This window comes from Ptychodera flava, chromosome 19 (assembly GCF_041260155.1).
Source record: "Ptychodera flava strain L36383 chromosome 19, AS_Pfla_20210202, whole genome shotgun sequence".
Taxonomy (NCBI): Eukaryota; Metazoa; Hemichordata; class Enteropneusta; family Ptychoderidae; genus Ptychodera; species Ptychodera flava.
This window is the reverse complement of record NC_091946.1, coordinates 4,086,194-4,158,282: the sequence shown is the minus strand read 5'-3', so window position 1 is coordinate 4,158,282 and position 72,089 is coordinate 4,086,194. Positions and strand designations below refer to the sequence as shown.

General features: G+C 38.1%; 4 protein-coding genes and 2 long non-coding RNA genes across 6 annotated transcripts in view; all 6 read left to right on the top strand.

The window, feature by feature from the left end:
• Positions 1 to 6,348, top strand: part of LOC139118429 (uncharacterized) — a 15,334-nt gene extending 8,986 nt beyond the window's left edge. Inside the window, exons 3-4 of the long non-coding RNA XR_011548704.1 lie at positions 5,346 to 5,532; positions 6,016 to 6,348. This is a non-coding gene — a long non-coding RNA (uncharacterized lncRNA). The remainder of the gene's footprint in view (positions 1 to 5,345; positions 5,533 to 6,015) is intronic.
• An 8,674-nt stretch (positions 6,349 to 15,022) lies between these two features.
• LOC139118428 (uncharacterized) lies at positions 15,023 to 21,130 on the top strand. The gene is made up of 8 exons (XM_070681727.1): positions 15,023 to 15,174; positions 17,000 to 17,142; positions 17,655 to 17,811; positions 18,484 to 18,656; positions 19,098 to 19,195; positions 19,300 to 19,480; positions 19,801 to 19,937; positions 20,373 to 21,130. The coding sequence occupies exons 1-4, from the start codon at positions 15,154 to 15,156 to the stop codon at positions 18,634 to 18,636; spliced, it is 474 nt and encodes a 157-aa protein (XP_070537828.1). The 5' UTR covers positions 15,023 to 15,153; the 3' UTR covers positions 18,637 to 18,656; positions 19,098 to 19,195; positions 19,300 to 19,480; positions 19,801 to 19,937; positions 20,373 to 21,130.
• An 11,813-nt stretch (positions 21,131 to 32,943) lies between these two features.
• Positions 32,944 to 44,017, top strand: LOC139118426 (uncharacterized). The gene is made up of 5 exons (XM_070681726.1): positions 32,944 to 33,382; positions 41,719 to 41,861; positions 42,172 to 42,328; positions 42,810 to 42,983; positions 43,861 to 44,017. The coding sequence occupies exons 1-5, from the start codon at positions 33,278 to 33,280 to the stop codon at positions 43,951 to 43,953; spliced, it is 672 nt and encodes a 223-aa protein (XP_070537827.1). The 5' UTR covers positions 32,944 to 33,277; the 3' UTR covers positions 43,954 to 44,017.
• A 1,006-nt stretch (positions 44,018 to 45,023) lies between these two features.
• Positions 45,024 to 46,224, top strand: LOC139118427 (uncharacterized). The gene is made up of 2 exons (XR_011548703.1): positions 45,024 to 45,167; positions 45,730 to 46,224. It is a non-coding gene; the product is annotated as an uncharacterized lncRNA (long non-coding RNA).
• A 1,825-nt stretch (positions 46,225 to 48,049) lies between these two features.
• Positions 48,050 to 58,014, top strand: LOC139118425 (1-deoxyxylulose-5-phosphate synthase YajO-like). Its single transcript, XM_070681725.1, has 8 exons — positions 48,050 to 48,224; positions 53,241 to 53,386; positions 53,628 to 53,784; positions 54,748 to 54,921; positions 55,466 to 55,563; positions 56,025 to 56,206; positions 56,941 to 57,077; positions 57,645 to 58,014. Exons 1-8 carry the CDS (start codon positions 48,120 to 48,122, stop codon positions 57,744 to 57,746), a joined length of 1,101 nt encoding a protein of 366 aa, XP_070537826.1. The 5' UTR covers positions 48,050 to 48,119; the 3' UTR covers positions 57,747 to 58,014.
• Positions 58,015 to 63,474: 5,460 nt separating this feature from the next.
• Positions 63,475 to 71,723, top strand: LOC139118423 (1-deoxyxylulose-5-phosphate synthase YajO-like). The gene is made up of 8 exons (XM_070681722.1): positions 63,475 to 63,682; positions 66,918 to 67,060; positions 67,372 to 67,528; positions 67,879 to 68,052; positions 68,652 to 68,749; positions 69,203 to 69,384; positions 70,503 to 70,639; positions 71,354 to 71,723. The coding sequence occupies exons 1-8, from the start codon at positions 63,578 to 63,580 to the stop codon at positions 71,453 to 71,455; spliced, it is 1,098 nt and encodes a 365-aa protein (XP_070537823.1). The 5' UTR covers positions 63,475 to 63,577; the 3' UTR covers positions 71,456 to 71,723.
• The last annotated feature ends 366 nt before the right edge of the window (positions 71,724 to 72,089 follow it).

Genomic DNA, 72,089 nt, shown 5'->3' with positions numbered 1-72,089 from the left:
GTTCTGGAAATTACGAAGACGACCGGCCGTGCGGTGGAACTTTGCAACAAAGTTTCAATATCTGAACTGACGTACTTGAATGACAGTCACAGGAAACGATGGCCAATAAAAACGCATTCTCGTTGCATTTTGATAATAATGTATCAATCACAATGACACAGAAATTATGCCTCCTCTCGGCAGAAGGGCCATGGCCAATTTTTAGCCCTGCTACAGTATGTCTCAGTGCTGAAAAGGCCATGTTGTTGTCAGGTTGTCATGGCGACTTTAAAATTTGCATACAACTCTGAGAGTGAAACGGGTTGTTAATAGGTCACAGAACTTTTGAGTCCCACTGTCGTCCATTATACCTGTTTCCTTGGGTGCAAGTATACACATCAAAAGACTAGAAAATTCACTTCATGGGCAGAATCTCGTAAAGTAGCCTTTTCTTGTCTGGTTAACGAAAACAGATACCCCTGATCTAAAATACGCATGGTTTTAAATAAAAAAAACCCTGTGGTTACTTAATGGTTACCATGGCAACATGAAACAAAAATGAACATGGAGTTCATGCTGTGATAAATACACTTAGGAGAGCATTTGCATAGTAACTGGGATTACTTTTAATGGAATTGGAAAAACTTTGAAATTTTAAAATGCAAATAGGTTACTATGTAAACACAGGGCAGTAAAAATGGATATCATGTTTTGTCTTTCTAACCCAAAATAACCCTTTGGTATAATATTTCTGTTGATTACTGGATTTTTACACTGAATATTTGGTCTTTCTAACCCAAAATGTCCCTTTGATATAACATATTCTGTTGGTTACTGGATTTTAGGTGGAATCTTTGAAAAACTGGTAATTTTTACTCCTGAATGGTTACCATGGAAACATCTCACATTAAAATGAGTGTGATTTTTTTTGTGTGCTAACAAGAAAAACCCTTGTTATCAATTTTTTACATCAATCAATAGTTCTTTAATAGGAATTAGGGAAAAAGTAACATTTTCAATCCCAAAATAGTTACCATGGCAACTCGAAACATTAAGATAAGTCTGTTTTTGTGTTCTCTGACCCGAACTCCCCCACTAGGTAATTTTCATATCAATCAAAGTAACTTTTCATGGGATATTAGAAAAACTGAAATTTTCAACCCCTAAAATGGTTACCATGGAAACATGGGGCACTGAAATCGATATCATATTTGGTCTTTTCGACCCAAAATACCTTTATGGTGAAATTTTCACGGAAATTGAACCTATTATTATTCGCGTTATTATTTCTATATAATACTTATATTAATTATTATTATTATTATTATTATTATTATTATTGAGTTTGTCAATGCCTTTAATTTGCACATGTATAAATATCTGAGGCCACTATACTTGATAGTCGGATACATTATCAGTAATAATCTGGGGGTGACATCACATATTTCACTGTGTTACGACCACGGGACGTCGGTAAGGCAAAATGGAAATGTCTGTCTTAAATTGTCGTTAGCAAAGTGATACAATTTCAAGCGGACCCGCTTGTCGCAACAAAAAGATGGTCAAATAAAGAAACTACACACAAGTTGTTGATAATATTTCCTTATTCTTATTGAAGAACGTCACGTAGTGACAGCATGAAAATAACTTTACAATATTAAAATTATCTCTACTCTAAGCGTGACCAAGTAACAAAATATGTGTATTTGTTTTAAACAAAAAATATAACAGAAAGTGTCCACAGGCCCGACGGCGAGAGCTCTCTTGACTTGAAACACGCTGGTCCACCTTGCCAACTTCGTCCGGACGCATCAGACAATGGAGAACAGCCACGTAGCAGCTCGACGCACAAGTACAATAATCCTCGTAGAAAGTCACAGCATGAAAATCCTACCACTAGGACAGTTCCAAATAACTGTAATGTACTCACAGGAACTCTGATACCACAACTTCCTCAGTCGTCAACAGGCACACAAAGTTTCTAGACTGCAGTCACAATTTGACACCAGCGGGAAAAGTCAGTAAAAAGTACGGGCTCTGTCTTCAAAACTGGGAAACTCAGTGGACGTGGACTTCCGACGATCCCAGTACTTGCGGAAAGTCAAAGTGACATGGCAATGAACACGTTTATATACGACAAAATACATTATTCATAAACAACTGATCATGCAAATAAGCAAATGAAAACAAAGGGAATTCAAACTATGTTACCTGGTCACTAGAAAAATGATAGAGGGCGTTTCCCTCGTAACAAGTGGTACTGGCAGAGCTGCTATAATATGATATCAATTGCTGTTGTTCTATATTTACACTAGGTTAGTGAAAGCAAAACAACGTTCAAACGTTAAACACTTAAGTTAGAACGCTCCTCGAAGACAGATATTTGGACTATCAAAGTTTTATTATTTTGGCCTACCACTTGTGAGGGCTTATTTGAAGCTTATATGGAGTATATAAAGTTTTCTCAGTCTTCGTTTTGTAAAATTTGGGAATTATATTCAACCTCCTTCACCCCTTGAGATAACACGGGGATGGAAGCCAGCTTGAATTTCAAATATAGGTAATTTTGTGTGCACGGTAACTCCATATTTTTATTTTTATTTTGAAATATAGTGGTCGAAAGTTTGCTTGAACTTCGAATATTGACAGAAGCTTTAGTCTTTTATTTTTGGAGAAAGGCAGAAAATCCAGCTCTGCCTGGCAGTGGAGGTCTCGTTTAAAATAAGTTTTGAAAGGACCAGCGGCTTACCAACATGCCCTCTATAGTGTGTTTTGTTTCTGTGTATAGAGCTCGGCAAATTATGCACATCGCTATGAAGTTCATATGTGAAGGAAAGGGAATAAAATAAACTATTAAGTTCAGCATTAATATATTGCCCTACAACAAGTTACTTTCAATATCCCAAAGATCACTACCACCTCCACCCTCATCATCATCATCATCATCATCATCATCATCATCATCATCATCATCATCATCATCATCGTTGTTGTTCAGAAAGATGAATTGTGACAAGTTGAAAACACTTTGTTTATGAACCTGTAAGCGGGAACTCACCTCTCCCCTGCTATGTGCAGGGCTTAATGGAAAGTCTTTATTTCAAGTGCATGTACATATCAAACCGTGTCAAAGCGTAAAAGGCAAGTTCGATCCGAGCCTCTAAAAATCAAATCGATTCCAGTTGCTAGTATAAAGACACGGAATATGTATCAATTTGAATGAGGAAACTCCAAACGAGTTTGTGATGGGCATGAGAGAAACGTTGACAAAGACATCGTTATATGTTTCCGTTAAATCCCCCCAAATTTTAAAATCCCCTCTGGGGACCATGATGAGACCCTTTCTTTGTACTTCTGTTAGGTTATTCTTCTCCAATTCTTGATTGTCATCTTTCGATGCAGGTTTAGTTAGGATTTACCAAGTCCATTTGAAAGTGTCAAACCCTATGGTCTCGAGAAATGGAGCGATGAGGCTCCCCATGAAGTTCTCGGATGACACCTGTCAGAAACACTAGAGACGCTTTGCTGAGAGAGGAAGGATTTGAATGGAAGAGTCTTTACAAACGTCGTTTTCCTAAAATTTGTGTATTTCTTTTCAATGTCAGGATGGCATTCCGGGACAGTGCGATGAGTCTCTATCTCATCAGATGATGGACAGGTATGTTGAGTTAGGCGGCAACTTCATCGACACTGCTGACGTTTACCAGGGTGGACTGTCGGAAAAATATATCGGATCGTGGATGGCCAAGTAAGTTATCCCCCGTATCTGGTGGTGATAAGGGGCATGCATGCCTTTTGTGGAAGGTCGCCATTTTTGCGCAAATATTGAAAGGCTTCGTCCTAAAATATCATTACCCTAGATTTCCTGAATCAATATCTGGAGGAATATCTGACAGGAATACGTAAGTAAAAGTATTGGCGTCCCAAATGTGGATACCTGTCTGATCCTTTCAAGTTGATAGAGTGTCAGCAACATATCATACAAACTATGAATTATTTCCAATATTTAATTAGTGAATTTTTTATCATTTTTTCAATTTTTAAAATTAAATTTCAGACGGCAAAATCGTAACGATATTGTCGTTTCCACTAAAGTTCGCTACTCCACGGATTCAAACAACGAGAACCGTGTCGGACTGAGCAGACGACACATTTTGCAAGCCGTGGAAGAAAGTTTACAACGTTTACAAACAGATTACATCGACATTTATCACGTGAGCAAATCCACTTCTGAAGGATTTCATCCTGTCGACTTTTGCAAACGTATTACGGTGAAGCTTGACTCCCCTGAACGTCAGAATGTTCGCAACAATTTGCATTGACAGTCTACCTCACTACTCGTGCTTCTTTCTCTGTGTCTGTTGTATGATGTATGTATGTATATTTGTTACACAGACACAGACAAACACACACACACACACACGTTTAAAATGTAAAGGTTTGGCTAGCATGATTGTTGTCTCGTACTTGTAAACATTCGTATACATGTATCCCATCTTACATCTACCAGATTCATTGTTGGGACAATGCGACACGGCTACAAGAAACCCTGCGAACGCTTGACGATTTGGTTCGTTGCGGCAAAGTGAGATATGTCGGCGTCAGTAATCTGGCTGGATGGCTGGTTCAGAAGATAGTAGATGAATGCCAATATATGGGTCTCAATCCATTGATCTGCTTACAGGTAAGTTCGAAGTCTGTTGTTAATCAAGAAAAGTGGAGATAGCGTAATCTGGAACTTATTTTTGCTGTTGACAGCGTGTCTTCAACTAGTTTGTGACATCTATGTGCGGGGAGAGATGTCAATCCTATAAACGTGTTTCTGTGCCAAATTTTACGTTTACACGTATCTGAATACTATAGTTGCCCTGTTTTTGTTCCTGTTTCCGGACAAAAGCAAAGACCATTTTCAAAACGATGAGTACAACATCTTTGCAGTTCTCATCCAAGGCAAGAAGCTTCTACGATGAACACATGCAAAAACCTAATCTGACTCTGTGAATTAACTTCCATCATGCCCCCTACGTTTCGGCCTTGCATCGTACAGATTTTGCACCGTCATACTTCGAGTTAGTTCAACCAAATTGCTTCAATGTTCAGGTTTGGCCTGTATGCAGTAAAATAAGTCGGGAGGATGAATCTATCACCCGTTTTGTTATTCCCAGGCTCAATACAGTCTAATGTGCAGATCGATAGAATTTGAACTCACAAATGTCTGTAGAAATGAAGGACTTGGTATTCTACCATGGAGTCCTTTAAAGGGGTAAATATACTGCTGAACGTTTTCTTGATTAGATAACTTGTTTAGTGTTTAGTGTTTAGTAATGTCTTTAATTAACTTGTTTAATCCAAACATTTTCTCTCAGAGGGTGGTTGACCGGTAAATTCAGACGCGACGTGAAACCTCCAGAAGGTTCAAGAATAGCGTACATTGAACGTAACCCAGCCAAACGTATAGCTGGAAGTCGGCCGAGTTACTCAGAATACGCCGACAATGAAAAGGTTTTAAAACTGTTGGATGTCATGGAAACAATCGGAACGGAAGTTGGTGAGGTAGCTCCTTCTGTTTTCTGTTAATATTCAGAAGCATATTAAACACAACAAGAACTTAAATGGCATGCGCATCTCCTTCCCGTCTTCTTGAACTGGTTTTCAATTGGATCCATGGATACCTACAACCTCATGGGTATTTAGGGACAAAACGTAAAATTTAATGTACATACTGTACATCTGGTGTGAATGAACCATCGAGAAATTTATCAGGGTACAGCGCCACCAGGGAGAGACTGTGATAGGAATACTAATGATAAGATGTCACAATTGTTCCCATTTTAGACTATTACAGCCAGTAAGGAATATATGAAAAAATTACAAAGTTAGAGAAAACTCTTCAAAGAAAAACCGGTGTATAGGGACTTTTTCTGAACAGATTCCTCCTTGAATTTTGTGGGAAGATACACCATACATGTTGTATTTACACCTATATCGATGCTATTATACAAACACTGTAAATGTTGGTTTCTATGGAACTTACAGGAAAGACAATGTCTCAGATTGCTATCCGTTGGCTGCTTCAGAAAGACACCGTCTCTTCCGTCATAATTGGAGCAAAGACTCTACAACAACTAGACGAGAACATGGGAGCCAGGAGCTGGGAACTCACACAGCAACAGGTTGGCTTTCCAGTTTCATGAGTACACACGTGCATTTCCTTTGTACGCCTATATGTGTAATATAGAAAATCGCTTTCTGAGGAATGTATTAGACAGTGTTTCAAGCCTATCAAAGCCTTTCAAGGTTTACGGCCAGTTCTCCAATTCGATAAAAAAGCAAGAGACATGGAATAATGACACTTCTTAAATGCGATATCTCGGGGACCGTGAATCATCTCCTTGTAGAAATTGTTGGGAGGTCGTCATGTGCCACGCAAACACGCACACACGTTTTACACACACACACACACACACACACACACACTCTCTCTCTCTCTCTCTCTCTCTCTCTCTCTCTCTCTCTCTCTCTCTCACACACACACACACTCCCTCTCTCTCTCACACACACACGTACAGACACATAGACACAGACACACGACACTGGCAACTTTAGATGTTTGCTAAATGCGCGAAAAGGTAGAGAACTTTGATGAGGGAAAATGAGAAAGTTTTACATCGTCATTATATGTCTTTGTACACAATTGCGCTGTTCTTTCCTTTTTTATTCAGATGAATGACTTGGATAGAGCAAGTGGAGTAGTTCTCCCCTATCCATATGACGTCATGGATAAAGTCGGAAAGATGAGAAAAAGGGAGAATTCGTGGTGATGAAATGTGCTGGCTACATGTTATAAATATGAATAGCAGTTCCTTTCAATTTTTTTTTTCAAAAGTCATCGTGAAATTTTCAACCGATTGCGCTGCCTCCCGGACAGACTCTGAACATATGCCCCATGTTTAGGTCTCGCACTTTTTTCAATAATTGAGCTCGATTGGAACTAATTTGGGATAACTGGATAGTGAATTAATGTCGGTTCAATCTGCAAATGTAAGCTCCTCTGCTTTTGTTTTTAATCATACACTTGTTTTTATGAGAAATTTGTAATATTGCAAGAGCCAGGTTTAGGGCATCTAACACTTTTGAGAAATTTTAACAGTGTGAAGATTCAATTCCCAAAAATTAGTTCATATCGTGTTAAATGGTAAAAAATCGTAGATGCGATATTTTTTATCTGGTTACAATCTACATAGATTAGGATCAACTAGAAAGCATTTGCAAGCAAAAGCGAAGTTCCAGAGACCAGAGCAGCGGAAGAAACAAGACTCATGTGTGACAAAGATAGGTGCAGAATGAAAGAGTGCTTTGGATTTTAATATTCAGCGCTGATAGCAGTAAACACCATAATACAACTAAAACGCCTACATGTACGGTAAAAACGCAACAGATACATACGGGGGCGACAACGCACGGAAATGTTTATCAGACGACATTCTCGCGAGCCAGAGCAATAATTTTCGCTCCGCTGACCTACGCAAAAATCAATCGCTTGACGGGTAGCGCTGAGTTGTTGCCGTAAAGAGGCGTGTGATTACGACGATGATCAGCGAGAGGAAACATCGGACCTAGGCCGTTGAAATTCAATCTGATTAAAATCAGCTGTAGTGATGTGCTCGGTATTTTCGCCCTTACCGTTGTGGTTGTTTACTTTCGCGTAGCCTCGCCTCACTACGAGGCGAGGCTACGCGAAAGTAAACAACCACAACGGTAAGGGCGAAAATACCGAGCACATCACTACAGCTGATTTTAATCAGATTGGTTGAAATTGAGCCACATGCATTTTCATTTGATTAAAAGCACAGACTAAAACAATTTTCATTGCTATGTCGCTGTTTACACAAGATACTGACCGTTTGATCTTAGAAAGTTGAGTTGCTTTTACGTGCAGCCAACGCATGCTGGAGCGTGACAGACAGTACGTTCACTATGAATGCCTAGCTCTGCATGGCAGGGCTGTATTACCCTATTTGTAACAATCAACCCTATTTGTAACAAAATTTAATTTTCAAAAAAAACTTTGCCGTATATGTTGAAATATTAATAAAAATATGCATATTGTATGTTTGAGGGCAATTTCTTTTTTTTTCCTTGTCAAAACTCATTTTTCCGAAACTGCTTTTGTTACAAATTGGGTTGTTGTTACAAATAGGGGTGACATATGTCAACCCTATTTGTAACAATCAACCCTATTTGTAACAAAACCTAAATTTCAAAGAAACTTGGCCGTATTTGATGAAATCTTGATGAAATATACATATTAGTATGTTCGGGGGCAATTTTCTTTGTTTTCCTTGTTGAAACTCATTTTTCCGAAAATGCTCGTGAGATTAAATTTCGTTGTGCAGGTTCCTAGGGATAAGAGCCCTACTCGTAAGATATAATCAAGTCGTGCAGATACATGCCAAAGGTTTGTTTTGGGGCAATTTTCACCATTTTCGGTCAAAAATGTTCAAAATCTTGTTTTCTGACCGAAATCATACTAAACCTATATGGGGTTAACTTTTGTTACAAATTGGGTTGATTGTTACAAATAGGGTTGACGTGTCAACCCTATTTGTAACAATCAACCCTATTTGTAACAAAATTTAACCAACTTGAAACAAAACCTAATTTTCTACAAAACTTGGCCGTATTTGATGAAATCTTGATGAAATGTACATATTAGTATGTTTTGAGGCAATTTTTATTTTTTCCTTGTCGAAACTCATTTTTTCCGAAAATGCTCGTTAGATTAACTTTCGTTGTGCAGGTTGCCTAGTATAAGAGGCCTACTCGTAAGATATAATCGAGTTGTGCAGATAGCTTTGTTTCGGGGCAATTTTCCAAAATTTCGGTCAAAAATGTTAAAAATCTTGTTTTCTGACCGAAATCATACTAAACCTACATAGGGTTAACTTTTGTTACAGATAGGGTTGACGTGTCAACCTATTTGTAACAATCAACCCTATTTGTAACAAAATTTAACCAACTTGAAACAAAACCTAATTTTCTACAAAACTTGGCCGTATTTGATGAAATCTTGATGACATATACATATTAGTATGTTTGGGGGTAAATTTTATTTTTTCCTTGTCGAAACTCATTTTTTCGAAATGCTCGTTAGATTAACTTTCGTTGTGCAGGTTGCCTAGTATAAGAGGCCTACTCGTAAGATATAATCGAGTTGTGCAGATACATGCCAAAGGTTTGTTTCGGGGCAATTTTCACCATTTTCGGTCAAAAATGTTAAAAATCTTGTTTTCTGACCGAAATCATACTAAACCTATATGGGGTTAACTTTTGTTACAAATTGGGTTGATTGTTACAAATAGGGTTGACGTGTCATAACATTTTTGACCGAAATTTTGGAAAATTGCCCCGAAACAAACCTATCTGCACAACTCGATTATATCTTACGAGTAGGCCTCTTATACTAGGCAACCTGCACAACAAAAGTTAATCTAACGAGCATTTTCGGAAAAAATGAGTTTCGACAAGGAAAAAATAAAAATTGCCCCAAAACATACTAATATGTACATTTCATCAAGATTTCATCAAATACGGCCAAGCTTTGTAGAAAATTAGGTTTTGTTTCAAGTTGGTTAAATTTTGTTACAAATAGGGTTGATTGTTACAAATAGGGTTGACACGTCAAACCTATTTGTAACAATCAACCCAATTTGTAACAAAAGTTAACCCCATATAGGTTTAGTATGATTTCGGTCAGAAAACAAGATTTTGAACATTTTTGACCGAAATTTGGAAAATTGCCCCGAAACAAACCTTTGGCATGTATCTGCACAACTCGATTATATCTTACGAGTAGGCCTCTTATACTAGGCAACCTGCACAACGAAAGTTAATCTAACGAGCATTTTCGAAAAAAAGAGTTTCGACAAGGAAAAAATAAAATTTGCCCCCAAACATACTAATATGTATATGTCATCAAGATTTCATCGAATACGGTCAAGTTTTTTTGAAAATTAGGTTTTGTTTCAAGTTGGTTAAATTTGTTACAAATAGTTGAGTTACAAATAGGGTGATTGTTACAAATAGGGTTGACACGTCAACCCTATTTGTAACAATCAACCCACTTTGTAACAAAAGTTAACCCCGTATAGGTTTAGTATGATTTCGGTCAGAAAACAAGATTTTTAACATTTTTGACCGAAATTTTGGAAAATTGCCCCGAAACAAACCTTTGGCATGTATCTGCACAACTCGATTATATCTTACGAGTAGGCCTCTTATACTAGGCAACCTGCACAACGAAAGTTAATCTAACGAGCATTTTCGAAAAAAATGAGTTTCGACAAGGAAAAAATAAAAATTGCCTCAAAACATACTAATATGTACATTTCATCAAGATTTCATCAAATACGGTCAAGTTTTTTGAAAATTAGGTTTTGTTTCAAGTTGGTTAAATTTTGTTACAAATAGGGTTGATTGTTACAAATAGGGTTGACACGTCAAACCTATTTGTAACAATCAACCCAATTTGTAACAAAAGTTAACCCGTATAGGTTTAGTATGATTTCGGTCAGAAAACAAGATTTTAACATTTTTGACCGAAATTTTGGAAAATTGCCCCGAAACAAACCTTTGGCATGTATCTGCACAACTCGATTATATCTTACGAGTAGGCCTCTTATACTAGGCAACCTGCACAACGAAAGTTAATCTAACGAGCATTTTCGGAAAAAATGAGTTTCGACAAGGAAAAAATAAAAATTGCCTCAAAACATACTAATATGTACATTTCATCAAGATTTCATCAAATACGGCCAAGTTTTGTAGAAAATTAGGTTTTGTTTCAAGTTGGTTAAATTTTGTTACAAATAGGGTTGATTGTTACAAATAGGGTTGACACGTCTACCCTATTTGTAACAATCAACCCAATTTGTAACAAAAGTTAACCCAATATAGGTTTAGTATGATTTCGGTCAGAAAACAAGATTTTTAACATTTTGACCGAAATTTTGGAAAATTGCCCCGAAACAAAGCTATCTGCACAACTCGATTATATCTTACGAGTAGGCCTCTTATACTAGGCAACCTGCACAACGAAAGTTAATCTAATGAGCATTTTCGGAAAAAATGAGTTTCGACAAGGAAAAAATAAAAATTGCCCCAAAACATACTAATATGTACATTTCATCACGATTTCATCAAATACGGCCAAGCTTTGTAGAAATTTAGGTTTGTTACAAATAGGGTTGATTGTTACAAATAGGGTTGACACGTGTCACCCTATTTGTAACAACAACCCAATTTGTAACAAAAGCAGTTTCGGAAAAATGAGTTTTGACAAGGAAAAAAAAAAGAAAATTGCCCTCAAACATACAAATATGCATATTTTATTAATATTTCAACATATACGGCAAAGTTTTTTTGAAAATTAAATTTTGTTACAAATAGGGTTGATTGTTACAAATAGGGGTAATACAAGGGCTGTGTGTTACCGCGTTAAACGGCCTCCCACCACAGCCCCGCAGACTGATATAGGAAAAACCGCTGGTAGCTCCTCAGAAATACGGCGGGCAGTTTCTCCGCCAAAACAGCTGATTTTGAGTCCAAATTTTGCATTGATCATCGTTTTCGAGCACACCCACCTCGCCTAGGTACACGATGTGCCCAGCCGCGCTTGTAAACTTACGGAAACCCTACTTTTCTGTCTCTGTGCGAGCGAAGCGATCGATACGCCGCCATTGTTAATGTCATTCAACCCATGAGCATTCGGGCGAAACAGTATAGCGCCACGTACGGCGAGTATTTAGAGAAAAATAAAATCAAAAAGCAACAAAAAACAAAGCGAAAGAAAGCTAGAATTATTAATAACTGAACGCAATATGATAGTTGAGCAATGCCAAATAAAAAATAAATAAATAAACAAACAAGAAATGCCCGTAAAACCCGTCCGAGCTGAGCGATGACGTCATAAGCGTCTCGCCATGCATTCTGGGTAATTAAGGTAAAATTTGTGTATAGCATGTTCTATGGGAGAAAGAAAGAAAGAAAGAAAGAAAGACGGAAAGTGAGTAAAAACTAACAGTTCCAAAGCTGGTCTCTGGAACTAATTTTTTGCTAATATCACTATACATGCACCAACTAAATTACTAAGGCCTATAATTGGCCAGATTGAGTGGTCAATCTAAACGTATTATAGCCGCAGTAGTGCAAGACATGCAACAATCGCCATCATTGTCTGTATCGACTGATATGAGACTGTAAGAATTGCGATCTAACCGCAAGAAAGCGCTGCAATTCACTTATTGGACACATGTACAAGGCATTCATATGCAAGTGGGAAAGGCTCACAGACCATTACCGTAAAAGGGTGGTCGGTTTTTTACAAATCTCCTGAATGTGTGAATTAAAAAGCAGAGAAGTGTGATTTTAACGGTGCTGTCATTTCTGTTTGTTGTCAAAGACCAGTGTCTTTCACTTCGGTAAGATGTTTAAAGTCGACAAAACTATAAGGAAATGCGGCCTTCGGTTGTCCGAGTAATCGTAAGTCGGTCTTGCTGGTTATATATTCGAATTAAAATGAATCCATCCGTGGTCCCAGATTCCAAGTATTGACATTGTGGTACATTGACGATTAAAGGTATCGATTTATGAAAATGCGAAATTTCAATACAGATAATTCACTTAAGGGGGCATTCATTTATTACAGTCGGGGTTGGGTAGACTTATTCACTATTGTGTTGGGCTGTTAAAAGCATTGGAAGATTAGTTACAATTTAAAAGGAAACGTCTTTTCTCAATAATCGCCTGCTAAATCTGCAACTCATTCAAAGATGTTCCTTACAAAGCTCTTAAGTTGTTGCGAAATTCTTCTCTCAAGGCGTCTGTATAATGGACTTATGTACAACAGGAAAATATCTTTCTCGATGAACAAACTACATGAATGCATATAATACCACGGGTATTGCAAGCAATATTCGTCCGGACGTTATGATCAATAAATGTCATGTATTTACTTGTAAACATGTTTGTTTTATACAAGCCGTATGAATTTGCCAATGACTTTACTCTCGGTATCTCTGTATAGTATTTCAAAGAAAAACTTCATATATGTTAATTACCCTCCCCTTCATTAATTTGTTCTGCCGATCACCATCGTGGAGGCTGATCGCCCTGACCAAATAAATCATTAGAAGCTCAAAGGAAGCTCTCAGCTCTCAGCGTCTTATTTCAAAATATGTGAATTTTTGAAGGGTTAGGTGATACAAGCAAGGAAGAACACTGACTTGTATTTTGAGGATCCAATGGTCGTAACTGGAGTACAACGATTGACTGTTTCTACTAGTAGATGACATGAGGATGGGAGTACAATGATTGACTGTTTCTATAGTAGATGACATGAGGATGGGAGTACAATGATTGACTGTTTTCTACTAGTAGATGACATGAGGATAGGAGTACAATGATTGACTGTTTCTACTAGTAGATGACATGAGGATGGGAGTACAATGATTGACTGTTTCTACTAGTAGATGACATGAGGATGGGAGTACAATGATTGACTGTTTCTACTTGTAGATGACATGAGGATGGAGAACCGCCATTTCTTGCTCGCTCCTGATATATCTGAAGGAGAGAACGAGTCAGTTGTAAACAAGTCTACGTACTACTTCCACAATAGCTTCGCTGAGTATCAAGGTCAATTGATATGCGGTCAGTCACTCAACTTTAGTCTACTGTCTGTGCTTTGGTGCATTGAAATGGTCAATCCTTTCAAATTTAGCATGCTTTCATCTGGTAGTCATAACTAAAGCACTGCTGAGGGACAAACACTGAAATTACTGCAAAGTCGCGATCGTGATAATGAAATCTAATGAACTCGTTTGTCTGTTCATTGTTTGATCATAGACAGTGGAGTGAGTGCGGTGAGTGGCATAGACCGCAAAACAGAAATGAGAAAAGATCGTGTCGAATTTTCTAGCGGCCAATTCTGTGACAAATTCGCTGAAGGTGACTAGAAGTAAGTTACTTTGTACACGTTAATCGTAAAGGAAAGCCATCGAGTGTGACAATGAACATGAATAGAAAGTGAAAACAACGCGGTTCTGCGAATTACGCATCTGACAAGACTTCTTTTCATTGCCGATGTTGAGTGTTATGTAACACATTTCCGTTACTTGCACTACCTTCCAACATCGATAAATTGTTTAATCTTGTCCATCAGTCGCGTTCGCTTTCTTTGCGTGAATTGAACTTTCACGACGATTAATTTTTCCTTTTTGTATTATGGTATTTTTCTCAGCACACCCTACATGATAGATGCTACATTTACCGGTGTCAGTTTATGAACGTATAGTCAAGTACAAGTAGACACAACAAGAAATGTGAGTTCCATCAATACACAGGATTTTTTGAAACGATTAAACCGTTTCCAATTATCTTTTAGTCGATGATTTCCGGGAATATGTAAGTGACAAGTTTCTGTCGATCTGGTTCCATCCTAGTGCCACAATGTGGCTAATGAAGATCAGCTACTCCACAAGACTTCCGAAAACTATTATTTGATTCCTCAACCATCAGTATTCGCCTGTCTTTTTTCAGTTTTCACTATAGTAAAAATGTTTCGAATGTTTGAGTCTGAAAGAAATATGTTCGTATCCATTACTTGACATGAAATTCAAAGCGGGCACCGTCTGCACCATACTGCTTAGATTTTCAGTTCCTCTTCATGCTTTCACGTATACCTAATACTATTCGTTGTTTATTTCTTGGTTATCTTTGCGTACAAGCAGGAAAGTGTCCGGGTTTTTTACTCTCATCCTTTCGCCATAGACCCTGAGAGCTTCCTCCTATTTCGTTTTCATTAGTATTCTTTCATTTTATTTCTATTTTATTAGCTTCCTTTCACATGCGCTTTCTTTTGTTTTTTCACTATTTCTATTAACTTTGGTTTCAGTGGGCATGTTTTATTCGACCTGCAGTTGCTCGCAGCTCGCGTTTTCGCCGCTTGTGGCGCAAATCAAACTCAAACAGACTCAAGGTCAGGGCATACTACATGCACAGCATTTATTGCTTGTCGTTCCGAGTTTCAACAATGGCGTCTGCTGGCATTCTAAACCGTCTTTTAACTTTGTTGGCAGTAGCGGACTGCGAGTTTCCAATCTTTGTCTCGGTACGATGACGTTCGGAGAGAGCAAGGTAAGATGTACCTGTTCCGCCGTGACTTTGATCTAACATTTTCATCGCTTTTATATTTTGCACAACAATGTCAGAGTCAGGTAAACACCCACTGCTGCATGCTCAGTCGTTGCTGGCAAAACGCAGACAGCACATCCCGTGAGAAATGTTGTATTTCAAGATCGGCACATCAATGGTGTCACAGGCCAAGTATACCTTAGCTCAAATCAGTGTACTCCAAATCAGTGTCTCTTGCCAGTATGAGGAGACACTTAGGTCACTCGATTTTGATGAAAACCGGCTTCCACAATGTTAGAAGGGGAAGCGAGAGACATTCGCCTGACACAGTTTGGCGAATACGGTCCCTGGATCAATGAAGTTGAAATACGTGTTGAACTTTCAAGCGAGGACAATATATCATTTTGATAAGACTGCTTGCCACACTTTACTCCTAGCTGATTTGTTGGTTTACTAACGCCACATCATTGTTGTGATCCGGTCAATTTGCCAAACAGTCATTCATGTCAATAATTACACTGAAAGATTCGTCGCTCGAGGGCGCTCTCTACGTCCCCGTCGTACTGGGTAGGGGTTGGGGAAGGCCGTGGGTGGGGGGTTGAAGTGTAGCCCTCGAACGACCGATCTTTCAGTCCAGTCAAAGATAAATTATGATTTATTGAGGTAATCAACAATGAAGTTTAACATGATCAGACGCGACATTTACATATTTATGAAACAGCTTCAAGACTGAAAAACATGCTTGTAACAGTGTCACATCATGGCATGTCCAACACCCCATCCCCGAGCAAAACCTCTGTCACAGCTAGAGAGGGTCTATATCAGGTAACATTTTAGAGTTGTAGTCTCAGGTCTACATCAGCTATTTCAGGACTATGCGCAATTTATGACTGTGTGGTCAGAGGTATACAAACACGGGTGTATAGACCGAGGGAACTACTTCATGGTTGAACCTCAAAGTAATTAAGTCCATTTTACTAAGACCTTGAGCTTAGGTGTGCGTCAGCAACAACGTCGCTCAGATTATCAACAAAACGTCCAAGGAGTCATGTAATGCAGGTACTGTTTAATACCTGAACAAAATCCTAGCCCCCGTCATCCACTTGTCTACAGTCTCATTGCTAGCACGTGGCACTGCAGTTGTCAACGGGTTGGCGACGGGTGGGGGTGAACAGAATGTGTTATAAAGCGATCAATCTTTAATCGTTGGACTTAATGATATTCTTAATATATCAGAAAGAATTGTACGCCTTTTAAATCAACTCATTTTTCCGCGACAAATTACCGTTATTCTTAAAGTTTATTTCATATTATTTATTGGACTTATAAATATTAGAAAATTATTGTCAGGTGCAGTTACAGGTGATAAGATATATTGATTAAGGTCTGACAAGGGCAGGAGTTCGATGGCGTGGCTGATGTTTTATCAAATTAATGTCGACACTTTGTAACCTTACCATTCTTTAGATACAGACGCTGAGAAATTACCATAGCGGCGAGCTCGACATTTGCAGGCCTCATTGAGTCACCTGTTAGAGCGCATTTGCCGTAAAAGAGGCCGTCGGTTTCACCAAGATGAGATGCAAAAATTCAAATCTTATACAAGAGCAATGGAACTTACTGAGAACAAAATGTTTAATCTTCAGGAGGATGTTTACGTTTCATATACAAAAACCACTGCGATGAAAATGTATCAATTTTGTCCACAAGTTTAATATGTCTGCATAAGATGTAGACCAGAGCAAAATTGAAAGATTGTTGAAACTACACAGCAGAGGCGCTTTTTGCAGTAATAGTATAATTACTCAATATGCCTTTCTGGTTATAGGATGGCATTCCGGGACAGTGCGATGAGTCTCTATCCCATCAGATGATGGACAGGTATGTTGAGTTAGGCGGCAACTTCATCGACACTGCTGACGTTTACCAGGGTGGCCTGTCGGAAAAATATATCGGATCGTGGATGACCAAGTAAGTCACAAACATGTTAATTTATCTACCGCAAGTGTTTTCAAAGTAAAACACAACAAACGTTGAAGAGTCTTAGTGTAAAACTGGTTACAGAATTTTTAATAAATTCTCGATCGGATTCGCACTCACCGAGTCACCCAGTGAAGACACAACGGCCAAAACTGCTTGGTTAAATCCATACCCTTAAAAAGGAGTGGTTCAATAATCAAGCTACAATTTTCTCACCGCGACCCCTCCACACGCTGTTGAATTTGAAGTACTCGCACTTTTGCTATCGTACCTATCACATCCGGGCGTATATAAAGCAATAGGTCCAGAGACTGATTACCAAGAAAAAAACAAGAAACAACTGAACATACGATATTGTGTATCATTGCATCTGTCTTACTCTTAGATATTACATCAATGTTGGTAATTATTGTCTAAAATACACTTGTTTTAAGGGTCATCGGTGAAATTATTCGACACCGCAACCGATGATCAATTTAAGTCTGTTTTTCCTGACTTTTCAGACGACAAAATCGTAACGACATTGTCCTTTCGACCAAAGTTCGCTTTTCCACGGATCCAAACAATGAGAATGGAATCGGATTGAGCAGACGACACATTTTACAAGCCGTGGAAGAAAGTTTACAACGCCTACAAACTGACTACATTGACATTTATCATGTGAGAAAATTCGCTCCTACCTACATATCGTATTCCTTTAGCAGCATCAGCTCTTCGGAGCGATACGTTTGATTTATACAACGTTTATTGTCATTTCCATTTGACTCCATTACGTTGGGCGCAAGATATAGACGCCCTATCCATGATTTGACTCATATTTCTCATTGACTCTTTCTCCTTCCTCTCTCTCCCTCTATGTATGTATGTATGTATGTATGTATGTATGTATGTATGTATGTATGTATGTATGTATGTATGTATGTATGTATGTATGTATGTTATGTATGTATGTATGTGGTTTTGTGTTGTATGTGTGTGTGTATGTGTGTTTATGTTATGTGTGTTATGTTATATTGTGTGTGTATGTTTTGTGTGTGTATTATGTAATGTTTAAAAAGTATGTATGTATGTATGTTGTATGTGTGTGTGTATGTATATGTGTGTGTATGTATGTATGTATGTATGTATGTATGTATGTATGTATGTATGTATGTATGTATGTATGTATGTATGTATGTATGTATGTATGTATGTATGTATGTTAATGTTTACCCGTTCGTATGGTATTGATGCGTACATTTTGTTTCTCTGTTGAGGGAGTGTATAAACGATTCGTAAACAACATTATGCACGTGACTTTTACACATTTGAACACAATTTCTATCCATCTAGGTCCACTGTTGGGAACACGCCACACGGATCGAAGAAACTCTCCGAACCCTCGATGATCTAGTTCGTTGTGGCAAAGTGCGCTATGTTGGCGCTAGTAATGTGACCGGATGGCAGCTGCAAAAGATTATGGATAAATGCGAGACATGGGCTTGAATCCTTGGATCTGCTTGCAGGTAAGTTTAAATTATGTGATACAATGAAAAATAAACGAAAGTGGTATCCATTATTGGTGGCATCAGTTCAATCATTGCTAGCTTGACATCAAAAGAAGCATTCGTGGTAAATAAGTCAGTCAAGGAACGTATTTAAGAAATGGTGATTTTTGTGCGGAGTTTGAATTTTCGCAAGTTTCTGGAAAACTAGTTGCCCTGATACTGTCTTAGGTCAAAAGCTAGGAACATTTTAGAGACATCGATTTCGCATTGTACACTAAATTCTCATCTGAAGGTCTTCGGTAGGCGCCCATCGGACAATACTCGAGTTTGAATACTGGTCACGTGATATGTCTGTGAAATGCTATCTTCTCTAAGTGGATTATTATCGATTGATTTCCATATTGGGCATTCATCCAAGAAAATGGGCTATAATAGTTCACACATTTTCTTTTATTCCAGGCGCAGTACAGTTTGATGTGTAGATCTACTGAATTTGAACTTACAGATGTCTGTAGAAATGAAGGACTTGGTATTCTGCCATGGAGTCCTCTGAAAGGGTAAATCTTGCATTCTGGATTAGAATAAGCTATCTGTTTATTTATATATGTCCAAATGTCGCATTATAGGTTGATCCTTGACCACCTTCCATCTTTCTTTCCAGAGGATGGCTGACCGGTAAAGTCGGACGTGGCATGAAACCTCCTGAGGGTTCAAGAATAGCGTACGTTGAACGCAATCCCGACAAACGTATAGCGGGATCTCGGCATAGTTACACGGAATTCGCCAACGACGAGAAGGTTTACAACTGTTGGATATCATGGAAAAAATCGGGATGCAAATTGGTGAGACGTTTTTCCTATGATCAAATCTGGTTGAGTAGCATATTTAAATTCAGAATGTACCAAAAAGATATCTTATTCTCATTATTCTAGTTCATAAGTTATAACTTCATATATTTGGGACACAGCCTTATGTTCTTGTGCCACATGCATCATTGTGGAATTTATTAAGAGTACCGAATATAACGAATACTAATCTCAAAATATCATCAGTGTTTTACATTTTACGTCATAAGATAGCCTTCAAGCAATCACTTTTCAGCTATGACCTATCAAAAAAGTCATTATTAAAAGAGCGGATATATTGTGGATGGAACTTACAGGAAAGACAATGTCTCAGGTTGCTATACGTTGGCTGCTTCAGAAAGACACCGTCTCGTCCGTCATAATTGGAGCAAAGACTCTACAACAACTAGACGAGAACATGGGAACGAATGGCTGGGAACTCACGCAGCAACAGGTTTGCTTTACCGTTTCGAATAAAAATAAATAATATTCCTCAGCTTTCTGAGAATATATATGCAACATAAAATTATGCACATCGAGGTTTCTGACATGTCTATATATTTTAACAAATCGGAAATGAGGAGAAGGAAATGTCTACCATGTGATATCACGGGGGCGATGTACCACGTCTTGATCTTGAAATTCTCAATTTTTGTCACGGTGAGATCTGTACAAAACGCAAAAACAAACACAAACGTGTCACACACATTTAACGATATTCTAAAACTGTAACACACACCTGCGGAGCTGTTTGCTACAACGCCCTTAACATGAAAAATGTAGGGAATAGTGTCAAGGCAAAACGCTAAGTTCCCGGGATAAAGTCAAATATCATGATTATCTGCTTCTTACAAATCTTTGCTATTTTAATCTTTCGTTTTCCTTTTAGATGGATGAATTGGATAAAACGAGTGGATTGGTTCTTCCCTATCCATATGACGTCATGGATAAAATCGGGAAAATGAGAAAAAGGGAGAACTCGTGTAGATGAGATGTGCTGGCTACATTATTTTATGTTCCAATGTTACACATATCCAAGAAATGTTAGTAACGTACTTTACATTAAACACGATTGAAACTAATTTGGGATAAATAGATCTTCATATTTTTCAAATTTCTTAAAAGTGTTAGGTGTGCTATAGCTGGATGTTGCAATATTACAAATTACTCATAAAAACAAGTGTGTGACTTAAATAGAATAGCAGATGAGCTTACATTTGCCGGTTAAAACGACCTTACTTCACTATCCAAGTATCCGAAATTAGTTCCAATCGTGTTAAATTTAGTCTCTTATACTACTCGTTCTTTACAAAATAGAATGTTAAAACCCTACATGTAATAAGGTAAAACTTATCGTTTAAAAGTATTACGAAAATCATCGTTTCATTTCCATCATATTTGAATCGCTCTGTCTGACAGACAATGCTAAACTGCAAGATATTGGGAGATGTGTTTCCCTGAGTTTTGATGAAACTGACCAGTCCTTAATGACGTTGATCAACGATCGTACGATAGATTTACAGGTCACTGACATTGTTATTGTAATTTTAATGAACTTTCACATTTGGGATATATATCTAGATTATATGATTCACTGAACAGAAGTTGATGAATTTTGCTGCATAAATGAAAGATATAATGATATAACAGTAGTAACAGTATTTTTAATTTGTAATTTGCATATTTGACAAACTTCTCGTCACATTCGCGCTATCATTCACATTCTGACATATGAAAACTTCCTGTACTCTTTGCCTGGAGGCAGTACCCAGCGAAACGTCCCCACCTGCACGCTTAGCTGTTGTAAGGTCGTGGACCGCACAGCTCAGAAGAAATTGACCTAATATTAAGTATGGCATATCAAAATTATCAATACGTAATAGGTAAAGTACGAATACCTTAACTCGTCATGGTGACTTTCCAGTATGATGACATATTCAGGACTATTGAATCTGAAGCGTGGGTCCTGGCTTCCATGTTTTCGGATAAGTAGCTACTCAGCCTAATCAAATACGGGTTATTTTCAGTGTTACACTTGCGCTATCACCATCTAATCAACAGTTTATATCCCCTAGTGTATATGAAACAAATACAAAAACTGCACGTTTTACCAAATTGGTAATGAGTTTCGGGAATCGGACGCGGACTGACAAAGCATTCAGTCAGGAGAAAGTGGTTTATATATTACCGGAATTGTTCTATCCGGAAGAAAACTAATAGACGGTGTTCTGCAGACTGAGTGCAACGAAGAGATCACGTGATGGCGGTGCAAGCAATCTCAAATGTACAAACGCGTAAGGAAATACACGTATTTCTATGCGCATTTGTGCACGTGGCTTTGTTTTTATTATAATCATTGTTTTTTATATTGTTATTATTGTTTATTTCAGACATATCAAAAAGTAAAAACACAGTAAAAAAAGAACATATGTGCGGAAAAAGAATAAAAATTTATCTATACATTGCATTTCTAAAATGAATCCAAAAGGATGAATACAGCAACGATTCAGAATCCATAAAACTGCAAAGTAAAACATTCTCACTTTCCATCAGGCGAACCCTGAATTTAAAAAGAGCTTGGCGTTGAAGTGAAGTAAAATTCAGAATGCTCCTCTGCACACAGGATATTATACTGCAGCAAATTTAAGTTGCGAGATGATTCTCATAGAAATATTGTACGTAAGTCGCATAGTATTCATCTGTTTTACACTATAGTTACTCCAGATATTTAGGCAGTATACACTGTACATGAAAACTCTGAAAAGAACATTTTCAACCTCATATAAACAATTACTGAAGTTACGGATAATAGAGTTTGCCTTGGCACACATGCACTTCATCTATCTCTGGATGTCATTATTGTCATCTCCAGTAGACGATACTATGTAACCCAAAACCTTTACTTTTACTTTTCTTTACTTACAACATGATCAACTCTCCATAGAGATACACTTTCGGGTTACTTACTAATTTCAAAGACTTTGACAGAAAGTACGTACATTCAGATTTACTATAGTGGAAGAGTTTGCACGCGGCTGAATTCTTCAGACCAAACGTTTTGTACATGTAATCCTCACAAGATCGTTACGTGTCGCTCGATAGTGATCCAATGCTGAAAGCAGGATATCTGACTTGCATTGTCTGCCTATTCTGTTAGCTAAGGCCTTGAGCGGGCCAGCACACCTTTCAATCGACGTAAACCACGATAATAGCTAAGTTGTCTTTAACATAACACAATTTTGAATAGCATTACGCTTGCGTTTTACACAGAACACAGTGAGTCCTTACTCACACGGAGGTTTGAAATACAGTCTCTTCTCATTTTATCTCCATGCTTGGCCAGAGAAGTGCGTGTATAACGGACATTGTATCGGAATTGACATTTGTACACTCATGGAATTTTTAATTTTATCATTCGCACGAAAAGCATTAGTCTTAAATATATTTTTTTTCATAGTTTCCTTTACACCCCCTTTACACCGCAGAGTTTCGTCATAGTTACCACTGTGGGCGACTTACTGAGGGTGAGCGAGATATCAGGGACTACATTGTTCGGATTTGTTTACAGAGGTAAACAAGGATTAGGATTAAGTCCACACCAGAAATACCACGCTTTGCTTTTCACAGCCATCCCATTTTACACTTGACAGTGGTTTTTCATTTCATAAAACGGTCGCTCCTTGTCTAACTTTTCAAACAAAATCGTCCTAAAGTATGTGATAAACATGCCAGATTTTAAAGAACTCCCATGAGTCGTTGATGTATTTACAATGACGGCAATAAATTTTTGTAACTCTGAAACGCAATAAACTAAAAAAAAAACAGATATTTCTGATGCCTCTCTGGTGGCTTGATCGCAGGCGTCTTGAATAATGAGCCGCGGCACCAGCTTTCTCCCTTTGAAAGCTCGCTCACTCGTTTAAATGAAGTTTGATTGCACATTGTTAAACTGAATCTGGGACACGTTTTGGTGAATTTAACCGGAATTAGTGAAAGGGAAACACCTGTGTGCATATCACTGAGGCGACAACAAACTCTTTCGAGTTTTTAAGCAAGGACATACACCTGTAACGCCCTCCCCTGTGGAGATTTTATCACGAAGTGACTCTAACAAGACCAAGGCGTGTGGATATTGACTCAAAGGAGATAGTTTGAGACGTTGAATGAGAACAATCGAGAACGGGATATTCCATGATGTGATCTTGTTTAGCAATCTAAGACTGGTAGGAACATAACCACGTGATAACCATATTATTATGTCTATATTATATGTCTGGTCAGTTTAGGGACGTATTTAACTGGGTAGCGAATTTGCACTAGAGACATTACAGATCAGAATTGTAGTCTAAGACCAGGTTTATTACGCTTGCCATCTTAGATAAAACCTAAAGTTGTGAAACAATTACATTAGCTTCAGTTACTGAAAAGCATTACTATCCAGACTGGTACCCGAACTCGTATATTTCACTAACGACGAGCGCGACACATCATTTTGATAAGATGACTTAGTATACTTACACCATAGACCCCAGTGTATATGCTTACACGTTCACCGATTTGTTGGATTTCAAATGTCACTGTGTAAGGAGATAAAAACAATTAGCAAAAGTTCATAAATAATTATTACCTCACCTATCTCGTGGTTTGCTAAAAGTCCGCCACGTGACATCGCAGAAAAGGTATTATTACACCTCACTCATTCAGGCGCGCACTGCCATTGGTTAAACACGACTCACGTGACATGTAAAAGAACGTGATGATGCCCTCTGCGAATATGATGATGCCCTCTGCGAACTAGATGATGCCCTCTGCATTTGATATTACATGGATGAAGTCATTTTACTTACTGCGCGCGCATCCTTTCTGCGCAAAACAAATTGTCGTTCGCTTGATGTACTTTGCAGTTGGCAACTTATGGCTGCGAAACGTCATGCAGAGCTGTCATCGGGACAGTTAGACGATATTTTGATGCAAGTAAAAGGCAAAACGAACGAAAATGGCAACAAGGGATTGCAATTTCTGTGTTCAGGCGACTATGCAAGCAACAAATTTGGATACGCCACCGAGGAGATCGGCAAACTTAAGCGGCAACCCTAGACTCGGCACTGACAACATTTTACGCTGAGGGCCGGACTCGGAAGGCGAACTGTACTCGAAGAAGTCTTTGTGTTTTGTTTCTTTGCATGTTTGCTTGTTCGGTGTAATAAAAATAATAACACATGTGTTATTATTTAAATATAACATGGTTCGATTTGTATAAGCCCCTTTACAGTTCCGCGGACCGGCGTTCTATACCCATGATGCTTTGTGAAGTAGCGTCTTCGAGGGTATAAAGTGCGACGAATTCGGACGCGCAAACGCTTTAGAACGTTTCTGCCCAGATTTAACTCCAGCCTGCCGTAAATGGGTTATTTTGTAGCATGTATTTACATCACCTGTCATTGTTGAAATTGCGCTTTCACCTAATTTTTGACCCAGTCTCTTAGAAATACATGTGACCTATAACTTGTAATATTTTGACCCAAAGGAAGCTGGTTTTATTCAATATGAGCGACAAAATTAACATTTCTCTCCCACTTTACATGGCGCATATTACCCATTCACCTGGAGATATTGTAAAAAGTAGCGTGGTGACACCCTTTTATTAAAGTTCCATTAGCTTTATCTTTCTGGCGATTGTTCCGTTAGTTTTGATTGAAATGATCACTGGCTCATGTTGAACAAAATCAGCAGTTTTATGTGGCTATAACATCACTAATCATGTTTGTTTTCTTCGTAAAACAACATTTTGCAACAAATATGAGCCTCCAACACGGAATTTTCCGAGGGTAAAAAATGGTCAAAAGTTACAAATAATGGCCTTTAAGCAAATACTGAGTCCAAAGAACCTGGCACCCTAATTATCACCAGTGTAAGAAATCGGCGTCACCCAGAGACTTTCAATTAGTGTTTTTATATTTATTAATTCGAAAATAACTTAATACGTACACTTGGAGTATATTCTTCTGACGAAGACCTCTTCTTTAATTCAAAACATTTGATTGTACGACTGTGGTTAGCGAGGCCACATATGAATGCGATGCACCCGAGCCAAATACACAGACAATGTGTCTGTCTTTCTCGCGGGGTGAGGTAGGGTGAGGTGAGGTGTGAAGTATACAGCTGCAGCCATGTCATAAGTACAGGCCGAAAGTACAGTTATGCTCGTAAAATATTATTTTTAGTAGCAGTCAATACAGCAGTCGCCTATCGAACGAAGTCTGTATACGCCGCGGTCACTCCACTCTTTCGGAGGACACCGCGACATTGCACTTTTATATGATATCTGATATTTACGTCTACTAGACTATACAATATCGAAGTTAGATTGGCTTAGCTAGATCTATAAGGGGCTGAAATCTCCGATACATATCGGACATTTACGCGCGATTTGACTGAACAGACTGAATCTAGTATCGTCTAGTATCGAAGCTAGAGTCAGTCCTTGGAAGTCGGGTTTGACCAGAACTGTGAGGTGGTGAAATCTCCGATATATATCGGATATTTACGTGCGATTTGAATGAATCTAGTATCGTCTAGTATCGAAGCTAGAGTCAGTCCGTGGAAGTCGGGTTTGGCCAGAACTGTAAGGTGGTGAAATCTCCGATATATATCGGATATTTACTTGCGATTTGACTGAATCTAGTATCGTCTAGTATCGAAGCAAGAGTTAGTCCTTGGAAGTCGGGTTTGGAGATAACTGTGTGGTGGTGAAATCTCCGATATATAGCGGATATTTACTTGCAATTTGACGTAATCTAGTAACGTCTAGTATCGATGATAGAGTCAGTCCTTGGAAGACGGGTTTGGCCAGAACTGTGAGGTGGTGAAATCTCCGATATATACGCGTATCGGATATTTACGCGCGATTTGACTGAATCTAGTGTCATCTAGTATCGATATTAGAGTCCCAAAATCGCCGAAAAATATCGGGTAAATATCGGAGATTTCACAGATCCAGCGTGCCGAGGCACAGGGCAAGTCTTTCTAGTATCGTCTAGTATCGATATTAGAGTCCCCAAATCGCCGATAAATATCGGGTAAATATCGGAGATTTCACAGATCCGGCGTGCCGAGGCACATGGTAAGTCATTCTAGGATAGTCTAGTATCGATATTAGAGTCCCGAAATCGCCGAAAAATATCGGGTAAATATCGGAGATTTCACAGATCCGGCGTGCCGAGGCACAGGGCAAGTCATACAAGTATCGTCTAGTATCGATATTAGAGTCCCCAAATTGCCGAAAAATATCGAGTAAATATCGTCAATTTCACAGACGCGGCTTCCCATAGGACAACCGAAGTTCATTTTAGTATCGTCAAGTATCGATACTTGTCCCGAAATCGTTGATATGTCAAACTTCGATACTAGATTGTAAATATCCGATTTTTAAAAATTGTGCAAAGTCGCGCCTTCATGGTCTTTCGTGGAGTGGCCGTGCTTACGCAGAACTGGCTTCGACAATTTTCAGCTTTGTGCCCGGTGTAAGCACGGCGAAGCGCCTTTTCAGTCTGTTGTACCGATATTGCATCGCAATTGCCAAGTGGTGTCAGACTTTGAAAATACCAATAACCTTCACGAAACCACTGTCCCTCGTGGAGGGGACTGTGACGAAACTAATGTTTAACCCTTTCACCACCATGGTTTGTCCCAAATCCATTGTTTTCTATGGTAAAGTTGGACCTGTATACAGGGAACTGGGGGTGATTTTGGTATTATCGATGTCAACATGATTCACACCTTCAGACCGGCTCAGCATATTAACTAACCGAAATTTCGGGGTTGCATACATGGCGAGTTAGCTTCGGCAAAATTGTAATGAAACTCACTTGATTTCGGAGAAGTCATGTTTTTGCCAAGGACTGAAACTGATCACATTTTAATATTGTATAAAACATGACTTCACGTGACGAAACTAATGTTTAACCCTTTCACCACCATGGTTTGTCCCAAATCCATTGTTTTCTATGGTAAAGTTGGACCTGTATACAGGAACTGGGGGTGATTTTGGTATTTCGATGTCAACATGATTCACACCTTCAGACCGGCTCAGCATATTAACTAACCGAAATTTCGGGGTTGCATACATGGCGAGTTAGCTTCGGCAAAATTGTAATGAAACTCACTTGATTTCGGGAGAAGTCATGTTTTATACAATATTAAAATGTGATCAGTTTCAGTCCTTGGCAAAATGCATCTGTCCATCATATAAGTCATTCTGGATATATTGAACAGACAGATAGGCAGGAAGGCAGGCAGAAAAAAGATCGACAGGAAGACAGAAAAGTCGATCAAATTCACAAAAGTGTACGCAAACTGAACACAAGGTAAACAAACAACGACAGAAACTCAAGATCGAGCAATTATTTATTTTAAATAATGCACGTGAATTAGCAAAGGTATTCTTCCTGGAAAAATCCACCTTTGCAACATGGTAAACTGCGATATCTGTCTCGATTATTGTGATAAAATATCTGATAGAGATGCGTGTATAAAAGACGTATTAAATTGAAAGACATCTGTCACATTTAGGTAAATACAAAATTTAAGTTATTCAAATTTGAATACGCAGCTCAATGATTTCATAGGAGAGAATAATTGATAGTTGTAGAGCATATGTTTTCTGTAAAAGCGATTGCTGAGGGTTTGGACATTTGCTCATAAGGGTTGTGATTATCCATAGACCCTTTCTCGAGGGTCTATGGATTATCATATCAGAATATTTGTAAACGGCATCTGAAATACTGCCGCCAAATCCTATTAGTGCGGAAATATTTTCACAAGCTCGACGCCATTTTCAGATCTTAATTACTAATAATCACGGCGTTTGGTTCATTTTTATAGTTGTATATGGAAGCTTAAGGTGGTCAAAAATGGCGCGTAGACGACACAGCTTTCTGCCATATTCAATGAAAAAATGCATACAGAAAGCTAAATTTCGCAGTCGACAATTAACTTTTGATCAAGTTGTTTATGTAAGATATATTTACATTCATGAGCATTGTTTTCATCGATGAAGACTATACCAAGTAGGAATTTGAAGCATGAGGGTCTCGCCAAGTATTTATTCTTCGGTGATGACAGACCATAATGATTGATTTGTGTACTTCCGATCACCAAGGTCGTGCGACCATAAAATGTTGTACTAGACTACTTTTCACTTAAATGGAAATCAACGTACACTTTACGAACACCAAAGCATTATCGATTCTTTAGGTTCCATCACCGGCGTTTTATAAAAGGTTGGCGGCAGTTGACTTATCTACATCCGGACAAACCGCAAACGTGGCGATGAGATACATTTCTTATCTTATACATACGTACAGGCATACATACATACATACATACATACATACATACATACATACATACATACATACATACTACATACATACATACATACATACATACATACATACATACATACATACATACATACATACATACATACATACATACCCGGTACATACATACATATATACATACATACATACATACATACATACATACATACATACATACATACATACATACATACATACATACATACATACATACATACATACATACATACATACATACATACATACATACATACATACATACATACATACATACATACATACATACATACATACATACATACATACATACATACATACATACATACATACCGGTACACATATTATATATACATATATGAGAGAGAGAGAGATGCATAAACGTTTCACTTTCATGCAAGTTTTCAGACTAGTACTGCGCATGTTCCAACATAGTTGACATGTCAAAATGACTTGTTAGACAACTGCTGTAATAATTATTGTGGTCAGTAGCACTGGACTTCGGAATCTCGAGTTGAATAATTAAAAGTTTTTATTTACGGCAATACACTTTGTCTCCCAGACTCATAGCAGTTGTTCCATAGGTGTACATTTGAATTGCGTCTCTTTCATCTTTCAAGAAGTCAGCCGTGAAGTTTTGCATTAATTTATCATCGTCAATGGTGGCAACTGAGGTTTGCGATGTAACTTTTACAGTCAACTGGTGTGGTATCAAGTAATCCATTTACCGGAGATGACATCTTGATGGTCCTTGGTGTTAGTTTTGCGCTCCTGAACAGCCTTGTGCCAAAACAGGAGATACGAGACGGATGTGATCATGGCATATGCGATCCTCGCAGATGGTGCCCGGGATCACAGACAAATAGAGAGTCTGTCCTCTACTTGTCTGTGCCCGGGATAAACGCCCGTAAAACAAAATGTACACGGCAGACTTGACGATTGAGATGATAGATGTACGCAGGCAGATTACCAAACAAGTTTGTAGCAGGATTCAGGAGAGCTGGGAAAGTTGATTGCACAGAATGGAGTTTGAATAAAGTGAACCAGAGAATATCACTGTACGCACCTTATCATGCGAAAGTTAAGCAACAAACCCAGAGCAGTAAGTCCCCTAAATTTACATAATCTATCCATATTAAATAGGAATGATTTCACCAGCAGTAACGCTTCTAAAATATGTATGCAATTTAAAAAGCAACGGCTACCCTCCTAACATTACCATTAGAAAGAACTAGAGGAAGTTTATTTTGCCAATGGATTCATTAATCGCCATTAATATGATCGCCAGAACAAGTAGAAGATACAAGAGTTTGAATGCATTTGTAATTTCTTTGTCTCTCAGTCCATTTATAATAGATTCTGGTTAAGAAACTGACACGCAGAGCAAGAAAATGGAATTCCATCGCTTAAAAAATCCCGAACTTAAAAAGAATAAACAATTGTAATATTAAGAATATTACTTGATACGTCATCGTCGATGACACATTACCTTGTACAAAATGAAGTGTCTGTTTTGAAGTCTTCTTAAATTTGAAGAATTAACTCATTAGACGTTCAAATAATGGCATTAATCGTGAAGAAAATATTTGAAATGAACGCACCGAATAAAAATGTCAAACATATTACGAGGAATGCATGCACGTACATTTGTCAGATATTCATAAGTGATGAGTAAAGGCATGCCCGTAGTTAAACTTATAACGAGAAACATTGACATGCATATGTATGCGGAACTGTCCACTGTTCATGTACCATGCTTACAACAAATTGGTTTTGGAGTGCTTGAGTGAACCTGTACACAAGACAATAACCTACTGTTTGTAGTCATTATTTTCGAGATCGAGAGAACTGCTGCCAGTTGCACCGCCATCGCTATCGTGCGCAGTATTGCATAGGTAGCGAGAACGTGAGGCAGAGTTCACACTTTTCGTACGCACATCGCGAATCGTTTTGCAGAGTTTCTGATTTAAGACTTGTCATTTGACTGAGGGACACCAATTGCTCATACGCTTCCTAGCATTTTCTTCGTCCTCATATAATATGAATTCTTCGCTTAAAATTCTACAGCTATCCCTGGGTGTCGTAAGGGAAATAACTAGATTAAAATGAAATCATTCAGCTCTAATATTTGATAAACTTCACAGCTTACAACTGTCTGTACAGAAAATAATGCGGGTCACAATAATCAATCTTTAACATGTCGACACAAAACATAAACATTTGAAACTTGTCCCACAGAGTACCATGGGCAGAGTGGCAACCGCTATTGTTTAAGGCGTGAAGCGGTTACGTAAGCAATCCATGTTTGCCTCGGCTCACGAAGCTCTTGGCTCTCTTTCCGAAGAGTGCCGACCATACACCCTTCGGTAATTTTCGGATTTTCACCAATTGTTAAGCGAAAGTATGTTCGACAAAGTTTGTGTTGTTGTTGTCGTGTGGTGCTGATCGGAATTGATGTGCTGGCGAAAACGGAAGTGCTTTGAGCTTCAGGAAAGTGGGTTTTACCGTTTTAAAATTCTCTCATATATTTATGAATATATAATGAGTGTGTTTGAACCAAATTTGAAAGTCTTTTATCGATAGTGTCTGGTTTTACTCAATGGTTTACGGTCAGTCATACTGTCTTTTACACGTGCGTCAAGAAAGGACATGTTTATGAAACTGCTGGCGTGTTATGTTTTGATTGGCGTGAAGCAGTGTTTCTGGCCTGAGAGCTCACAAAGTAACTATGGTTGCTACGCGACTGGCAGTACGATGCCATCTCGTCGTATGTTTCGCATAATCTCGTGTAATTATCAACCACAAACAAAACCTCCAAAAAGTTTAACACCTTTGAAGCTCATTTTAATATGAAAAGCCAATAGTCTACCGAGACGACCATGGAACAAAAGGCATGCAAGTGTTGCCACTCTGTCTATGTTTCTCTGTGCTTGTGCTAATGATGTATGAAGTTAAATAATTACATGGCTTAGTATCACACTATTAACAGTTTAAAGGTATACTGTCACCTGTTCAAATCTTGCCACAGGAAAGAGAAAATCTAACCAATCACAGATTTTAAGTTGGTGGCCGCTTGTTTGAACAGTGCTCTCACATGGGCATTTTGAATACCAAGGAACGCCCCCTTGACCATATGTTGGCATATTTAGATTACAGGCGACTGTATACCTTTAAGTACCATATACGTGTATTTATTGTATCTGTCATTTTGTATGCTTCCTGTTTTCCAACCTCGGCCACTGCTCTACTTATCTTCTGTCTATGACCTCCACACATATTGCACACACATCTTTCTTGGTGTCATAATTAATATGAGGCAGACATGTTCTCTAGATATCACCGAATGTCTCTGCCCATCTCTTATAGCCTACAAATCTATCTACTCTTATTAGGTGCTCACACTACTGCTTGTATTCACCGTGTACTGGTGTTTGTCCAGTCTGAAGCGATGTCCGTAACGTGTACTCGATTTCATTCAGCAAGTGCGCGTGCGGTCAGGAACACGAAAAATATACGTTTGCTCTCGAATGCATTACAGAAGAATGTTATCCAGGTTTCCCTTATTGTGCATTCCACTTAATTTTGGGTAAGCCTGATTCAAGATTCACGATTCACATGCTGCAGTTTAAGCTAGAAACAGATGCATTTTCACACAAGTTACCTTTATATCGATCGTGTACACTGATACATCCCTCCCTGTCATTTCTATCCAATTTCTTACTGTAACGACCTTGGCCCCCTCCATGTAGAATTCGTAAACACAGGTATCGCAGGCCAACACTTCATGCATATAGCATGCGCCGTCTAGGTGCCAAGGTCATTTCAGTAAAATCAGATATAAATATAGATAAAGTAAAGATAAAGTAAATTTGAGTAAAAAAGCATCAGTTTCTAGCTTCAACTGCAGAACGTGAATCGTGAATCTTGAATGAGGCTTACTCTTAATATTTGTGTTGAATGTGCTCGCGATGTTGGAAATTTTGAAACATTGCTGTCGATTTTTGGACGTAAGTTAAAAATAATCGGCATGAAATGAGAACCACACTTCCGGGCAGGTCGAGGCCAAAGCTGCGTGGATGAAGCAATGAATGCCAGACGTTCAGATGTTGTGTGGTGAGAGAGGTGCCAAAACTGTAATTATGCTTTGCTGGACCTGTGACAAAAAGTAGGGGAAAGATTACGGACTTTATGGTTCACATAATCATAGTCAAAAAACTACAAAAAACGCTCAACGTACATAAAGGCAGACAAATTTAAGGACGACCCCGTCAGCAGCAGTGCGCCACCTGAACTTCAATTGTTTGTAGTATTCCGGGCTTACGGAAAGCGAGGATAGCACACTTCAACAAAGTCACACCACTGAGGTAAAACCGTCAGTGTACAGTTGGCTTACTCATCCTTTTAATTTGCAACAATGGCATCAGCTAGGATTGCCAGACCGTCTTTTAACTTCGTTGGCAGTAGTGGACTGCGAGTTTCCAATATTTGTCTCGGTACGATGACGTTCGGGGAGAGTAAGGTAAGCTCGCAGAGATTCGTGGGTCAGGTCGAAGTGCCTGTGGCTAGGTAGACTGCCAGTTCTGGGAGTGTGCCAGCTCCCCCTCATGACGTGTATTTTTACCGCGTTACGATACGGTGTGTCTGAGTTCAAAGAGCCGAGCACACGATCAATCAATAGGGCAGACTACAGCCGAACTGTACATATGAGTCCAAATGCGATAGCACAACTTCCCAACACAGTGAGGGGAACGGCCAATTATAGGGCATGAGAAAATATATGTACACTCGGACATTTTTCTTGTGGAGGGTCCACAAGGTAGTACATTAGAGGGCTGTTCTCGTCGTGCTGCGCTTGCTCGTGAGGTTGTCCCCCACCCCTTATTAAATGCTACACTTAGGGAGCGTTCAGTTATTACGGCCGGCAAAATCCAGGGGGTCACCTTAAATTTGAAAATTGCAAGGGGGTCATGTATTTTTCAAACAGCTGGTGGGGGGGAGGGCACGTAATTTTCATAAATATCCGTCTCGTCAAAAAGCCGTTTCAGTGTTCAGAAATATTCTTGGAGATAAAATGATTTGCTGCATGATTTCATTCTCCGAATTCATTTACTGTAAATTCTGAACAAAAGTATAATATCTGTCACATGAACATCTTGCCTTGGCAACTCTGAGGCTTGTAACCTCCACAAATGTAATAATCTCCACAAATGTAATATCAACCACAATTGTAATAAAATGCACCCATAAATGTAATATCGCCCATAAATGTAACAAAAATCAACCATAAATGTAATAAAAACACCAACCACAAATGTAATAAATGGTAACCATAAATGTAATAAAAAAACACCCATAAATGTAATACTTATCAACCATAAATGTAATAAATCTATTTTGTCGCTGCAATCGAGGAATTAGCCCTAAATATTGATCTATGTAATAAGGAAAGCAACTCCACACAGTATTCATTTCTTAATTGTTTGTGTTAGTGTGTTTGCATATTTGAAAATGTATTTTACGTTTCCCTGTTTTGTGTACAGAACTGATGGCCATGGCTAGACAAAGCTGTAATCTGAACGTCAGTGCAATCTCTACTCCAGAGTGGGGAAGACTGTATAACACGATCCTTTAACGCCGTTTTTTCAAAAATTGCCGTACTTTCTTAATCGATCGCCTCAAATTCGTCTTCAGTGGATAAATTGTGTGGAATAATCGATAGATTGTCTGTATTCCTGTGTTGTCCACTTGAAGTTTGTTCCTTCACTAGGGATGCCAGGATGTGTGATTTTGTTCTACTGTGTTCAAGGTAGTGTTCGTATTGTTTTTTACTAGATTGAAATATATGTTCTCGTCAACATGTTTTGTGTCGTAAGTTTCTGTTATAAGGTTTAATATTTCTCTGTTATTTGTTCTGAGACATCTGTCATAAACTTTGTGTGGTATCACTGGTTGACGTCGAGTTATTTTGACGCTTCCTTATTATGTAATTATCAGTGTCTAGAACTGCTGTTCCATCCTTCCGTCATCTAACGGTTTGATCAGTACCTCGCCGTTTTCTGATAGCGTTCTCAAAGTATTCTATTCGGTGTTTCGGAAAGGAAATCTAGTTTCAGGCAAGTATGCAATAACATTATACTAGTCTTATTAAAGTTATTATTTACTCAGGGCATTGATAAACAAATGATCAAATATGCAAGTTCAAGTTTATTACATTTATGGTTGAGTTTTATTACATTTATGGTTAATTTGTTTATTACATTTGTGGTTGCGGGTTGTTACATTAATGGTTGACTATTTTATTACATTTGTGGTTGATTTTATTACAATTGTGGTTGATATTACATTTGTGGAGATTATTACATTTGTGGAGGTTACAAGGCTTGTCTAATTGTTAATCGAGCTCACTGAGGGCAATGAACAATTCATATTACTTACATGTTAGAGATATAGAAAGTTTTGTCAGGGAAATTATTTAACGGTTACCTGTAGATTACTAGTAACATGAAAAGTGAAATTACACGTTTAGGTAAAATTCCATGTGGCTGGGCACATTTAGAAGCAGGTTCTATATTGCGTGATGAGAAAGTTACGGTGCAGAGAATGAGAACGACACTGTCTCTCCTTTGATATGTAACAACGAACTAACTTTATTGCGTGAAAAGAGGCGCGAAAGTCACCTCAACTTGTCAATCAAACTGAACAATTTGCAACATTGTCTCAACTCAGTCTGAGGTATTTTGCATCCCGACATTCCAATATCATGATTATTGTCAACATCTGAACTTTCAAATACCCTATTTGAATCAAGTATATTTGTATCAATTGTCAAACACCTATAAAAGCACAAATTAATTTAGTTTAGCATTGTAAAAAAATTATTCATAGTTTTCTCATAGACTCCAATGTATAGTGAATCAACATTTCGGTGAAATTCCAAAATCCAATTTCTTGCACACATATCCATTTGTAACCACCCTAGTCTAATCAAGTACATTAATGTTAATAATCGAGAGTACATAAATACACAGATTTACCTATTTTTGTATTCGAAAAAAATTAGTCATAGTTTCCTCAAAGACTCCAATGTACAGTGAATCTACATTTCGGTGAAATTCCAAAATCCAATTTCAGGCGAACACATCCATTTGTTACCACCCTAGTCTAATCAAGTACATTAATATTAATAATCGAGAGTACATAAATACACAGATTTACCTATTTTTGTATTTGGAAAATAAATTATTCATAGTTTCCTCATAGACTCCCATGTATAGCGGATGAACATTTTCAGTGAAATTCCAAAATCAGATTCAGATTTCTTGTACACATAATATGCAACTTTAACCATCATATCTTATGCAACTTTAACCATCATATTCTAACCAAGTACAATTATGTTAATTATTCAACGTCTGTATATGCACAAGTATAGCAAGTTTTTCATTGGGAAAAAAATATTCACAATTTTATCAAAGACTCTCATATGTAGTGGATAAACATTTTTGGTGAAATTCTAAAGTCAAATTTTATGTACACATGCGAGTTGTAACTATCAAACATCTATAAATGCATAGATAGAGTTTTATGTTGAAAAAGTATTACATAGATTTCTCATAGACTACCATGTATAGTGAAATCAACATTATCAACAGCTGATTATCAATAAAATCCAAATATCAAAATTTTGTACACAACAGACGAAACATCGCGAAATCCCGTAGTACTGTATCCCCGGTTAGGCAACAACTCTGCCAAGCAAGGGTCGTAATTTTACGTTCTTTACTCCTTCGGAAGTGGGAAGATTGACTTTACATGTTACCGAGGCAGTGAAAGAGTGTTCGGGAGAACTTGGAATTGTCCTGAAAACGATCGAAGCAAAGGCAGGCCCTCTTGCCAGTGTCACAAAATTCACTATTCCGAACTTATGGCCCTGTCACACCTTGACGATTTAGCTAGCGTATGCCTACGTATGAAAAATTTGGCGAATACGCTGGGCTTACGTGTTGTATAAGTTTAGAGCACGTTGAAGCACGCTGGTGTACGTCTTAGTACAGCGAGATCGTAGAACACTTGTGAATGCACAAAACGTTTTTATCATACACCTACATTTCACGTGCCTGTGTAAAGCTATGGGGGAAAGCGCCATTAGAGCATTCTGACATTGTATGGGGAAATTAGAGCCTGAATTTAATCCCGAAAAAAAGAGGAAGTTATGGTTTACCTCCATGGTCCAACGTTAACTCAAATGATTTGGCTGTAGCCATACTACACTGTAAAAATAGCGGACGCTAGACGCGTCTTTACGCGTTCAAAATGTACATGTCGGTGTTCAAATTTGAACGGCTAGTGTTCATATTGTTAACACTAGTGTTCATATTATTAACAATGATGTTCTAAACCTGAACACGTAGTGTTAACAACTATCTCCTTCAAGTGTTCAAAAACTCAGCATCACAGAAATTTTACAATACTGTGAAACAATTAACAATCTTTGTGTTTTTTACTTTACAATGGCTATATTAACTTTACTACTGCCTCGCTGTCCGGCATACGTACACGGATTTCGGTGTAACGAATTTCACAATAAGTTGAAAATATTTCCGGTCTACAATTGCTGAAAGCATGTATTTTCTAAAAAAGGAAGTATACAAAATAATTTTACACGTTTATTACGGGTTGAAATTTTGAAATTTTGAAAAGAAAATCAAAAAACCACTATGAACGTTTAAACTTTAACATCGGCGTGCAAGAGGCGTTCTACTTCTTAACACTTGGTGTTCAAGTTTGGTGCCTTTTCTTATCCCATGATGCATCAAAACGGAAGTTGCGACATTTTTCTTGTAAGCGCACGCTGAAGCACTGAAGTCGTGATCGTGCGAAAGCAAGACCAGAAAGGGTAAGTTTTCTCTCCAAAATATTAAAAGGTATTGGATTTTGAAGCATCTGTATTATTATCCTTCGAAATTAATTGTATTGTACTTTGAAAAAGCTTAACTGCGTGAAGAAACCTTTATTTCTTTCAGTGGCTGGTGGACCATACACTAGCTGTGAATACGCAGCAGTGTTTTGGGCCATGGGGTATCGATCGCACTCGGGTCAAGGGTCATCACTGGAGCGATGACCCTTGACCCGAGTGCGATCGATATGCCACATTACCGCTGCGTAATCACAGCTAACACGTGTCTTTTAGTAACCACAATCGCATGTAAATTTAAAACTTTAGTTAAACATCGAAGAATATTGTTTTAGCATATGAGAGTTGGCTTTGCTTTTACTTTTCATCAGTTGATGACACGAAGAAGCCAATATTTTGTAACATTGACGAAAAGAGGCACTGTATACAAAAGTCACCCCTTTTCCTTAACCTAATAAGGCCAAATTGTCTTTCATTTGAAGTCTCATGTCGCCATATTATCTATTGTTGCATTATTTTCAGGATGTGAAAAGTTGGATGGACGTGAAATCGAAGAGTTATTACAGAAGCTATTGGTACAGAAATTGAAGAATATGAGTGTACAGATAGCTGTCTGGAAACAAGCTTGAGAACAGTAGATTTGAACTTTCGAGGGTTAGTAACTGAATTGATAAGTTTCTGTATTTTTGTTCTGAATTTATCTGAGCTATGTCCAGAACGCTACGATTAACTAAATGTTACTGGAGATTAAGCTTTCAAATACTTGTAGTCGCCCTTATCAGATGCAATGGTGGAATGAAGAATTAAAGCAGAAAGCCACAGAAAATTCACAGTAAAAAATGTACACTCTAAATTTCGGAATTTTCTGAAATTTCCACTCTGAATTTTCTGTCGCTTTCTGCTTCAAATCTTCATTGCACCCTGGCATCTGATGAAGGAGACTTCACGTCTTTGAAGGCTCATTATGCCAGTAACATTTAGTTGATCATAGCCTGCTACCAAATCTTTGATTATTTTATATTTTAGATCAAGACGTCTTTTGTTCTCGGTTTGCTACTGATTTTAGCTTTGCTGTCAAGGACGTAGACCTTATATCATAGGTGAATGTGTGGCATCATCCTCAAATGTTTACATCCCAAGCGTTTTCTTCAAAACGGCCAGTACGATTCATTTAATATTTGTAGTACAGGTTTCCGGGGATTTACCTAATCATATATGTACACATTATGATGAAATACACAAAATTGTATTTTGAGACATTAAAGACATTTCAGACATTTTTAAGACATAAGGAATTATCAAAATGTGATATATTCAAGTAAGCCAAATTTTTAGCTTTTTCAAACAGATGTTTCGTACGTTTTTGCAAGTATGAACATATAACGTAATACACAATAAGTAAAACCTGTTTTGTCACTACTTGTTCATATTGTTTGGAAACGATCTACAGTGTTTATGGGGATTTTCTTTTGTTTATGTTTTGATAGGAAGGTGTTAATTAGCGTTGGTGTTTTCCTCTGACAAACTTTACAAAGTGGCCATATGGCCACTTTGTAAAGTTTGTCAGAGGAAAACACCAACGGTGTTTATGTGCCCAATTGACGCTAAATAATTGTATTTTACTAAAGGAATTTTTTTGTATTTTTAAATAAAATAATTTTACTGAATATAAGTGGTCTGTTTTGTTATTTCCAGGTTTGAACACCCCATGAACGCGCAAAATTAAAGGTGTTCAACAAGTGCATATCATGTGTTCTAACCTTTAACACACTTATCGTTGAACGGCGTCCATGCGTTCAAAAAGTGTTACAGCCCTTTGAACGCGTAAATGCGTTCAATTTTTTGAACGCATTTCATGTGCAACGTGTGTTCAGATATGGTGCACATGGTGTTCAATATAATGTCTGATGAACACATAGTGTTCAAAATCTGCACACGTGTGTTAAAAAATTGAACATTGGTTGAACACGTAGTGTTAAATTTCTGAACGTCTAGACGCGTTCAAAAAGTGTTACAAAAAGGCGTTTAATTGGTGTTCTATCCTTTAACACTTAACTTTACAGTGTAGTGTTGCGTGAGTACGTATTTGCAGTATGCAAAAACAAGACCTTCGAAGATCAAAATAAAAATATTGCTATTAAATTCTTTTATAATGATTATAATCAGTGAAATTCTTTGAATAAAATTGTAATTCATTTGGACTGTGCAGTGTGAGTGATGAAATGTATTGTGTAGCGACGCGGAGAGAAAATGAACTGCCGTCGCGACGCGATAACCAATCAGCTGGACGTATTGTCATGGAGCTATGGCGGATATGACATCGTATAGGACTCTTCAATTAGGGAACAAGGACCGTAGATTAAAAATACTGCAACGGGGTTTTGTTTTACTTGCAGTTCCGTCACTTGAACTTCCCTGGAACTTCCATTGTACATTATTTTGTCATCATTTGTATTACTTTCTTTTATCAAACAGTAATGTCGCAAACTGTAATGACTTTTTACACCTTCCTAATATTCGCTCCCCCTTACAACAAATAGTCTTCTAAACATAGCCTACCATGCTTTTCATATATTAATCACGCATACAGTGGTCAAATACGATACCCTCGGACATCGCGATCGTCAAAACTTTGAAACATGTGCATGTGACGCTATTTTCATATGTTATTGTTGTAATTTCATTTATTTCCGCAATTATGTATATATGCGTTTCGAGGAATAGAATGCTTCTAAATGCGTACGGTATTGAGGTCACCGTGATATTGACAAGAAGTTAGTAGCAGATCACGAAGTATAACATTACAGTCATGTTTGATTGTACCATGATGTGTGAATGTAATAGGATGTTATTTATATATTTGCGATGTTATATAACTTCTGTTGATAGACTCCAGACCGAAATCGCAATTGATTGACAGTGTTGCTATGACCATCATACTTATTATGCAGAGACAGGACTTAGTATAATGAATAGTCAACAGCATGCTGCATCTTTCACATATTTTAGCGATCAGAAGCAGCTGAAGGCGTGACTAACTTTCTTTCATGTTCTTCGATGACGTCGACCGGCATAGACGCAGCCTACCCCGCCACAGACAGCTGCATTTCCACAGCTTGCAAGAGCCCAGATCTCGGAGCCTAGATTTCATAGCTCTCTGAGGCGCTGATATCACAGACGGCTCTGGGTCAGATTCCCTGAAAGCGTAAAACGCTGAGCCCAGAGCCGCTGATATAAAAAGCACATTACAAAGAACAGTGAAATGTAATCGTAAAAGTATATGTGACTCATATCAAAACTATAAATACTACAGTTAATTACAAAAATAAAACCGTACATGTCGGCCTTGCTGACAATTAGCGTTTTCACTGTGTTAGCCAGCAATTTAGTAGATGCAATGTTTAGGATAAGAAGAGTTAGAGGTATCTCCATGAAGAAAACTTTATTCCAAGAAATTATTAACGTATCGTAGCCTTGCATGCAGTCCATCTTGATTAAAATCAGCCTTGAAATATTACATACTGCACTTTGCCACATTTGGAAACATCCAGCGTACATGCTTGTCAACATTGCTTTTTTCGGATATTCGGACTCACTATGCTTGTCCGAATGAACTAAAATTCAGATTGTAATGACAAAATATCCTGAACTGCAAATTACATGATCTCCCTCTTTTTAGGATGTGCATGTGTTGTAGACGTTGTCCTTCTCCCATTTGTCAATTATGTATCATGATCAGTAACTTTACACAAATATTCGTAGACTTGTATTTGACACCTAGATTTTCCGCAAATTTTTTTCTGTCGGAGAATGAAGCAATGGGACTAACACCAGAAAGGGATACAGACTTGAAGTCAGGTATTGCAGAATGGAAAATTGTTTAAACAAAAGCTTTCTCTACATGTCCTCTTTACCAGTTGCTTCTATCTCTCATATTCCAGATTGGCATGCCGGGACATTGTAATGAAAATCTGTCTCATCAGATTATGGACAGATACACGGAATTAGGTGGCAACTTCATCGACACTGCAAATATGTACCAGGCAGGAACGTCAGAGAAATACGTAGGATCGTGGATGGCCAAGTAAGTCATCAATTCAGAGCATATTTAAGTTTTTCAGTTGATAAACTGCCATAAAAGTCAGAAAAAAAACGTTCTTTTTTAGTTGAAAAGGGTCGTACATATGAATGGCCATGAGATGAATACAGTGTCGGACGATATGTGCAAGACAGGATACTGCCCAAATTTGCATAGCTGTGTGCCCCACCTCTTGCAGTTGTCTGCCCCATTGAGTGCAGTTTCATAGTGTTGGAAAAACAGCACAATACTCTACAAGAAATATTTCAATGCAGGTTTCATTTTTAACAAGTGTTTATGTTTTGCTTTCTGTCAGACGGCAAAATCGTAATGACCTAGTCATTTCCACTAAAGTTCGATTTCCAGTGGATCCGAACAACGAGAACGGACGTGGATTGAGCAGACGACACATTTTACAAGCCGTGGAAGAAAGTTTACAACGCTTACAGACTGACTACATTGACATTTACCATGTAAGGGAAACCATTTATGATCATTGCAACCCCTAAATAATTTTGCTTATTGTTTTCCATCCTGACTGGAGTCGTTAAGTGCTAGCTTACAATGTCATGCTCTGTTAGATGCCAGTAGGCAAAACAGCTTCAATATAATCTATCTATCTATCTATCTATCTACTATCTATCTATCTATCTATCTATCTATCTATCTATCTATCTATCTATCTATCTATCTATCTATCTATCTATCTATCTATCTATCTATCTATCTATCTATCTATCTATCTATCTATCTATCTATCTATCTATCTATCTATCTATCTATCTATCTATCTATCTATCTGTTTATCTATCTATCTATCATTTCTCTATTTATCTGAGGGAGAGAGATTTGTACGTCGCCTCTACCATTATTGCCTCACAATGGAGCAGTACTCGTTATATTTGCATATTCGTGTCTCTCTCAGACATGTAAACTGAATTTCTTTTCGTTCAGGTTCATTGTTGGGACAAAGCAACAAGAATTGAAGAAACTCTTAGAACACTTGATGATCTAGTACGTTCTGGAAAAGTGCGCTATGTTGGCGCTAGTAATGTGACCGGATGGCAGTTGCAGAAAATTGTAGACGAATGCCGCCGTTATGGATTGAATCCATGGATTAGTTTACAGGTAGGTTGAAAACGTAAACAAGGTAGACACTAATATACGCTAAGGGGGCCGTTCACTTTTACAGCCGGGGCTCCGGTGAAACCAGGAGGGTCATCCAGTCAGTTTTACAGCCGGGGGGGGGGCGCAAATCAGGGGGTAATCGTTTTCCTTAGAAGCGTTTAGGGGTAGGTCACCTCTATTATAATTTAAAAATTTAACCGTTGAACAAAATTGTTTTCTTTCTCGTGATTCATGGCAAGACCACGTCTCAGAGTCAGACATAGGACCACGCCATTCACCAAAATTGTTCGTGCTGTATGTGTAAGCCAATCTGAATCTTAAATGCGTTTTTGTATTCAAATTCATGTTGACTAGTCAAAAAGATAACAAACAGACTAAATGGTCAGCCTTTCCTACCAAACATTTCATTCATTCAGATTGATTTTTTTATTTCACATCAAAACTGTGTATAAAATGGTTTCTTTTTTTAATTGCACATCTGAAAGAAGTTTGCATAGAAGATGAACACTGCAATTTAAAAATACAAGTGAACACGGAAATTAAATTTTATAAATAGGACTTTGCGCATGATATACATTTAAGAATATAAGGTTTCTCTGCCATCATTTTTGATACAGTATAAATTTAGAACTCTACGTAATTGAAACTCTTTGTAAAATGTTGAAGACAATGAAAGAAATATTTTAAAGACGGAACCTTTGTGCAAACAAATTCATTTAATTATGTTCCGTATCTGTTTACTTCATTTGTATGAGGGTCAACCAAATAATTGTGTATCTTCTTCCCCATGATTTGACATTGTATCTAAAAACTTTGGTCCATCGTGTTCGTGACCTGTGTTTCAATTCACTATATTTTCCTACATGTATATCCATAGGCACAGTACAGCTTGTTGTGCAGGTCGACAGAATTTGAACTCACTGACGTTTGCAGAATGAAGGACTGGGTCTCATACCATGGAGTCCGCTAAAAGGGTAAAGTGGTCTTTTACTCCTGAAGAATTTATTTAATAAGTAGTAGAATGCCAATGGATATAACAGTGTGAACTCATTCCACTGAAGTGGGAAATGGAAATGTCATCTCTAAAACGTAATGTCTGACAAGGTCTGTATTTTAGAGTGTGTCAAATTTACTTCAATTCTGATCGAGAAGCACAGTGTAATTGACAACAATTGTAATCGTCTCTTCATCAGCTGCCAAGTATACAGGTCGTCTTTGAATATTCTTTTCATCTATGTCGAAGTCACTTATAGAAGAAAGTTTTAAAATCTTATTTCTGAAAGAAATGACATTATTTCAATATGGCGTGTTTGCCTGGTTCTGTAGAGGCTAATTTAAGAACTTATGTAAACCAATAAAATCAAAGCAAACAACCCTTTCAATGCAGACTAATTCTACTCACGTCCACCTGCAAGATATGCTATGATATAAGCATGAAGTTGATAAAAATAATTTTTGGTTTTGGTAGTCTTCCACCTTATGTTATGTGACCGAAACACTTTTGCAGCAAAATGTGATTTCATTTGATGATTCATTTGCCTCATATTTAGTGTTGGCTGACTGGTAAGTTGGACGCACTGTGAAACCTCCAGAGGGGTCAAGACTAGCATTCGTAGAAGCTAACCCCGATAGACGCTCAACTGGGGGTGGCCGAGTTACAAAGAGTTTGCTAAAGATGAAAAGGTTTTACAACTTTTGGATATTATGGAGAAAATGGAAGACAAGTGGGTGAGCATTTTCTTCCTTGTAATTAATACAATATCTTGAGTATCGCCCGAAATATTTCATTACAAATTATTTTACATACAAATGTATAAAAGTGATATTAATTTATATTTTTGTGCCAGTGAGGGCATTTGTTTAATACTGGTAGGTGCTTTACTCTTCTGTTGTTGTTACATTCTTACATAAGTTTGAGTCTATCACGCCGAGGTGAGGTGCTAACTATGATTCTCCTCACAATTCTGTACGATCGTACGTATGTACATGTAAGATATGATTTACATTTACCATAACATTGAAATAATAGCTTTTCTTGATCTCACAGGAAAGACAATGTCTCAGGTTGCTATCCGTTGGCTGCTTCAGAAAGACACCGTGTCTTCCGTCGTAATTGGAGCAAAGACTCTACAACAACTAGACGACAATATGGGAGCCAGTGGCTGGGAACTCACACAGCAACAGGTAGGCTTTTCCTTTTCAGATACTCTTCCTCAGCTTTGCACGTTTCGATGTGATAAATTATGTAGTAACCTCAGAGAGATTGTGCATTCTTCATTGACCAACAGTTTCATGTAAGATTTTTATGAAACATTAATGTAAGCTTATACATGTTGTTGTGCATTTGTCAATGTTTCAAATAATCCCATGCATGCTAGAAGACAATAAGAATTCTCTTCAATCAGCCTTTAGCTACAATGAAACTAGTAATGGCAATAAGTCCATTATAATGAGACTGTCATCCAAAATACTAGTATATAATTAAGATGAGTGTGTACAAACGTTTGCAATAAATGCCTGTTTGTTCTTTGTTATAGGTAAATCAACTTCCTGCACATGTACCACGCACCTAAAATACAGACAAAAAAGTGCCTGACAGTGACACATACATCCTACTCTAAACATAGTTTCTAAAGCACTTGGGTGATGCCAAAAGATAACAATAAATACTATTGAAAAAGGAAACTTCACATAAGTTTCTCCATTTGCCTACCAGTACAATTTTTCTTGTTGTATTTCCTTACAGATGGATGAGTTAGATGAAGCCACTGAAGCGGAACCCCCCTATCCTTATGAAATAATCACGAAAATGGGAAAGGATCGAAAAAGGGAGAATTCCTGTAGATAATCAGTAAATTCTCAATGGGATGATTTCATATGTCTGTGACACAAATGACAAATGTTCCTTCAAAATTTTTACTTTGACATATTCATTTTATCTATAGCACTAACAGTGATATGATGGACTGGAATAATTATTTCCTTGATTTGAATTTTTTTTTAAATATTGACCTGATAAACAGCATGTTCAAACATGGTGCGTTGTATGCAACAAGTAAATGTGGAAAAATGTTGTTATACATGTGTAAATTCAACATTTTGAGTGACGTTGAGCCAGTATGGTGCTAGTCAGAAATACTCAAGACAGGAAGTTACATATATATATATATATATATATATATATATATATATATATATATATATATATATATATTTATATATATATATATATATATATATAATCGCAATCATACCAATCCATAATCCAATGACAATAGGTCAGAATTTGTAAGACAATAGTTGTAAACATCTGACACAAAACAGTACCGAACAGACAGTAATAGACGGTACACAAACAAAGTCATATTCATGAAAGAAAGATATATGGACCCCTGCCAGAAGACCAAGAAGTGATGTCAGGTGTTTCGAAAATAGTAATATAATATCTATTATATTAGTTAAATATTGTTGGATTAATAAATGTTCGGAGATACCATAGTTGGAGGGATATTTGAACATTTTTAGCTCACATTTGATATACCCTGAGAGGTTATCGTGTAAGCTGAAGTCGATGGCGTCATATGTATGTATGTGTGTATGTATGTATGTATATATGTATGTATGCATGAACTATGTATCTTTGTATTATGTATGTATGTATGTGTGTGTGTACGTATAGTATGTCCGTCAACATCAAAAACCGCGAACCACTGCACTTTTCAGCTTTGTATTTTGTGTGTTGATGGATCCCGGGCTATAGATGGGATTTTGTTCAAATAAAGTTTGCATCGCCAAAATTATGTAAATGAGCTTTAAAATGTGAAAATGGTCTAAAACGGCCATTGTAGCTCTTTATGTAAACACGTTAACACCAAGGGATGGACAATTTGATATCGGGGGGGTGTATAAGATTGATGAGGTAGCATTAATTTTTTTTACCTGATCCTTTGTACATTATTTGTTCCCCACTCTCCCACCTTTTCTTTTTGTCAAGCCTTCTCTGGCTTATTGACAGTTGCTAATGTATGTAGGATCTGCTAGTCCCATTGCAATAGAAATAGGGCCGTTCACAGTTTACGTCACTGTTCTCTCATTAATATGCAAAAATAAATATTTGTCCGCATTTTTAGATTACGCGTTTGACAATTACGCATGCAAGAACGACGAAAATACATCTCAGTGGGGCGACGTTAGTGTAACAGTGAATACTAAAAAAACATATTCACGACTCAGAGTACAAGCTGCAAAAACAGCCACGCATGCAACATTGATAAAATTTGTCCGCATTTCAAACTGCGTGTCGATGTCGCGCGCGTACAGCTATATTTAGTAACAAACCTGTAACCGTGAACAGCGCTATTGATATTCATGTTTCTAACGTTGACCCCAGTACCTAAGTACCTAAGTACCTTCTTTGCTTTTGTCATTCGTATTTTTCTGGTTGCAATATGTAGAAATTATTGTCATAACATCAAAGTAGAATTTTGCTGCAACTGAACAGATAGAAACAACATTCATCCTTGATCTTTGGTACCAATAGTATGTACCAATTCCGATCAAATGTGAGCAACACCATATCATTGATGGTATTTTTATTATAATATAGAGGGGAGGTTGAGAGGATCGAAAACGAATTAAGGTTCAATCGCGATTACTTCGCATACTCCCTTCCCAGTAGCCTACATTTATTTGTGAATGCAGCCGTGTGCTGTTGATTGTTGATCGACATTTGAATATAATCGACATGAAATGAGGTCATACCTCGGAACAGCTTGGCTGAGGTCGTGTGGGGTCAAATAAGTGTCAGACGTTTAACTGTTATGTGGTGAAAGGGGGTGCTTAAACTGTAATCACATTTTGCAGGACTTGTTGGTCAGTGGGAAGTTTCCTAAAATATTCCCGAACTTAGCCAACAGATATAGGAGATACATAAGCTTATGGTATATGTAGGCATAGACCCATACAAAAAGGCAGGCAAAGGAGCGACTCTCATAATACCACCAGTTCACCACCACCCATTAATAATTTGTAATATCCAGGCTTCCGGCAAGCCGGGATAACACACTTTTAAGTCACACTGAGGTCAAACCGTCCGTCACTGTACAGTGGCTTTTTTCGTCTTCCGACTTTGCAAAAATGGCATCAGCTGGGATTGCCAAACCGTCTTTTAACTTCGTTGGCAGTAGCGGACTGCGAGTTTCCAATCTCTGTCTCGGTGCGATGACGTTCGGGGAGAGCACGGGTAAGCCTCGCATACAACTCGTTGGTCAGGTCGAAGGAGCCTGTGGCTAGGTAGATCCATCGTGCAAGCCGCAGGGCAGAAGCTAGACTTGGTTCAATTCTGTGATTTGTGAATGTTTTGAGTGGAGTGAGCGCGACGATTTGTGTTTTATTTTAATGTGAAACGCGTGAGTGAAGTGGACGCGACGCTTGGAGTGTTTCACCGGAATCAGGCAGAAACTAACTCACTACTGCGCAGACCGCATTCGATCGCTGGAAAAACCTGGCCAGAGCTGCCACATTCGGAATAGGTTTGTACGAAATAGAAGAGACACATGGGAAACCATTTTAAATGATTTATTTTTTTTAAATTCCCGACTTGAACAAAGTCTAGGAAGAAACCCAAACCGCACAGGCCCAGCCCACCAATGCTACAATTATTGCAGGTATGGTAAGGTAACTTGCAAGAGACCATCTCTAGAGCCTTAGATCTCATAGCCTACACACGCGAATGTGCTCCATCTTTGTTGCAGGTCGATGCCCTCCAAGGCTGTGCTGGCGTTCATCCTGAAGCTTTGGCAAAGCTTCGATTTCAAAAAAATCCAAGTCAAAGGTTTTATTGCAATGTTGTACAAATGTTATTGCCCAAAGTTTGAATAAGGTTATTTTCGAAGGTTAAACACAGCTTCAGCCTTAGAGCCGTCATCAAATGTTTACAATGAACCTTTCGACAACCTTAGTTTTCTGAAAGGTTGGACAAAGATTACCTTCACAAGGTTAAATAAAGCTTCGACCCGGGAACATTTGTTGAAGTTTTGATTTGAATCTTCAGATAGTTTTTCTGATAGGTATGTCGCGTGAAGTTGTTTCTGAAGGCTACAGAATTGTCCAGTGTACTGAACTAATATATAATTACATGTAAGCTTATGTTCGGCCACCTTCACTCCGTGATCTTAGGGGGTTTTAGCTTTATACCTTATGTCTTCGCATAAAAAGACAACCGCAGCTGAGTTGTCATCCTGTGCTACAGGTATAATATCGTGATCGTAACTTTTACAATGCACATGGTCTTATATGTCCTTCGTCAGCGCTGGTCATACCATGTGGAAAGAGGGGTGTCCGAATTACACCTTGAGGGATAAGCAAAATAGAAGCGACCGAGAAATGCGGGAAACTATGCTGAAAAGCGTTTTTATGGGCGATTTCGCTTTTTAAGTAGGAAAATTGACGTACTGCTTCATTATAAAGTTTAATATCATATCATACATTATAATTCTAACGTTATTTTGACTTGCACTTGACCGAGAATCTTCTCAAAAGAGTGTTTTTGAATGTTGTTTTCGTGCCCATCTGGTAAACCGGCTTTAACAAATGGTCGTACCGGACTTAACTATAAGCATGGAGGTAGGAAGAGACGGAGCTCTGAATGTTGAACATTTTGCGAACGCTCTGAAAAGGATTTTATCAAAAGACCACAAATTCATTCACGGATCTTACATACACGATCTTCAATGTATGTTGCTACGTAACATATGCCATTATGATAATAAACGACGACCTATTTCAATAATTACCTTTTGTGAATATTTCAATCGAAAAATGAAAATGCACGGTGTACCTGGCTAAGGTTTAAACGAATTGATAATTTCGTGAAAAATGAAGGGTAAATATCATGACATGATTACATGTAATGCCAACAAAACTAAAGTGTCAGGAGTGCGGCTTATTGATATATCGCTGACTTTTTGACAAACGCCCACCATGACGTGATGGTCACCAGAACGCCTTTGTGAAATTGGTTTTGTCTAGCTGACTGTTCTGACACGATCCCTCACAGTCCCAGATTTGTTACGGTCACTCCTGAGCTAGCTGCAGTACAGTAGTAGCTGGATGTTTTGCCTGGGTATTTGGGCCGGGCGGCAAAATTTGGTTTTGCCGTCCGACCCAAACACCCAGGCAAAACCTCGAGCTACTACCGTACTGCAGCTACTCCTGACCGTGATTTTGTGTATTTATCAATACGTGTTGTCTTACTTGTATCAGGTTGTAGCGTCTAAATCTGATAGACGTTCCTGTTTGCCAACATAGGTCATGCAACAATAGGTCATTTGCATATTTTATGAAGTTTTGTAATTAGTCATATAACTCCAAAATAACTGCACAAATGTGATGAAATCTACTGCAGATACTGATCCGACAGATATCTAATTGTGGAGTAAAACATTTAGTTGTGTGGAGTAAATTAAGGGCTCATTTACTTATTTAATGAACTTTGTAATTAGTGATATTATTCCAAAATTACAGTACATGTATTAAATTTGATGAAACTTGCTACAGATGTTGATCTGATAAGTATCCAATTGTACTGAGAAGCATTGAGCAGTGTCAAGTTAATAAATAGCTCATTTGCATATTTTATGAAGTTTTTTAATCAGTCATATAACTCCGATATAACTGCATCAAATGTGATGAAATCTGCTGCAGATACTGATCCGACAGATATCTAACTGTGTTGTAAAGCATTAGTAGTGTGAAGTTAATTAAGGGTTCATTTGCATATTTAATGAACTTTGTAATTAGGTATATAACTCTGAAATTACGGCACCAAATTTGGTGAAACGTGCTACAGATATTGATCTGATAAATATTTGATTGTGCTATGAAACATTGAACAGTGTCAAGTTAATTTAGGGCTCATTTGCATATTTCATGAATTGGATGAGATTCGCAACAAATGTTGATCACACCAAGATATATCAGCTGTGAAAGATATTAAGGGGTGACATAAAAAATGATGGATAATTTGCATATATAATGAACTTTCCTTATTAGGGATATATATCTGATTTGACTGAAATGGACAAAACTTGGTATGTATACTGAAGATACTATGATTTAACATTAGAAAGTCATTAAGCATTTTTACTTCATCAAACTCTTAATTTGCATATTTAATGAACTTTTGAAATTAGGGATATTTATTTGAATTGACTTGACCGAAATTGATGAAACTTGCTATGTACATTAAAGATACCATGATATAACTTTTTGAAAGTCATTAAGGATTTTTACTTCTGCCAAATACTTATTTGCATATTTAATAAACTAGCCTAATTATATATATATATATATATATATATATATATATATATATATATATATATACATATATCTGAATTGACTCGACCAAAGTTGATGAAACTTGCTGTGTACATTGAAGATACTATAATATAACATTATTGAAAATCATTAAGCAATTTCACTTCAGCCAATTCCTTACCAAAGTTGACGAATTGCTTTCTACATTAAAGATGCTATGATTATATATATATATATATATATATATATATATATATATATATATATATATATATATATATATATATATTATATATATATATATATATCAGACATAATTATATCAGAGATATCTGTAGGTTTAAAATTTTTCAGCTTGCCCTTCAGGTGCGTACGTTACTTAAAATATCAAATATATTTTTAAGCATGCTCTTCAGCTGCATGACTTTCATATATCAGACATATGTATCAGAGATATCTGGATGTTTAATTTTTTGGCGCGCCCATCGGGCGCATTACTTTCATATATCAGAGATATATGTGAGATACATCTTGATGTCTGTAAATGAAAGTCTATTTTGCAAAGTGTATTATTCACTATGAAACCTACAGTGCATATGAAAAGCATGACAAGTTCCTGATACTTTTCTGTTTTCTCGATGAGAATTCAGCATTAGAAAGCAACATGCACTAATAATTCACAGTCACACTGTTCTTACAACAGTCCTGGACATCTGGTTATGCATAGAAAGTGTGGAATACACAGCTCATTCTTAATACTGTATTCAAACTTGAGAATGACACTTTTAAATTCCTAATTTGCAACTGACAAGACAACAATTTCATTAAAACACAGAATGACTGAATGTTTAAAATATACCCCAAAAATCATTAATACACACACAGACACACAGACACACAGACACACACACACATATATATATATATATATATATATATATATATATATATATATATATATAATATATATATATATATATATAACACACACACACATACTGAATTATTGAATTTATATTCCACCTTTTGTTTAACTTTGTCGCGCGCAGGGGGGGGTCACCCTGTTTTCGAAAGTTGGAATAGGAGGGTCAGCCACTTTTTTACGCTGGCAAAAAATAATCCAACCCTGGCATGCCCCCAGGCCGAAGGAACTGACCAGTCCCTAACCTCCGAATTGACAAAATAATCCGCGACAAATCGCGGCCAACCTGTTTACTGTAACAAGATTTCGTGCCAGCATGGGCCATGACAAGGGTCAGTGTATTTTGACGTCAAATTCTGTTCATAATCTGCAAAATATTTTTTAAATATATTTTTGTTACAATGTAATCATAGTTACGCCCGACACCCTATGCTATCTGGGTTGGCGGCACTAAATTTCATTGAGCATGTCTGCACCAAATTGAATATAGGAAATAGCCTGCATTTCCTATTTTTCAGTATATGTCAGCCTGATAACTAAACTGAAAAGGGAGCTTGCAATGCAGCAGCATCATTATGATTATTTCAAAATGATAAATTGATATTGCATATAGAAAATAGAAAGAGGGGTATATTTCACTATGTGACAGATTTTAGCAAAATTTTATTTTCAAATTCCTGTATTGAAATCTCGTTTGTAGAAAACAAGTTGGCCGTGATTTATCACTAATTGAAAATAGCACATGATCGCTCTCTTTTTAGGATGTGCATATCTTCTAGATGTTGTCGTTCTTCCCTGTTTGTCAATCATTTGTCATTATGTAACAATACACAAATATTCGTAGACTTTTCAATCGCAATATTTCTTCTCTCGGAGAAAGAAGCAATGAGACAAACAGCAGCCAGGGATGAACGAGATTGGAAGTCAGATATTGCAGAATGGAAAATTGTTTTAAACAAAACCTTTTCTCTACCTGTCCTTTTCTTTACCAGTTGCTTCTCTCTCTCATATTCCAGCTTGGCGTGCCGGGACAGTGTGATGAACATCTTTCTCACCAGATTATGGACAGGTATGTGGAGTTAGGTGGCAACTTCATCGACACTGCAAATGTCTACGGTCAGGCAGGAATTTCAGAGAAATACGTAGGATCGTGGATGGCCAAGTAAGTCGTCAATTCAGAACATTTTTTTTTGGTTGATAAACTGTCATGAAAAGCAAGAGAAAACGTTCTCCTTATGTGTTGAAAAGGTAGTACTCATGCATAACCAATGAGATGGATACTGGGAAGAAATGTGCAAAACACGATATTGCCCCTCGTGGTGTGGAAACACTGCACAATTTACAAGAAATATTTCAATGCCTTTCATTTTTACACAAAGTGTGTATGTTTTGCTTTCTGTCAGACGGCAAAATCGTAATGACGTAGTCATTTCCACTAAAGTCCGATTTCCAGTGGATCCGAACAACGAGAACGGACGTGGATTGAGCAGACGACACATTTTACAAGCCGTGGAAGAAAGTTTACAACGCTTACAGACTGACTACATTGACATTTACTATGTAAGGGAAACCATTTCTGATAATTGCAACCCCTAAATAATTTTGCTTGTTGTCTGCTATCCTGATTGCAAGCAGACCGTGTCATACTGATGCCAGTAAGACAACTCGATATATAAAATCGATCGATTGATCGATTTATCTATCTATCTATCTATCTATCTATCTATCTATCTATCTATCTATCTATCTATCTATCTATCTATCTATCTATCTATCTATCTATCTATCTATCTATCTATCCATCTATCTATCAATCTATCTATCGCTAAGTGAGAGAAAACAAACGAACAAAACGATGAACTCAGCAATTTCCTTTAAAACGAAATTTATTGTAAAAATAAAACTAGTCGCTAAGTCAAGGGATCGAATACAAACTGTAAAAGTGTACAGGCTACTCATCTCAGCTTGGACTGCACTATAGATTCCAGAATCAGACAACGAGACAAAGTGAACAGTCCTTGGCTTGCTTGCAGGCTTGAGGTTGCACAAAAGTCCGCAGAATAACTCCAGTGTTGCCGTGAAAGTTTTGTATACGGTCCCCTATTTATACTCAATGGTTATGTAAGAGAATATAAGAACAATCTAGAACTTCTATTGATATGCTAATTACTGCTCTAAAAATATCTCCACTTACATGACTAATTGAATTTCTAGAAGGTTCCAAACATGACTAATTGAATTCAAGGTCGTGAGGTCGTGAAGGACAGTGACCTTGAGAATGTTCTAGACTAATTAATCTCAGGTCATGAGAGTGGGGGGAAATGACCTATATAACACTACCTATCTATCTATCTATCTATCTATCTATCTATCTATCTATCTATCTATCTATCTATCTATCTATCTATCTATCTATCTATCTATGAATGAGAGAGAGGCGGAGAGAGATGTACGTCTCCCAGCTACCATTGTCACCTCACTATGAAGGAGTACACATTATGTTTGCATATATGTGTCTCGTAGATTCATTGTTGGGACCAAGGAACAAGAATTGAAGAAACTCTTAGAACACTGGATGATCTAGTACGTTCTGGAAAAGTGCGCTATGTTGGCGCCAGTAGTGTTACCGGATGGCAATTGCAGAAAATTGTCGAAGAATGCCGGCGTTTGGGATTGAATCCATGGATCTGTTTACAGGTAGGTTGAAAATGCGCACAAAGCAAAAAGTAATATACGCTAAATGGAGGTGAAGACTTTTTCAGGGGGAACGGCACTTATTGTTGTCATTGACTGCCACGAATCGCTGTAAACATCATGACAGTTGCGGCTGTTTGCACTGTGCCTTCATCTTTGTTTTGCAAAATTCATTCGAAATACTCACTGACAAGTGAGCTTGTGGATTTTGCAGGCAAGGTTTACAAGCAGTGACTGGCCTATTTTTCAATATCGGAGTGCACATAAGCTAAATTTGTGATCTCGCTCTCTCTTCTCTTTCCATTTGATTACGTCTTATTGACAAAATCAGAGGAGAATGCACAAAACCTTTTAAAGATGAAACCTTTGTATCCACGGTGAATGTTATTTAGGATCCTGATGAAAACGTATGTTTAATTGTGACGTCAGAACAAACAGTTGTCTATCTTCTTCCCCTACAATTCGACATTGTATCTCACACCTTTGGTCCATCGTGTTTCGTGACCTGTGTTTCAATTCATATATTCCTCTACATGTGCATTCACAGGCTCAGTACAGCTTGTTGTGCAGGTCGACAGAATTTGAACTCACTGACGTTTGCAGAAATGAAGGACTGGGTCTCCTACCATGGAGTCCTCTCAAAGGGTAAAGTGGAATTTTCCTCCTAAAGAGTTTGTTCGATAAGTATTAGACTGCCAATTGATACTACAGCGTGAGTTCATTCCACTGAAGTGCAAATAGAAAACGTAATGTCCGTGACAGGATTCCTTTAATCTTCTCTTCATCGATGTTAAAGTCACTTATAGAAGAATGTTTTAAAAACTTATTTCTGAAAGAAATGACGTTATTTCAATATGGCGGGTTGCTTGGTTCTGTAGAGGCTAATGTTACGAAGTTATGTAAACCAAATAAAATCAAAGCAAACAACCCTTTTCAATGCAGACCATTTCTTCTCTCTTCTACCAGCAAGATATGCTATGATATAAGCATGAAGTTGATAAGAATAATTTTGGGTTTTGGTAGTCCTCCACCTTAATGTTATGTGATCGAAACACTTTTGCGGCAAAACTTGATTTTATCTGATGATTCAACTGCATCATATTCAGTGGTTGGCTGACTGGTAAAGTTGGATGTAGTGTGAAACCTCCAGAGGGGTCAAGGCTAGCATACGTAGAAGCTAACCCCGAGAGACGTTCAACTGGAGCTTGGCCGAGTTACAAAGAGTTCGCCAAAGATGAACAGGTTTTACAACTTTTGGATATTATGGAGAAAATTGGAAAAGAAATCGGTGAGCATTTTCTTTCTTTACTTAACACAATATCTGGAGTATTGCCTGAAACATTGCATCGACAAATGTATCCGAAAAATCTTCATTCACATTTGTTTGCCAGTGTGGTCATTGTTTTGTAATATTGACAAGTGCTTCTCTCTTCTGTCGTTCTGCGTCGTTCTTCTGTTCGGCGTCATGTGACGCTGGAATCATGACTTTTGCATTTTGCTTGTAAGTGTGTTCATTTTGGTGTTGACATTCTTAACATTCACACTCACTTTTGCAAGTTTGGCTTTTCCAAATTGTTTTTGAATCCGTTAGACATTTTTAGTTTTTGCTGCATATGTTGTTTTGCTTTGTTATTTTAGAATGTATGTAGTGGATAGAAGTTTTGACTTTAACACGATCACAATACTGGACTTAACTTTGAGTGAGCTCATATTGAAGCTCGTGAAGGAATACAGTTTTCATTGGCTTATTTATTTGAAAATCGAAATCATCTTTCCCGTAAAGTTAACACCGGGATGGCGGTCATTTTGAATTTCAAATGCCGGTAAATAGTGGGTACATTTGTCATTAATAGTACCAGCATTTGCACAGAGACCCCTGATTTTAATCTTGAAAGAGATTTTTAAAGTTCTTTTACAAATTCGATCAATTCTTTGAAGTCCGGTGCACCCTTATGTATGTACATGTAAACTATGAGCTACATTTAACCATTACATCGAAATATTACTTTCTTGATCTTATAGGAAAGACAATGTCTCAGATTGCTATCCGTTGGCTGCTTCAGAAAGACACAGTGTCTTCCGTTGTAATTGGAGCAAAGACTCTACAACAACTAGATGACAATATGGGAGCCAGTGGCTGGGAACTCACCCAGCAGCAGGTAGACGTTTCCTGTTCTAGAGTGTTCAGATACTCTAGGCCTATTCTTCCACTTCGCACGTTTTAATGTGATAAAAATATACAGTAGTTCACAGAAAGATTATAAGGGAGAGGCGTGTCTCTCGTCTGATGTGATATTACGGAACAGTCATTGTGTTTAACACATTCACAAAAAATAGTCTCAAAGCGAGAGTGACAATCAGTTTCATTATGAAGTACCCTTGTAAGCTGATGTTATGTTGTAATACATTAGTCAATGTGTCAAATAATGCCATGCATGCTAGAAGACAAATAGAATACTTTTCCGTCAGCCTCTAGCTAAATGAAACTATAGTAATGATCATAAGTCCATTATTATGAGATATAGTCATCAAATATATAGAGATTAGATGTTTAACAATCACTCTGTGTACAAATGTTTGCAGTAAATGTCCGATTTTTGCTATAGGGTATTCAACTCTCTGCACATATACTGTCACCTTACATACAGACACACATTGCTTAAAAGTGACACATAACTTTCTCCATTTGCCTTTAATACTATTTTGCCTTTTGCATTTCCTTACAGATGGATGAGTTGGACGAAGCCAGTAAAGTTGAACCCCCCTATCCTTATGAAATAATCACGAAAATGGGAAAAGATCGAAAAAGAGAGAATTCCTGCAGATAATCAGTAAATTCTCAATTAATTGATTTCATCTGTCTGTGACAGAGACGATAAAGTTTCCTTCAAAATGTACTTTTGAGAAATTTATTGGATCTATAGCATTGTCTAGCAGTGATATGGTGGAGTGATAATTATTATCTTCATTTGAATTTCAGTAAATTCTACACCTGTTAAACACCATGTCAAAAGATGGTGCATTAAATGCAACAAATAAATATTGAAAATGTTGTAGTCTACACGGGATAAATTAAAGACATTGAGTGAAGTTTAACTATTTAGTACCAGATTGGCAGATTTGTTGACAGTCCAAGTCTAGGCCATCCAATCTGAGCAACTTCAGTGATGGGATTATGTTTTCATTAAGAGTCACCCATTTGATGATCATGAAGGGAGTTCAAGTCAAACTTGGAAAAATCTGCCGACCAAAAATTGTGAAAAAGGTTGCAGCAATTCTGACTTTTGAGGATAACAATTATTTAAATGATGGTTGGTTACGAATGTGAGTGATTTCACAACGTGTAAAAACAAACTAGATTCGACAATTATAATGTGAGTAAACTCTCTTCTACGCATTGTAAACCTTTGACTATTGGAACGAGACAGTAGACTGGTCAGAGCTATTATGCGCCCTACACTACAATACAATACACAATTTGATCTCCATTTGCCAGTGTTGGAAACTGGCCAAAATTTTTGCCAGACATCAGGACTATAACTTTCAAAACTTGCCTGTCCTGCCAGAAAGTTGCCTGTCCTGAATTTTTGACAAATCCATTCATTCAAAAAACACAAAACCATTATGTACTTCAAACTGTAAACAACTTTATTTTCAACATGAGTATTAACTGTGATCTTACAAACAAACTGTTCTGAATTCCACTATTTGAAATGAATTCTATATCCGGACTTGAATACAAAATTTCTACAATAACAATGCTGATAACACTCTGATTAATTAATTAGTTAATTCAAACACACTTTGCCCATATCGCTCAAACAGTTAAAAGGTTTCACGATAGCGGTTTTAACAACGGGGAAACTTTTTTTTAATTTGTCTCCATTTTATGCCACTTTATCGTATAAAACCAAGATGCAATCTGTCATCGAATTGATACTACAATCAACCAAACTGAAAAGATTGCTGAGCAATACAGAAAACATCATCTGGCAAAGAAAATGAGAGAGCTGCCATATAAGTAATCAAAGTTGGCGGCATGAATTAAATAAACCAATACTCTCCTCAAACCAAACCGATTTCAAAGGCCGTTTACAGCAAATATTGTTAACGAAACCATGAAACCTGGGAATGGCTAGAACACAGAGAAACAAGATTTATTTCTTGAAGCAGCCTTCACAACATGCTTTTCAAACACCGGAAAGCAGGTACCAATATCGACCCGAAATCTATTACAAAGTCCACGAAAAATTGACACAAAGTTCGGATAATCGATTTAAATGCCTAAAACAAACTAATCGTTGACAGATTAGTACAACATTTACTGTTAACAGAACGAGCACTAGCAACGCTCAAAATATGCCCTAAAACAAAAATCCTTATAAGCGTCCACAAACTCCGGTCGATGCTGGGTCATGTTATTATAATATGACACCACACACCGGATCGCTCACTATAGAGTCAGTCAATTGTGGTTAACTCTCTGGCTTCTCCTCCTCGAGGACGAAGATGACTTCATCACACAACCAAGCGGATGGGATACAAAACAAGAGAGCTACTGATGAAGGAACCCCATTTTTTGGTTCCGAAACACGTTCAAAGGGGTCAAAGCACTATCGATTCACCGGGGTCTCGCCATGGAATTACAGTCAACTCGCACATTTTCCAACCCGCCCAGAACCAAGTCGCCCGATTCCAAGTCGCCCGATACCAAGTCGCCCGATTACAAGTCGCCCGATACCAAGTCGCCCGATTCCAACTCGCCCGATGCCAACTCGCCCGTTGTTTGAGACTTAGTTGTAGATTCCACGTACGCTAACCCAATGGCCCGAGGCCAGCTATTTTCATATCATGCCGGGCCAGTAACTCGTGAAAGACGGCCCTGCTGTTCCTAAAGACGTGAGTCAGTATAACTGCAGTAACTATCCTATACGTAAAGAAGCCAAACGAAATTTTTTTTTTCAACTTCAAGAAATTCGCAAATAAAAAGTTTTCCGTGTTGGCACATTTTTTCAAGCCACACCTGTGGTTCTCAATGTAGAAATAGGCCTATTTGTTGTTAGAAATAAAACGTTTATACGTACCAGGTACTCATAAAATTGCAAAATAGTATCGGGCGAGTTGGAATCGGGCGAGTTGGTATCGGGCGAGTTGGAATCGGGCGAGTTGGTTCTGGGCGGGTTGGAAAAAGTGCGAGTTGACTGGTACCCCTCGCCATGTATTCCACACAAAATAAATGCAATGATCCTTTTATTCACCATATCGTAATACTAAGCAATCTTGGTAGAGCCGATGTGTGGAGTTGCCCTCATTTTCCTTTATATCCTTTCTATCTTTATATCTTTCCTTTATATCTTTATATTTATAGCACTGGCTGATATCGCGCAAATCTCGCTTTAGTGTGAGATTTACTACTATGAGTGACTTCCTGTTTACCCGTGTTACATGTCTTGCTTGCATTGTGTTCCGGCGTCACACAGTTGCACAGTTTCAGTAGCATAAGCGCGTCGAAGTCAGACGCTACTACATTTTTGTTACACAACATCTAGAAGCAGCTGATCGATGAGATTACTGGGTATGTCGTATGGGCTACTATCAAGAGCCCGACACACGGCCGTGGAAGTACAATGTTCCTCCCGTCCGACTGAAAAGTTACCCGTCTCGGACGGGAGGACGGGCGGTAGTTTCCAACGCTGCCATTTGTATGTATGTATGTAGGTAGGTAGGTAGGTAGGTAGGTAGGTAGGTAGGTAGGTAGGTAGGTAGGTAGGTAGGTAGGTAGGTAGGTAGGTAGGTAGGTAGGTAGGTGGTAGGTAGGTAGGTAGGTAGCTAACTAGCTAGCTAGGTAGCTAGGTACTGTAGGTAGGTAGCTAGGTAGATAAGTAGGTAGGAAGGAAGGTAAGAAGGTATGTATGTATGTATGTATGTATGTATGTATGTATGTATGTATGTATCTATCTATCTATCTACATATTATCTATGTATGTAGTATGTACGAATGTATATGCATATGGTATTCGATGTGCAAATAATATTTTTCTGTTTAGGGAGTGTATAACATTTGAACATAAGTTTCTCTCCATCTACCACAACGTTTTGGACCACGCCACACGGATGTAATGACCTCTGCAAACCCTTTGTAATCTGGTTCCTTGTGGCAAAATATGCTATGCTGGTGCCAGATATGTGACAGGATGGCCGTTGCAGAAAAGTATTGAAAACAGCCAGCACATATAGCATTAAATCCATGAATCTGCTTGTCTAGGACCGTAAATCAAAACAGACGGAGAAAAAATAAACGGAGTGCAAACTCAGGGGAAAGTTATACTGAATTTTTTTCAATCATTAATAGTGTCACGGTGGCTTCACTTTGCGTGACGACCAGAAATGTGTGACAATCATCCAGTTTAATTCAGACTCTATGATTCTCCCCGTTTGAATTCTCGCAAGTGTTTGGATGAGTATAGTTAGTGTCAGACATAAGCAAGGAACACTTAGGAGACAGAGTGTGTTCTGTGTGACTCCCCTCAGAGTTCAACACCAGTTGCTAAGTGTGCACAATGAATATGTTTGAAATAAAATCAGGCTGGTAATATGTCAATGAAATCGCATTTTCTCCAAGTTTTCACTTTATATTTAATATCTCATAAAATTTTCATCGTTACCGTATGGTCCAATGCAATCATTTTCCATACTGTGGTCTGCATAAACCAAAGAAAATTGGGCACAAGAATCCACACATTTATTTTCCTTTATTTTAGCCTCAGTACACTTTGATTTTGCAGGTAAATAGAATTTGAACTCAAAGATGTCTGAACTTGAGAAACGAATTACTATGATCCTGGCATGGAAGTTTACATATTCATTTTTCTGGGTCAAAAGAATTGTCTACATTAATAGTGGTTAATAAAATATGCCGATGTATCTGACATTAGTGACCCTGACCGCTTGCTAGACCGGTGGCTGACCGTTAGAGTCATATGTGGCATGTAACTTCAAAATGGGTTCAAGAATACCACACGTTGAAGGCAATCCGTGGCATTTTTTGGCCAACCCTATTTCGGTGTGGAAATCAGAGAAAGAAATGATAAATTATGTCTAAATTGCATTTTGTCACAGATTTCAGACCCAAGGAAATGACGTTTTCAAGCTAATTTTACGTAAACCGCTGCGATTTTATGAACGGAAGTAACTGCTTGATCAAGAATAAAGCTTTCAAATTGCATGATCAAAACATAAAACAAGTCAAAGAATTCATTATTTAGGTACAGTTTTTACTCCAAATGGCAAGTTTAAAAATAACCAATTAAAGAAAGCAATGAAGGCTTTATTCAGTATTAGAAAATCCATTTTAGAAGAAAAAATGGTTACTCCTGCTCTCTGCATAAAATTATTTGACACACTGATTGTCCCTATTCTCTCTCTCATATGGATAAGAGATTTGTGCAAGTGAAATTTCAAGCGATGATAATTTTCTTGAAAAATTGTGTACTTCATATTACAGATTTGTTTTGGGAGTTAGCAAACGCACTCCTCTTGCTGCAATTAGAGGAGAACTGGGAAGGTTTCCATTACGTATCCTTCTCACCATATCAGTATTGAATATTGTTAAGACTTACATGCCTTTCAGAAAACCACATTCTTAAGAAAGCTTTTAATGATAATATCAAATGCGATTCCAGTTGGATTAACTTCATTACTAGAATTACAGGTAGTTGTTATCAGAGAAATGTCTTCAAATCTTTTTCTGTAAAATCAAAGTTTCAGGTGTACGAAAGAAATCGGAGAAAGATTACATTGACTCCTGGATGAGTCAACTTTATAATGATGAAAGAAAGACTGGTAATGGTAATAAATTACGTACTTGCAGAGTGTTTAAATCAAATTTTACCATGGAAAATTATTTGCATAACATTTCTGACTTTAGCCTGAGGCGTTGTCTTACAAAGTTTCGTGTTAGTGACCACAATTATGAAATTGAGCTAGGTTGGAAAAAAACTCCTAAAATTCCTTTACATGAGAGAATTCGTCGTAGATGTAATATGAATGAGTTAGATGATGATGGCATCTAGTTTTTTTCGTGTAATTTTTCCCACTTTGTACTAAGAGTACTGTACCTTACAACATTCTCTGATAATGTATGTTGAGTACTATGAATGAAATGAAATGATTCATTGACCACACACACACCCTTCCCAGTATTTGTGAATGCAGCCTAATGCTGTCGATTGTTGATTGCAATTTGAATGTTATCGACATGAAATGAGGTCATACCTCGGGACAGCTAGGCTGAGGTCATGTGGGGACATGTGAGTGCCAGACGTGAAAGGGGTGCTTTAACTGTAATCACATTTTGCAGGACTTGTTAGTCAGGGGTAAAGTTCCTGAGATATTCCAGAGCATGGCAAAACAGATAAAGGAGATACATATGATACTAGTACATGTAGGCAGAGACCCAACAGAAAGTTTAACATGTAAATTATGGAAGACAAAGGAGGACTCCCATGGATCCCATAATACCACCAGTGCACCACCACCCATTAATAATTTGTAATATCCTAGGCTTACGGCAAGCGCGGATAGCACACTTTCAAGTTACACTGAGGTCAAACCGTCAGTGTACAGTTTGCTTTTTTGTCTTAATTCCAAATTTGCAACAATGGCATCAGCTGGGATTGCCAAACCGTCTTTTAACTTCGTTGGCAGTAGCGGACTGCGAGTTTCCAATCTCTGTCTCGGTGCGATGACGTTCGGGGAGAGTAAGGTAAGCTCGCAGAGACTCGTTGGCCAGGTCGAAGAGCCGGTGGCGTGTGCTCCCCACAGACGTGCTGTGAGCTGAGTAGTTTTAGTAGCGTAGAGTTTACACTGTGAATTTATGCTACGTTCCGACGTTCTGATAGCTTTGCGTGGCAGGGCTGTGTGTTACCGGCGTTACACGGCCTCCCACCACATGGCCGTATAACGTCGGTAATACGGCTAGTTTTCAATCGGGTTCGAAAACATACAGCCCTGCCACGCAGAGCTAGCGTTGTGATATCCGTGGCGGGGTTGACCTTGTGATGACCCGCATAGACGCACGCCACCCAGCCACAGATAGCTATAAATTTACCACGATACGAAACGGTACGCGGTGTGTCTGAATGTACAAAGAACCGAGTACACGATAATAATTAGTAATCGATAGGGCAAACTACAGCCGAACTATTAGACTTGGTCCAATTCTGTGGGCATATAAGTATCAAAACATGTAAGAAATTGAAGGACTCAGGGAGCAGTCATTATTTACGGCCGGGGGGTCAGAGGAATGTGAGGGTGTCATTCAAAAAATTTAAAAACTGCAAGGGGGTTGCTCAAAATGTGGAGAGGAAGAACGGGGGTTATTCAATATTTTGTGCAAAATAAATTGAAACACCTCTCAGATTGCACCATTGCACACATCAATTTCTCAAAATTTTCACAGAATCTAGGACAAACTGAACTGTTGTGAATTCATCCTTTATTATCACAGAAGCATATATTTTAATTGACTTCAGTTCTTCAGTTCAATAACCATTTTGACATTTAACCACACCATATTCAGGCTTGTCATCAGAAGCTGGTAGCTGCAGAAATGACACAAGAAGGTCACACATTTTCCATTCCTGCACATTCTTTGGTCTTCAATCTCTAGCAAACTGTATTGATCTTGCAAAAATGCCATAAAAAATCAGTGTTAAATGTCATATTCAAACAGTTTTACCGAGCGCAAAATAAATTGAAACACCTCTCAGATTGCACCATTACACATATCAATTTTTCAAAAATGTTCGATACGAGATTGGGCACCCCCCCCCCCTGCTCTCTCTTTACTTAGTAAAAAATTAAAAGTCTCAGACTGCATCAGACTGTACCAATTTCTCAAATTGTCCATGCGAGATAGGGGACAGCCTCTTCTGACACCTTTCCCCTCAGCATCTCGCGTGTTCCCCCAGTACTTTCAAATTCTGCCCGGTCAGGTATCCTGGCGAAAACCCTGTCATGATACCTGCCGAGAAAAGCCAGGCGACTGGGGGCCAGTCTACCGAATTGTACACGTGAGTCCAAATGCGATAGCACAATTTCCAAACACAGTGAGAGGAACACCCGATTATAGGGCGGGAGAAAACAGTTGTAGACGAGGAAATCGTCTTGTGGAGGGACCATGGTAATCACTATAGTGATGGTAGAGTTAACTGCCGCCCGCAAGCCGCACGACATGAGACAGAAGCCCAAGCCGCACGGCCCAGCCCACCAAGGCAAGAGCCCTGCTCTCAGAACCCAGATCTCGATAGCCCCCTCTGAGGCACTGTTAGGGAGCGTTCAGTTTTTACGGCCTGGGGGGCCGGCAAAATCTTGTCGCCGGTGTTCAAAAAATATAGACCTCCCCCTGCATTTTTTGTGAAACCCCCCCTTTGTCAGACGAAAAATATTGATGACCCCCCTCCCCTGAAAAATAACCAAAACCGATATGTCAAATTTACCCGCATGGTTTGGATTTGAACTCCGGTACGCCGAGCACTTTTTCGTGTAGCAGAGATGCCAGTGCACAAACTTCTCAGCCACATCCATTGAAACGTCTGTTACTAGGACGACTAGTAATTAGGACGACAGCAAGGCAATTTTAACTTCATTTCCATAGACAACTCATGTCCATGGACATTGTATAAAGTAAACTTTATTGGAGTGGTTCGCCAAAGGCAGCCCTCCGGTTAAGAGGGTCATGGGCCATTACGTAAAGTCAACTTTATTCTAGTGGACCACCAAAGGTGGCCCGCCGGTACAGAGAGTCGATCATGGCTATTGCATAAAGTAGACTTTACTGGACAGGGCTGCTGAAGGCGCGCGGCCATTACCATTATTCAGTGCGTGATCCCAGGGGTCCCTCAAAAATGTTTCTAATACAAGCCGCGGCTTCAATTGGGAATTTACAGTAAGATTGCCGTGGGTATTACATAAAGTAAATTTATTGTAGTGGGTCGCCGAAGGTGGCCCGCCGGTAAAGAGGGTCGATCATGGCCATGGCATAAAGTGAACTTTATTGTTGGTATTATGTTTTTGAAAATGTGGTGACCCCCCCCTTTCCTACCAGTGAAAAAGCGATGACCCCCCCCCCCCTTTGTGGATTCCAAAATTACGATGACCCCCCCCCCCCCTGGATTTTGCCGGGCCCCCCGCCGTAAAAACTGAACGGTCCCTTATCAGAGGGCTCTGGACCAGATTCCCTGAAAGCGTAGAACAGAGAGGCCCCACAGCCGTGATATAAATACCAAATTACGAAGTACAGTGAGTATAACCGTAAAAGTATATGTGACTCATATCAAAACTCTCTAAATTCTAAAATAGAGCCGCGTCCATGCCGGCCTTGCTGACATTCAGCGTTTCCTCTGTGTTTAGCCAGAAATTTAGCAGGCGCAATGTTGAGGATAGGAAGAGTTAGAGGTATCTCCTATAAAGAAAACTTTATTCGAAGAAATAATTAACGCTTTTGTAGCCTTGCATGCAATCTCTCCTGATCAAAATCAGCCTTGAGATATGACATACTGCACTTTGCCACTATTTAGAAACATTCGCCATACCACCGTCCCTCCACCAACAACATTGCTATTTTCGAAATAGGACTCACTATGCTTGTCCGAAAGATCTAAACTCCAAATTGTAATGCGAAAATATCCTGAACTGTAAGATACATGATCTCTCTCTTTTTAGGATGTGCATGTGTTGTAGATGTTGTCCTTCTCCCCTAAATTTGTCATTCATATATCATGATTAGTAACTGTACACAAATATTCGTTGGCTTGTATTTGACACCAAGATTCTCTGCCGCTTTTCAATCGCAAAACTTCTCTCGGAGAATGAAGCAATGGAACTAACACCAGCCAGGGGTGAACGAAATTTGAAGTCAGATATTGCACAATGGAAAATTTTTTGACCAATAAGCTTTTCTCTACCTGTCCTTTTCTTTACCATCTCTCATATTCCAGACTGGCGTGCCGGGACAGTGTGATGAAGACCTTTCTCATCAGATTATGGACAGGTACACGGACTTAGGTGGTAACTTCATCGACACTGCAAACATGTACCAGGCAGGAACGTCAGAGAAATACGTAGGATCGTGGATGGCCAAGTAAGTCATCAATTTAAGCCTATTTAAGTTTTGCTGTTGATAAACTTGAAAAGTCATGAAAAGTCGGAGAAAACGTTCTTTTTTTAAGTTGAAAAGGGTCGTACATACGAATGGCCATGAGATGAATACTCGGACGATATGTACAAGACACGATACTGCCCAAATTTGCATAGCTGTGTGCCCCACGTCTTGCAGTTGTCTGCCCCATCGAGTGCAGTTATCATAGTGTTGGAAAAACAGCACAATACTCTACATGAAATATTTCAATGGCTTTAATTTTTAAAGAGTGTTTATATTTTGCTCTCTGTCAGACGGCAAAATCGTAATGACCTAGTCATTTCCACTAAAGTTCGATTTCCAGTGGATCCGAACAACGAGAACGGACGTGGATTGAGCAGACGACACATTTTACAAGCCGTGGAAGAAAGTTTACAACGCCTACAAACTGACTACATTGACATTTACCATGTAAGGGAAACCATTTATGATCATTGCAACCCCTAAATAATTTTGCTTATTGTTTTCCATCCTGACTGGAGTCGTTAAGTGCTAGCTTACAATGTCATACTCTGTTAGATGCCAGCAAGACAGCTTTAAATATAAAATCTATCTGTCTGTCTGTCTGTCTACCTATCTATCTGTCTATCTATCTGTCTGTGTCTGTCTATCTGTCTGTCTATCTGTCTATCTCTCTATCTATCTGAGGGAGAGAGATTTGTACGTCGCCTCTACCATTGTCGCCTCACAATGGAGCAGTACTCGTTATATTTGTGTATTAGTGTCTCGTAGACATGTGAACTGAATTTTCTTTTGTTCAGGTTCATTGTTGGGACCAAGGGACAAGAATTGAAGAAACTCTGCGAACACTTGATGATCTAGTTCGTTGTGGAAAAGTGCGCTATGTTGGCGCCAGTAATGTTACCGGATGGCAGCTGCAGAAAATTGTAGACGAATGCCGGCGTTTGGGATTGAATCCATGGATCTGTTTACAGGTAGGTTGAAAATGCACACAAAGCAAAAAGTAATATACGCTGAATGGTGGTGAAGACTCTTTCAGGGCGAAAAGCACTTGTCATTGACTGCCACGAAATTTACACTTGTAAACATCATGATAGTTGCGTCTGTTTGCACTGTGCCTTCATCTTTGTTTTGCAAAATCCATTCAAAATACTCACTGACAAGTGAGCTTGCGGATTTTGCGGGCACGGTTCACAAGTGTGACTTAACATCTATAATTCAATAGTGGCTTGTTCTTCCTTCCTCATATCGGAGTGCACATCAGCTAACTTTGTGATCTCCCTCTCCCTTTCTCTTTTCATTTGAGTACGTCTTATTGACAAAATCAGAGGACAATTCACGAAACATTTCAAAGTTGAAACCTTTGTGTCCACGGTGAATGTATTTGGGATCCTGATGAAAACGTAGTTTAATTGTGTTACGTACCTGTTTAACTTCACTTGCCTGAGGTCAAATAAATAATTCTCTATCTTCTTCCCCTTGATTCGACTTTACATCTCATCACAACTTTGGTCCATCGTGTTTCGTGACCTGTGTTTCAATTCACTATATTCTTCTACATGTGCATTCACAGGCTCAGTACAGCTTGTTGTGCAGGTCGACAGAATTTGAACTCACTGACGTTTGCAGAAATGAAGGACTGGGTCTCCTACCATGGAGTCCTCTCAAAGGGTAAAGTGGAATTTTCCTCCTAAAGAGTTTGTTCGATAAGTATTAGACTGCCAATTGATACTACAGCGTGAGTTCATTCCACTGAAGTGCAAATAGAAAACGTAATGTCCGTGACAGGATTCCTTTAATCTTCTCTTCATCGATGTTAAAGTCACTTTTAAAAGAATGTTTTAAAAACCTGATTCTCAAATTTCTGAAAGAAATGACATTATTTCAATATGGCAGATTGCTTGGTTCTGTAGAGGCTAATGTTACGAAGTTATGTAAACCAAATAAAATCAAAGCAAACAACCATTTTACTCTCTTTTACCTGCAAGATATGCTATGATATAAGCATGAAGTTGATAAGAATAATTTTGGGTTTTGGTAGTCCTCCACCTTAATGTTATGTGATCGAAACACTTTTGCGGCAAAACTTGATTTTATCTGATGATTCATCTGCATCATATTCAGTGGTTGGCTGACTGGTAAAGTTGGACGCAGTGTGAAACCTCCAGAGGGGTCAAGGCTAGCATACGTAGAAGCTAACCCCGAGAGACGTTCAACTGGAGCTTGGCCGAGTTACAAAGAGTTCGCCAAAGATGAACAGGTTTTACAACTTTTGGATATTATGGAGAAAATTGGAAAAGAAGTCGGTGAGCATTTTCTTTTTTGTACTTAATACAATATCTGGAGTATTGCCTGAAACATTTCATCGAAAAATGTATCCGAGAAATCTTCTTTCATATTTGTTTGCCAGTGAGGTCATTGTTTGTAATACTGACAAGTGCTTTACTCTTCTGCCGTTGTTACAATCTTACATGACGTTATGATCCGCGTCATTTGACGCTTGGAATCATGACTTTGCATTTTGCTTGTAAGTGTGTTCATTTTGGTGTTGACATTCCTACCGTTCACACTCACTTTTGCGAGTTGTGGCTTTTCCAAATTGTTATTGAATCTGATAGACATCTTTCTAGTATGTCTAATGACTCCCTGAATCCAATTGTGGCGTATGCACTAATGGCATAGCTTAGTATACTTCCCTCAACCTGTTGTTATTTCCAAATCTGAAGTTTACCATGACTGGAAATGCTAATAGATCTACATATTGTGAACTTTGTCAGTCTTCATTATTGCTGTTTGTTGTATCGTCATACGCTTTTTGTTTACTGTATGTTTGTAATTTGTGCTGATTTTTTATAGTTTTTGCTGCATTTGTTGTTTTGCTTGTTGTTTGATGACACTGTCGATAAACAAGCAAAAGCAATAAATAAATGAAATGAGGAAACAGAAAAAAAATGAAAAAGTGAGAATATGCAAGATTGACTACCCTCTTTCCCAGGGGCATGCCACACATATTTATATTTAGCCCATTGAAGGACTGTCAATCTCTGTCATTTTAGAATTGAAACGCGTCGATTACAATACTGGATTTATCTGTAACTTTGGATGGGCTCATTTTGAAACCCGTGAATGAAATACAGTTTTCAACGGCTTATTTTTTTGAAAATCGAAATTATCCTTCCCCGTAAAGTTAACACCGGGATGACGGTCATTTTGAATTTCAAATGTCGGTAAATATTGGGTACTTTTGTCATTAGAACCAACATTTGCACAGAGACCCCCGATTATCATCTTGAAAGAGATGTTTTAAAGTTCTTTTAAAAATTCGATCAATTCTTTTAGGTCCTGTACGACCTTATGTATGTACATGTAAATTATGATTTACATCTACCATCACATCGAAATAATTTTTTTCTTGATCTTACAGGAAAGACAATGTCTCAGATTGCTATCCGTTGGCTGCTTCAGAAAGACACCGTCTCTGCCGTCGTAATTGGAGCAAAGACTCTACAACAACTGGATGACAATATGGGAGCCAGTGGCTGGGAACTCACCCAGCAGCAGGTAGACTTTTCCTATTCTAAAAGTGTTGAGATACCCTTGGCCTAGGATAGATAATTCCTCAGCTTTGCACGTTTTTATGTGATAAAATATACAGTAGCTCACAGAGAGATTATACGAGAAAGGGATTTTCTAGCTGTAAAGTTTACACACTTTGTTCACAACCTTTAAAATCACAAAGGATTTTCTGCTTGTCTCTCGTCTGATGTTATATTCACGGAACTGTGTTTGAACACATTCACACAAAATGGTCTTAGAGCGAGAGTGACTATCAGTTTCATGTAAGATTTTTGTGAAGCACCCATGTAAGCTGATGTTATGTTGTTATACATTGGTCAATGTTTCAAATAATGCCATACATGCTAGAAGACAAAAAGAATACTTTATCGTCAGCCTTTAACTAAAATGAAACTAGTAATGACCATAACTCCATTATTATGAGATAGTCATCAAATATATAGAGATTGTAGCTGTGTACAAATGTTTGCAGTAAATGTCCGAGTTTTGCTATTGAAGGTTGCATTCAACTCTCTGCACACATACTGTCACCTTACATACAGACAGACATTGCGTAAAAATGACACACATAATCCTACCTCTCACATGTTTTCTGAAGTGAGCACCTGTGTGATGCCAAAGGTACACAAATAGCTACAGATAAATGAAAGTACACGTAACTTTCTCCATTTGCCTAATAATACTAATTTTTCCTTACAGATGGATGAGTTGGACGAAGCCAGTAAAGTTGAACCCCCCTATCCTTATGAAATAATCACGAAAATGGGAAAAGATCGAAAAAGAGAGAATTCCTGCAGATAATCAGTAAATTCTCAATTAATTGATTTCATCTGTCTGTGACAGAGACGATAAAGTTTCCTTCAAAATGTACTTTTGAGAAATTTATTTGATCTATAGCATTGTCTAGCAGTGATATGGTGGAGTGATAATTATTATCTTCATTTGAATTTCAGTAAATTCTACACCTGTTAAACACCATGTCAAAAGATGGTGCATTAAATGCAACAAATAAATATTGAAAATGTTGTAGTCTACACGGGATAAATTAAAGACATTGAGTGAAGTTTAACTATTTAGTACCAGATTGGAAGATTTGTTGACAGTCCAAAACTATAAGCCATTCAATCTGAGCAACTACAGCGAGGGATTATGTTTTCATTAGGGTTCGCCCATTGGATCATGAAAGGGGTTCAAGTCAAAACTGGGAAAAATCTGCCGACCAACAATTGTGAAAATAGGTGTGCAGCAATGTTGATTTTTGAGAATACCAATTATTTAAATGGTTGGTTACGAATGTGAGTAACTACATTGACAATTATAATGTAAGTAAACTCTCTTCTACACATCATAAACCCTTGAGTATTGGAACGAGACAGTAGACTGGTCAGAGCTTTGTATCCACCTACACTCTACACAATTTGATCTCAAAGGATGC

Coding starts and splice junctions, on each gene's coding strand:
- LOC139118426 (XM_070681726.1), top strand. CDS start 33,278: ATGGCATCAGCTAGGATTGCCAGACCGTCTTTTAACTTCGTTGGCAGT. Junction 42,329..42,809: donor ACTACATTGACATTTACCAT/GTAAGGGAAACC, acceptor CTTTTCGTTCAG/GTTCATTGTTGGGACAAAGC. Junction 42,984..43,860: donor ATCCATGGATTAGTTTACAG/GTAGGTTGAAAA, acceptor GTATATCCATAG/GCACAGTACAGCTTGTTGTG.
- LOC139118428 (XM_070681727.1), top strand. CDS start 15,154: ATGACGTTCGGAGAGAGCAAG. Junction 15,175..16,999: donor TGACGTTCGGAGAGAGCAAG/GTAAGATGTACC, acceptor TTCTGGTTATAG/GATGGCATTCCGGGACAGTG. Junction 17,812..18,483: donor ACTACATTGACATTTATCAT/GTGAGAAAATTC, acceptor CTATCCATCTAG/GTCCACTGTTGGGAACACGC.
- LOC139118423 (XM_070681722.1), top strand. CDS start 63,578: ATGGCATCAGCTGGGATTGCCAAACCGTCTTTTAACTTCGTTGGCAGT. Junction 69,385..70,502: donor GAAAATTGGAAAAGAAGTCG/GTGAGCATTTTC, acceptor TTGATCTTACAG/GAAAGACAATGTCTCAGATT. Junction 70,640..71,353: donor GGGAACTCACCCAGCAGCAG/GTAGACTTTTCC, acceptor TTTTCCTTACAG/ATGGATGAGTTGGACGAAGC.
- LOC139118425 (XM_070681725.1), top strand. CDS start 48,120: ATGGCATCAGCTGGGATTGCCAAACCGTCTTTTAACTTCGTTGGCAGT. Junction 53,387..53,627: donor GTAGGATCGTGGATGGCCAA/GTAAGTCGTCAA, acceptor GCTTTCTGTCAG/ACGGCAAAATCGTAATGACG. Junction 57,078..57,644: donor GGGAACTCACCCAGCAGCAG/GTAGACGTTTCC, acceptor ATTTCCTTACAG/ATGGATGAGTTGGACGAAGC.